Source organism: Cyrtonyx montezumae, unplaced genomic scaffold (assembly GCF_038088225.1).
Source record: "Cyrtonyx montezumae isolate F1298 unplaced genomic scaffold, pur_monq_1.0 scaffold_10, whole genome shotgun sequence".
NCBI lineage: Eukaryota > Metazoa > Chordata > Aves > Galliformes > Odontophoridae > Cyrtonyx > Cyrtonyx montezumae.
Window position 1 is genome coordinate 51,322,941 of NW_027071826.1, and position 70,942 is coordinate 51,393,882.

At 44.4% G+C, this 70,942-nt stretch overlaps 4 protein-coding genes and 2 pseudogenes across 5 annotated transcripts; 4 read left to right on the forward strand and 2 right to left on the reverse strand.

Annotated features, from left to right (window-relative positions):
- Nucleotides 1-15,673: 15,673 nt before the first annotated feature.
- On the forward strand, nt 15,674-22,490 carry GCHFR (GTP cyclohydrolase I feedback regulator). The gene is made up of 3 exons (XM_065755339.1): nt 15,674-15,775; nt 18,137-18,231; nt 22,261-22,490. Exons 1-3 carry the CDS (start codon nt 15,740-15,742, stop codon nt 22,382-22,384), a joined length of 255 nt encoding a protein of 84 aa, XP_065611411.1. The 5' UTR covers nt 15,674-15,739; the 3' UTR covers nt 22,385-22,490.
- A 368-nt stretch (nt 22,491-22,858) lies between these two features.
- On the reverse strand, nt 22,859-38,726 carry DNAJC17 (DnaJ heat shock protein family (Hsp40) member C17). Of its 2 annotated transcripts, none has more exons than XM_065755371.1 (11): nt 38,622-38,726; nt 37,042-37,111; nt 35,812-35,870; nt 34,422-34,509; nt 34,132-34,214; nt 33,640-33,736; nt 32,658-32,707; nt 32,080-32,157; nt 31,320-31,400; nt 30,426-30,554; nt 22,859-23,617 (listed from the first exon to the last, which is right to left on the reverse strand). In XM_065755371.1, the coding sequence occupies exons 1-11, from the start codon at nt 38,697-38,699 to the stop codon at nt 23,495-23,497; spliced, it is 936 nt and encodes a 311-aa protein (XP_065611443.1). In that variant the 5' UTR covers nt 38,700-38,726; the 3' UTR covers nt 22,859-23,494. The 2 variants fall into 2 exon arrangements, with proteins under 2 accessions (XP_065611443.1, XP_065611442.1); XM_065755370.1 differs by having other exon boundaries at nt 33,631-33,736.
- Nucleotides 25,673-27,180, forward strand: CUNH15orf62 (chromosome unknown C15orf62 homolog). Its single transcript, XM_065755372.1, has one exon. The coding sequence runs from the start codon at nt 25,925-25,927 to the stop codon at nt 26,447-26,449; it is 525 nt and encodes a 174-aa protein (XP_065611444.1). The 5' UTR covers nt 25,673-25,924; the 3' UTR covers nt 26,450-27,180.
- A 1,940-nt stretch (nt 38,727-40,666) lies between the features above and the next one.
- Nucleotides 40,667-42,124, reverse strand: LOC136060645 (olfactory receptor 5J3-like; annotated as a pseudogene).
- Nucleotides 42,125-56,097: 13,973 nt separating this feature from the next.
- Nucleotides 56,098-57,051, forward strand: LOC136055480 (olfactory receptor 5J3-like). The gene has a single exon (XM_065747258.1). It carries the CDS (start codon nt 56,098-56,100, stop codon nt 57,049-57,051), a length of 954 nt encoding a protein of 317 aa, XP_065603330.1.
- Nucleotides 57,052-64,068: 7,017 nt separating this feature from the next.
- Nucleotides 64,069-64,686, forward strand: LOC136055488 (olfactory receptor 5J3-like; annotated as a pseudogene).
- The last annotated feature ends 6,256 nt before the right edge of the window (nt 64,687-70,942 follow it).

Sequence of the window (70,942 nt, forward strand, 5' to 3'; positions counted from 1 at the left end):
AATCTGAATCTTCACGTTTTTCTCTGATGAACATCAAGTGGAATCTCCAAAGAAGTTATTTGTGCCTCCTAATATCTCAGCTAAACTGCCGAGTTACGGCCTGAACCATTGATAGTGCACCTGGCAGGAAGGCGGGGCCAGCCCGGGGGAGCTCAGGTGCAGGCAATGAACCCGAGCAACCACAAGGGGTGGAGACGGGATCCACCCCTTCCCAGACCTCATTTTAGGGTCAGCAGCAGGGGAGAGAAGATCTCTCTGGAGACACCTATGTTCCCAGGTTTTCCCAAGGTAAGCTGCTTTTCTCCTTTGTGTTTGTTGCTGTCCTGTCCAGGCTCGTCCTCATTTCCAGCAGCTGGAGGCTTTGCCCCTGCCTGCTGTTGTCCTGGTACTTTCCATCTTGTTATAGCATTCCATAGACAGCATTGAAAGTCAGTTCTCCCACTTGTTTATAAGCTTACCCCTTCAAGCCCTAGAAGGCTGCAAAGAGGTCTTTGTTTCTCCTGTATGAACAAACCAAACTCTCTCCCCTTTTTTTTCATAGCGGAGGTGCTGTAGCCCTTTGATTATCTTTACGGCCTTCCTCCAGACCCGCTCTGACAGGTCCATGTATTTATCACGCTGTGGGCCCTGGGCACAGGTCTCCGGATGGGGCCTCGTGAGGGCAGAGTGGCAGGGCACACTACGGGGAACCTGTTTCTTTCAGGGTTGAGTTTTAACGGAGAAGCGTAGCCTTGCCCGAAGCCGCTTCCAACTTGCTCTGCACTTCACAGGGACTGTGCATACTGTAGTGCTTTTTTAATGTTAAAGGCACTGCAAATAGTAAGAGTAGTTCTACAAAGATGGAAGCCCTCACATTACTCAAAGCCAGGTGGATGAGGTATTCTTCTAGTTATAGAAAGTACAGATTTGACTCTCATTAGCTCATGGGAGGAGTTAGCTAACAGTGGCTGAATTCTCTAGCTGGCCGGTTGCCCATTCATTAGGTTATCTGGGGCCCATCGAGAGGATGATGTGAATGTAGTGATAAGCTCTGACTGGGTAGGATATGTGTCTGAAATCATTATTACAGCATTCTGAGAAGGATGTAAAAAATTCGTGATCGCTCAGCTGTTTTGCATCACAGAGAAAACTTATTTAAAAGTCCTTTAATATAGGGTTACCCAACCTAAAAATCCTTCTAGTTTGTGATTCGCTGGGTAGGTTTGCAGGGAGGGATTTATCTTCTCAGCTAGGTTAACTGGAGTCGATGTAGAAGTGAGATTAGTGTGTATATGATTACTGCATGAGAACAGCTGAGTCGTGGCCTGAACCATCGATTGAGCACCTGGGGAAGAGATCAGGTCAGCCCTGGGAGCACAGGTGAAGGCGATTCACCTGTTAGATGGGAAGAGGTGGAGCCTGGCTCCACTCCTCTTAGATCTCATTTAAGGGCTTTCTGCTGCCGAGGATATTTCTCTTTTTGGAGATCCTTCCTTTGTGGTGTTTTTTCTGCCAGCCTTGAACCTCAGAGCCAGGTGAGCATAGCTTTTCTTCTTCACATCGTCTTCTCACTGTGCTGGTCCCTCTGCTGTTACATTATTGCATACACAAGTACAGAAGTTAGAGAAGATTAGAGCTTCCTAAAGTCCAGTGCAGTTAGGGATTAGTGCTCAATATAAATAAAGAAGGAGCAAAAGTCAGATTTGCAAAACCATTCACGGTCAGAGGCTGTCCCCCCCTGTGAATTGAGGATTAGGGTTTTTGTTCTGATTTATCATTTAAGTTAAAACAAAATGAGGACAGAAGTCCTTTCTTCCATTCACTGAGGAAGGAATACGCTTACTTTCGCTGCCTGGGCTTCTGGCTCAAGAGAGCTTATACTTCCATTTATAAGGAAAGATACATTCTAGAAGTCTAATATGTTCAAAGCTCACTTCTGAGAGTGAGTAGTAAAATGCATTGGATTTTAGAGGTTAAAAATGTCCAACTCTGGGTTGTAACCAATCTTTACTCATTAACAATTTAAGTCTGATCTTGTTACGCTCTAATATAAGAGGGATGTGTCCATTAACTTGAACTAGTACATTCCAATTATTTCATTGGTCTCTCTTCTGTTTTTTAATAGTTTCTATGAGTTTATTGCTGCTTGGCATTATCTAGCTGATTAAGGGACAGCCTGGGTTACAAAAATGAGGCGTCTTTGCCTGTGGTCTGTTTCAGAAGGTTCTAATCCACTTGAGTACATGAGGAAAATTCTCATTGGGACAGCAGTCAAAAACTAAATCCTGTATCTTAACATGGCCCTTACCAATTATCCATCTTAAAACAAACAAATGAAACACTAAACTACTATTCAGCCCCACTGAGAAGAGGCTCAGAGAGTTAGAATAAACAAGATCATGAGAGGCTGGCAGAGAGATGCTACTGAGATTGCGCAGTGCTTCCTTTCAGGGCTGGTTTTAATTTGATAAATGATCTGGATGCGGCACTTGAACATGTGTTAAGTGTCTGCTGATGACACTAGAGTAGGAGGGTAGAAAGGCTCGGCAGAGAGATCTTGTCACAGCAGTAGGCCATACAGTCACAAACCACATGCAGTTTGACAAGGGCCAGCCCAACCTCAGATGAAGGCAGAGACCGAGGGAACTAGGGGCTGGAGAGCAACCCCACAGAAGGGAATTAGGGCAGCAGGTGAGAGCAAGTTAAATTGAAGTCAGCCACAAGCCCTGGCTGGCCACCCGAAGCCCAGGGTGAGGGAAGAGAGCACCCCACCCCCGCACAGTACAGCCTCACACTGAGCTCTGTGTGCAGTTTAGACAACACTGTCGTAGCCCACACTTGACTTATGATGATGGCATACAGGGCAAGAGGTTGCTTTTGATTGATGCTGCTTTATGATTGGGTAAACAAAATAAAGGGACACTTTCTCAAGGCTGCATTTTTATTTATTATTCAATAAGCTTTTTCCCAGATCTCCATACATTTTATAAATCCCCATGGAAAAACAAATGTATAGTTTTATTACGAGGAGTGACACATTAATTGCCTGCAGGCATCTTCTCAAACTGACAAGTAACAGCATTATTAATGAAAATTCAGTTGTAGTCAAGTCTTTAGGAAAGTAGTATCATACTTATGTAAATGTAATCCATTTTCTCTCCAGACTCATCTAGATGTTGCTCTTCAGTCACAGTAGAATGGGATCATTAAGTCAATCAAAACAAAACCCCAAGTAGCTTCTGAAAAGTCTCACAGGAGACTTTTCACCTTATGCTACACGCAAATAGTTAAGGCAAAAGCAGAATCCAAACACAGTTCCATTTTTTTAGTCAGTTAAATATAGAATAGGACATCTTGTCACTCACATTGGAGTTCAGTCTCCATTCGGGAGAAAGGCATACAGGCGTTATCTGACCAGGCTTTGACACAAAGGGCTTCACTGGGAAGCACTAGCTTCAGTGACCTAGCTGAGAAACTGAGATAATTGTGAAATAACATAACGAAGGAAATTCAAAGGTTTGTTTTTGTTTTTTGAGACAGTCAATGCTGCTCCAGGTGCACAGCCACCTTCAAGCTCTACCAAACTCAAGAAATGCTGTCACAGATAAAATCAGCTGCAAATACCAACATGAGAAATATGCTTGGCAACTTCATTGGGTGAGTAAAGCAACTCTGACACATGATAGCTGTGAAGTGGATAATTTGTAAAAATATTTAAGTCTTGCTTTTGAATTTTAAAGAAACTTAAACACAATGCTGCATTGCTAATTGCAAAAGGGTTAGTTTTCCTTCCCTCTCATCCCGTGAGTTAAGTAAGCTAAGACAGGCAGCAGAGGAATAAGCCCCAACCTCAGAAATGAAATAGCCAGCACAGCCTTTTTTTTCTTTTAAAAACAAAAAGTGAGGATGTATAATCTCATTTCAAGTCAAAGACAGACAGGTCTCCCCTTCACCACATAAATGTGTGATGGCTAAACCTAGCTGTCCCCTTTCAGTCCAAATCCTGAGGCATAACGGTTTCTACATGTAACGCAGAGCATTTCTGCCTTCAGTATAAACACTCTCTGCAAAAATCTATAGCAAGCCAGTAACTCTCATAGAAAAGTGATGGATTTCCCAGGGAAGCCAACTCAACTACAGGTATTTCAGTGACACCCATTCAGAAGAGATGAAGAGTTATGCCTCAGAGTTCTCCTCAACCTTCTTGCTATAGGAAAATTGTGAAAGACACATCTTAAAAGGGAGCCTTTTTTTTTTTTAAACTGTTTAAACTCAAATCTAAGCCTTTAAGTTGCCTGCCCACCAATTGGATTTAGAGCATTTTATGAGAGGCATCAGTTTAAACACTGACATAAACCTCATCCACACAGAGATGCTGTCTTTGTATATGCATCTAAAGCTAAAGAACAAATGGGCCTGGTTAGACACCTCTCAGGAAAGGAGGCTTCTTAAGCACTGCTTTTTATTTTCCCATTAGACCTTTTCCACCCCTGAGAGCAACCAGTGAAGGCAGTCACATTAAAGAGAAGACCAGCAACTTCCTTCCTCACTAATAATCTGCCATTTCAGGCTGGATTGCTGAAACGCATCCATAGCAGACCAGACCATATACTCAGACACACCACAGGTGCACCTCACCTCCAGCCACTTACCCAAACCCTTTCTAGAGGAAACTCCCCAGCACATGGTAAGTTCCTTAAGTAAGCACAACCCCTGAAGCCCCAGACCAAGAGTTCTCACCAAAAGGCTCTATGTAAGGTTTTGACTTCAACTGAACTTTCTCTTTCTGCAGAAGAGGGAACCCAGCTCCTCCCTACCTCATCATCTTCCTTCAAGCCAAGGAAAACCTCCACAAAAAGCAGCCACCATCACCCAGGAGCTGCTCCAGCAGCAAAGGAAGAAGTCCCAACAGTCAGGAGACACTCCCCACACCTCCACTCAGGGGGAGCTCCAGCTGCCAGGTGGGCTCCCCCCCCTGCCCTCAAGACAACAAAGGTAGCACTTCGCACTCCAGCTGGTCCATTTCTCCAGGAGAGGCCCTGACACACACCTACAGAGCTGTAAAGAAAGCACAGAGAACACAAGCATAACACCAGCATTCAGTCCCATCACAGATGCAAAGGATGCAGCTCACCTCCTTCCAGCCCCAAACCCACAGAAACAGTTCCACAGGCCACCATCTGCAACCCCCTCATTGGGGGTCTCACATCCCTGAGCCCCAAAGAAGCCACTCACCACAGCCCCCACACTGCAACAAGATTACAACACTAACAGGGCTGTTAGGGTCAAAAAAGCCCCCCTAACATCACCCAGGAAAGCATCCAGACTCACCTTCAATTTTCTCCAAGAAAGACTCCACAACTTCACCAGGCAGCCTGTTCCATCACACCCCGTCTAATCATTCTTCCCCTTGTCCATATTCAACTTCCATCTTCGATTAAGTTAACACTGTCACACACCTCCCAAGCAGCCCACTCCCATTCACTACACTCCTGTGCTGTAGATATCAAGTGACCACGGGGATATTCTGCCCTCCCGACCCAACTATTTCACAGCTGCCACGCTCGAGGCCATCCCTAGTCTTCACATCCTCCACACTAAGATAGTGCTCCCAGTTACCCGCATCACAAATTTACCCTCAATGTGCTGCAGTAACCTCCTAGAATGAGCTCTCCCAGCAGGATCGCTTCCTCAACAGCTTCAGGAAGCCATGAGTTTACGGTGGTCACTGACACCCACAGCGGCACGCAGAAGAGCAACTTCCACACCCTGCTTGCTGCGTAACAAACTTTCCCACGTTTACCTGCCTCTCAAGCCTCGGATGCGAGCGCTCCCTTAGTCCTTCATTCACCCCGAGGCAGGGCTCGATGCATTCCAGTTCTCCAGCAGGAAAAGTAGCTCCGCAGCTGTGCCAGTCCATCTGCCCTAAAATAATAATAAAGAAGAATAGCCACAAGAGTGTTTGGGGCATTAAAGCTGTCCGACCATCTCTCTGTGATATGAATGAGACAGTGTTCCTGAAGGTACACAGAAGTGAAGGGGAAAAAAAAATATATGATCTTGTCCTGCTTGCTCCCGCTGCCAGAAGCAGATGGGGCCAACTGCGCTCCGTCTTGGGACGTTTGGCACCAGAGAAGCCAGAAGCCGCGTGGGATTGACCTGCCAATCCCAAAGAAGCAGAGGCAGCTGAGTGGCAGCCCTACCTCGAGAAGCGAGAACTTACCTAGCGGCTCACTGCTTGTGCGGTCTGATGAAAACCACCGCTGCGGCCCTCGTTCAGCCTGCGATAGGAGAAACCTTCTGCCTTCCAGTAGTAAGAAAGCTGGGAAAATAAGATCCCATCCCGCTCTCTCTCACTGATGAGAGCGGGAGGACATGAAGCATCCGCTAAGAAACCCCAGCTTACTGAGAGCCTCGTGGAGCCGTGCCAGGACCCGAGCGCCGGCTTCCTCTGAAAAGACAATGGAAGCCAAGTGGCAACACTACCTTGGCTCAAACAAGCCAAAAAAAAAAAAAAAAAAGCCAGGCCAAACTAGCAGGAGCTGTACGACCACCCTAAAAAGAGCAGGGGGACAACGCTGTGGCCTCCCCTCGCGGGAGCGCTCACCGCCTCCACGGCCCTGTTATTGCAGAAGCCACCCACAGATTCGGTCCGATCCTTAATGCGAGAGGTATCCCTGCAACCTGAAACAAAACCACAAACAACGTGAGACAGAATCCCCGGCAGCACATCCGAAGGAACTGAGCCCACTCAGGCTCCTGAAGAACCCCGGAGAGCTCCATCACAGCTCCCAGCTGCCTCTGGAGGGTTTTAAAAGGCGTTGAGGGCGGGGGCCTCGTTAGGGCCGGCCCGGGGCGCTGACACTTTGACAGGCGGGCTCTAGATCTGACTTAGGAACTTCAACGACTGTTTGTGACACGCTGGGTTAATTAACGAGTTGTTAAATAATTGTTCCTAATTGAAACCGATCGCTTAGCGTTGGACGCGGATGGAACGATAATCACGCGACCGAAGAATGTCCCCGGCCCTAACGGTTTCAAGAAGCACCCATGTGAAAACACTCACCTGCTCTTTTTCTCGCAAAGCTATCCAGTTAATCAAGGAGTCAACTCCACCTAGTGGTTACTGGCGCGTTCAACTACTCGGGTTGTAAATGATTTATTGATAAGCGAACCTCGCTTTCAGGACCTGCCATCTCAGAACGGGCACCTCCTCTCGAAAGAAAGAGGTCCTGGGCTAGAGCATCTTCTATTTGAACTGCGTCCACCTGATCTGTTAGTAGCAGATGCCCATATGAAGTGCGACTTTGTGTCCCTAACAAACGTTTTCAAAAGCATCCGTTTTGTAATCTGTACGCATTTAAATTCAATTAAAAATAAACAGATGAGATGAGTTATGAGTTTTCCCATTCATGATGTCCACACGGAAGAATCAATCGTCCTTGCCGTTACATTTCAGACTCGGTCCAACTGTGGACGGTTTGGGGTCGCAGTGCTCTGTGACGAGGTCCACAGTCTCTGCAATTGGTTATCACTGAGCGTTTCAGGAACAACCAGGATAAACGTTCTCGTTCTTCAGGATAAACCAGGATAAACATTTTGTGCCACACGTAATACGATTTGCACACAAACAATGCCTTCCTATGTCCAAGAGAAATTTTTGACTGTTTACACGTTTCTCTTCCCGCTGAAAACAACTCTCAGCGATACGACATCAGTCCTAAGAAGGGCAGATTGGATGACCGCTCTTTTTCAGGTGTCTTCCTCAAACACTAATGATGATCATCAATGACAGACACGGAAGTATTTTTTTACAGGAATCCAGTACCAGAATTGAACGGCCGTTCCTTATCGGCTTGTTTTCTGTTAATGCGTTCTTATGATTACAATTATTATTATGAGGGAGAATGGACAATACTCCTATTTTATTTTGGGTTCCGATTCCTTTGAAGAGGTAATATTTTTACGGCACACAACTGTTTCGAATGAGCTCCGAGGAAGGGATCCCTGGTCATTGCACGTTGACAACATTTTGCGACTCAAAATGTTCCGACATGAGGGTGGAATTTGGTGAAGAACGCGGAACGTCTCGACAGATCGACCCCTCCGTTAGGCTGGATGGGAATGCGAGGTGTCTACATTCTGCTTCAAAAAGCAGTTCCGTGGATTGTACATGCTTTGTATTTACAAAGACAGGGGGCTGAGACAGGACAGACTCAAATTTCCCATTTTTTTTCCGAAGAGAAACATATTTTTCTGCATTCTTCAGATTGCTTTCTGGAAGAAATCTGTCCTTTGATCCAAATGATTTTGCACGTTATTGAAGGCGGCAAAGATAGAGTCTGAAAGGAAAACGGATATTTGTGGGGTGCTCTACTCTGACAGAGCTGATATCATATAAAGGCTGCAGCTGAGCAATCTCAGATTTCAGGACCTGAATGAAAAAACATATTTCTTCTGCACCACAGAAAAAAATGGAAGAAGGGTACATTAGGGTTACTAAAGGTCAAATCTGGCGCTTTGGAGTCACCACAGGTCACCCAGTGAGCCCTTTGGGGTTAAAAGCAGTCAAATCCGGGGTCAAACTTTGACACATTTCCACCTCCTGCATCAATACAGGTCACCCAGTGAGACTGTTGAAGTCACTAGCGTTCAAATCTGGCCCTTTGGGGTTACTAGATTTCAATGTCAGTCCTTTTTGCTTACCACAGTTTGAACTTAGAAATATTTCCGCCCCCTGGATCACTATAGGTCACCCAATGAGCCCTTATGGGGTATCAGAGGTCAAACTTAGAAATTTTTCAGCCTGGCAGGATCACCACAGGTGACCCAAATGGCCCTGATGGTACTGACTGAGTACCTGGAAAGCTGGTCAGCCCTGAGAGTACAGGTGAGAGCGATTCACCTCCAACCTAAGAGGCTCTACACCTCTTAGACCTCATTTAAGGACTGACTGCCACCCAGGAGAGTTTCTTGCAAGAGATCTCTCCTTTGTAGAGCTTTTCCTGCAAGTCTTGATTCTGGGAGATGGGTGAGCTTTCCATTTTTTTCTTCCCCCCTGCTCCTCTGTGGATATATCAGAATGAGAATTCCTGTCAGAAGGTAAGGTTGATAGATGATCAAGGTGTAGAAAAAGCACTCAGAGAAAGTGAGCCTGCTGCGGAAACTTAATCTTTGTTCTTTAATTCTGTGTTCTTCACCCCACTTAATTAAGCAATAGAAGTCTCTACAGGACAAAGACATAAACTATGAAAGCTTACACAGCTCTCAAGAGGAGCTCAGACAAACAAACAGAAATGAACTTACCGAGGGCTAAACACAAAGATATTCTGTCTCAAAAACTGTCTGAGCTGTGCATCATTAGGATGCTGAGAGTGCACATCACAATCTGTTAAATAATCTTCTTGCTTACTTCCTAGGGTATCCTCTCTTAGCTTTGTTTTTGGCTTCTTTTCATGAGAGCACAGTGAAGCTTTAGTATATGGTTCAGCTACAGCACGGTCTCTGAACAACTAGATTCAGGGTTGAACTCTGGCATTCAGCGTATGACAGTATAGCTCACACTCTCCTCACAAGTATGTTTGTAGAGATGCTGCGGTACTGTCAATATGGTCGTAGGAAGGGGTGCAGTACAGCACTGGTGGCTGCCCTGGAAAAACTTACTCAGAGTAGTGAACTGTGTTAGGATTCCCAGCCAGCCCCTGTAGACAGTGTTCCATTCTCAGTCTGTTTTCTAGAGTCTAGAAAAAAAAAAACAACAACCAACCAAGAAGAGGTTTGCTGGCTCGAAACTTGCAGCTGATCAGTCACCTAGTTTGGCTACTGCTATTGTCTTGTGTCCCCTTTGGTGGGAAAAGACACTGCGTCTTTCACAAGTGCCATTCTAGCTCACTGACAATGGAAAGATGTGGGTCACTTGCTGCCCAAGGTTGGGCTGCACTGCACCTGGCATGTGGCCAAGCTTGTACATGTGGGCAAGCTGCTATTTTTCTCATCTTCAATTGGAGTTACAGCCGTTCCGCATGTGGTCTATCTGAACTTGAAAAAGTGATGTTAGTCTAGTTTATTGATTAGTTAGCAGACAAATCGGATATAAAACTTGACACACTCCTTTTCTGACACCATTCCAGTTCACTTTCTGAGTGTGACCTACTCGGTTGAAAACTTTTCCCTATTGATATCGCAATTCTTCTCCAGTTTTGTGCCAGTCTAATGCAATTGTCTGCAGTGGCAGTCTGTCAAATTCTAAAACATTTTCAAATACATTCTCAGTTGCCTTCTATAATTACCTTAATACTGGGAGATGGCAACATTTGAAATGTTAAGACTAAATAATTTAAATGCTGGGCAAGCCTTCTGAAAAGTTCCATTGCATGTCAAATGTATCACAAGTTTGAGGCTGTGAACTGTAAATGAAACTCTGCCGTTAGGCTTTTCCTGCTGTTTACATTGGTTATTTTGGCAAAGGAACTAAATGAGGAAATTATGCAGTATTAACCTATTAATTTGATAGCCACCCTCTGGTAGTTGAGCTGCATGAGTAAGGAACAGCATCTCAGAGCAAATTACTGAGAATGGTTCTTCAGTTATGTGCTTGTACATATCCAATACTAAAGATAAGATTTTAAGACCTGTTTAATTTTTTCAGGGTGTCTGACCTTACAAGATGTGTAGTGGGAATTCTTAACTCTCCGTGACTTCAGTGTTGAATCCCATAATGGTCCCGCATTCCCTGCTAAAGTAAGGAAATAATATTGTTCTCCATCTTGCAAAAAGTATCCTGAAGTGAAGAAAGACCTAAGAAGCAAGCCCTCAAAGTCATTAAGGCATCCACGTGATGCTAAGAATTTCCTGCATTGTACAGATGATGTTATTCTAGGTTTGAGCCAGGGCCATTGAATGTTGACCCTATACATACATTTCTCGCTTTGTTCAAGTTAATACTTGATGTTCACTGATGCACATCTTCAGCCTTGGTATGTGGCTTGTCGGTTCTTACTCGTTTACTGGTAATTTCTTTCTGAAGTCCTTATCCTCTATTGTCTTGTACACCTCAGTAACTGCAAATAGAGAAGAAAAAAAAAAGCCTCAACTAGAACTGTTCTTTCAACTCAGCTTTTAGTTACTGTCTCAGTTATTACTGACCAACCATTTCAATGTAACGTGAGGAGTTGGGAGCAGCCACTGTCCCCCCCCCCCCCTCCTCTTTATTTAGTGAGGATGTATCAAGCTGTAGCCCAATATGTAGTATCACCTAGGTACTGTCGTAACACAGTGGCGCGTGACCTAGCAGAGTGGAATAGTCCTATTAACATCAAACTGTACCACGTTATTGATGGTATCATGTTGACTTCTGACTCACTGGAGGCATTAGGAAAGGCAGTAGATTCATTGGCTGCTTATCTACAAGAGAAAGGGTGTTGTGATAAATCCACAGAAGGTGCAGGGACCAGACCAGTCAGTTAAATTCCTGGGCATAGTTTGGTTGGGAAAAACCAATGTAGTACCCAGTGCATTAATAGCCAAGGTTCTGGTGTTCCCTGTCCCTACCATGCCAAGGCAGCTGCAAGAATTTTGGGGTATATTAGGATCCTGGCACTCCTTTATACCCCAACAAAGCACAGCTGATGAGGCCTTTGTATCGACTCACAAAGAAAGGACAGTTGGGTTCTGTTCTCAGGTCTAGCCTGGAGCAGAAGAGAGGTGTTGTGAGATTGAAAAACATCTACTGCCTGCCTGGTCCACGTTACAGGCAGTAAAGCCAATAACCCAAACAGCTGAAGCTTTCCATCGTGTTACAGCATTACAGAAGCACAGTTCTCTAATGTGGGCATGGAGGCTGGAAGTTCAATTTCTTCGCCTGGTTATTAGGTACAACCCGAGCCAGCAAGAAACCATGGTCCTGCAGATATTAAAGATGGTATCAGTGAAGCACCATGCTGCAGCTGTATTGTTCCTCCCTATCTTGCACAGAACTTTAATGAAAGTAATAAAAACAAGCTTTCTGAAGGAAATAAGTTCCAGAAATAATAAGTGCTGCTTGAGCTGCTTTGCCCTTTAACCCCTGTAACGCAACAGATAACAACCGAATGTTAGTGAAGTGTTGTAAAGATCTGAATTCTTTTCTGATCTCATTTTCTTTTTCATTTTCATAAGCCCCTCTGGGTTTATCACCACAACAGCTCCAGCTGCTCACATAGTAGCATCTCTTGGTCTGCCTCGCCAGGCATTACAAGCAAAACCCCTAAATTGCACCACAGTTTTGTCACTACACAGTAATTGTCATTACAACCTTTAGAAACAAAGAGAGTGCTGCAATAATGCCCTCTACCACTTCAACACAAATACTTTTGCCGGGGCTGGAAGGAGGGGACGAATCATTAGTGAAATCACACTAAGTTATGGAACACGACAGGGCTCTGAGTAAAACGAACATACCTGGAGCAGGATCAAAACCACTGGCTTGCAAGGATCCAATGCTCTGGATGAATGACTTTTTCAGTAATTAGGAACACTATTAAAAATAAAGGAAGTCACTTTCATATGCATCAGTTGTGCATTAAGCACAGTGTCCTTGGAATATCAAACTGCACATGTTCCTCACCCCCTCTGCAGAGGTGGCTTGAAAATATCTTGGTCCACCAGCTAGAGAACTCTGGAGTTTGGAATGTGTCATAAAGGATGGCACAGTGCTCTGGGAGAGCAACAGGGGCACGTACATGTCTCAAACCTCAGGAGCAAAAGACAAACAATAGCACTGAGGAAAGACACTGAGTACCACAGTGGGAGTTATTTTAGAGACCAAACTATTCATAGGTATCGTTGAGAGATAAGGGATGTAGAGAACCACTTCTCTTGGGTTGTGATCACAGTATTTTAGGTGGAAATGGTCTCTGTGTAAGACAAGGGAGCTACTAATGATGGCACAAATGGAAAAATCATGAGCTCAAGGTTTTGGGGAGGAGGGTTGAATTTCTGCATCCCACATTCAGTGAGTGAACTATGGGTGAAATGGTTCCCTGCCTGGTGTGATCCACTAAACCAGGGGTTGGTCATCAGTTCCGTACCCCGGGATTACAACTAGAAATGCCTTTTCCCAGAACAGCTGAAGGAAAAATAGTGATAACTTAAACAACTTATTTTCCACCTAGAAGACGGATTAAACACATCATGTCACTCCAACCCAAGGGTGGGGATTCTCTGCAGCAGCCCATTTAATCAGCCTTACACTACAACACTTCGGGGATTTCTCCTTGATCAGAAGTTTGTTCACCTTCTGTGGTGCAATTCACATTCCAAAAGCAGAATCATACCTTAAATTCAAGGGAACTGAGTTGTTAGGAAACGCTGCCTCCATCCCATGAATCAGTAATGTTCCAGCCAAGAAAGACGATCAGTACTGCAGAAAGAAGAGTGGTAATTAGAAAAAAGCCACCGCTGTCAGAAGGAAAAAAATGAAGTTCTTCAATATCACCCTCGTGCGTAGGGGATTTATGACCTTAGATAACCTTTTGACAAACTGCCTTTTGCTTTCTTTCATGCAAATTCTTGTTGTCCACGTCTGACTTTAAGCAGATGGCTCAGAGCCGTGCCAAGGGGCAGTAACTGCTTTTCAATGATGAATGGCACCACTGAGACACATCACGCTGCATTTTATAGCTTGCTCTCACTCCACTGCCACACAAAAATACTTGGGCTGTCTCCCAGATTTCGATTCTTCGATGGGAAATTTGATATCAAAATGTTGTGTGCAGGCTCTGTTTTCTTTTTCCTCTCTTTTATTCCCTATCCTCCCTTTAAAAAGAGCCTTGTGGGAGCCAAACTGAGTAGTGAGAGTGAGCACCTGGCAGCCTGCCTTGCTACAAGAGCCCTGGGTATATGTATTTTTCTTTATTTTGCAGAAAGATCCAAGGGTCTGGATTTCAGCTCTGGGCTCCCTCGGGTTGCAGAGGGAAGCAGAGATCACCTGGTCTGGGTTGTGAGATGTAGGAAGCAAAAAGAACTGAGGTGAAACCAGCATGGACAGTACTTCTTTACCATTTGTTGGAGGACAGGGGCAAAACAAAAAAGTGAAAACAACACAGGTTTATACTGGGAAATAAGTCTTAGGAATAAACATTTAGACAACGGAGAATTTAGGAGGACTTTCCTTAGCAGGGAGTTGACCAAAATGAGTGGATGTGTAACCCATGGGGTGAAGTAGCCCAGACACATTTTAGGAAGATGATAAGACCAATGTCTATTGGTTGTTTAGTTTAGTCAAAACAAAACCAGTAACTGTGACAGGAACAACAGCAAAACCTGGCTTTCTTGGAGCATTTCCTTTAGGTTAATGAGTAAAAATGTGCATTTTCTCTCTCAGTCCCCACTGGGGTTAATCAGTAACCGTGGCATTGCAGGGCAGTGGGCCCCAGGTCAGGCAGGAAGGACACAGCATGCCACAGCTGCTTGGGAACAGCCTTCTGCTTTGCCCCTGAGCTACTCGTGTCTCAAAACCAGTAAGAAATTAGGAATTAATTATGGCATGCTAACAGTTGATCAAGCTGGGGAGGGACTTTTTATAAGGGCACGTAGTGACAGGACAAGGGGAAATGGCTTTAAACAGGAAGAGGGCAGATTTAGACTAGATATTAGGAAGAAATTCTTTACTGTGAGGGTGGTGAGACACTGGAAGAGGTCGCCCAGCGAGGTTGTGGATGCCCTCTCCCTGGAGGCATTCAAGGCTAGAAGCTGGATGGGGCTGGGAGCAGCCTAGTCAAAAGGGAGGTGTCCCTGCCGATCGCAGGAGGTTAGAACTAGGTGATCTTAAAGGTTCCTTCCAACCCAGGCCCTTCTGTCCAATGTCTCCTGTTCCACTGCCTCCTGGGATATCATCTCCCATTCTTTATCTCCCACTCTTTATCTACCTGTCCATCATCTCATTGTCCGTCATCTCTCTGCCCTTTGTCTGCCTGTTCATCACCTTCTTGTCCATCCCTGTTCATCATACTCACTATTTAATGTCTCCTGGTCCATTGCCTCTTGGGCTATCATCTCATATCCTTTATATCCCATCCTTCATCCTCCTATCCTTCACCTCCCTGTCCTTCTCCTTGTTCATCATCTTCTTATCCATCATTTCCCAGGTCACTGTCTCACTATCCACTGTCTTCTGGCCCACTGCTTCTTAGGCTATCATCTACCGTCCTTTTTATACTTGTCCTTCATCTTTTTGTCCATCAGATCCCTGTCTGTCACATCGCTTTCCATCATCTCCTGCTCCATCCCCCCGAGCCATCAGCTCCCTGTCCTTCACCTCTCTGTCCATCACCTCCCATCTCTTATCTCTTATCTCTGTCCTTTGTCTCTCACCCAATTACCCCCCTATCCCTCATCTCTCCGTCCCTTGTCTACACTAACACCTTGCCCTTCATTTCTCTGCCCCTCATCCCCTGTCCTTTGTCTCCCTCTCATTTCCATATCCAACATCTTCCTATCCATCCTCTCCCTGTCCATCATATCTCTATCCACCACCTCTCTCCTTTGTCTCTCTGTCCCGCTTCTCCCTGCACATCTCCTCCCTATTCCCCATCCCTCTACGGTCCAGCAGAACCAACATCCCCGCACAAAGCCGGCTCCGCACCTCCCTCTCCCCAACTCCGGTCCCCCGGGGAGGGAGCGACGCGGTCGCCTCCTCCCTCGGGCGGAGCAGAGGCGGGACGGGAGGGGACGCAGCTTCCCCCGGCCACTGCCCCGGGGCTGCGGTGCCAGCGGTGGGATCATGCCGTACCTCCTCATCAGCACACAGATCCGCATGGTGAGTCCTCCCTGCCTCCGGACCCGCTGGGGCTGTGGATCGTATATGACTGAGGGAACCGCTCAGGGCAAGGGGCGACGCGAGCAGCGGGATGGGGAGGGGGCTCTCCGTGGTGGGTGTTGTGTATATAGGGGTGCGCACAAGCCCTCCTCCCTTCGTCCCATCCCTTCTGTGCTGTGGGGCGTCTGTAGTACTGCCCTGTTCCCCCTACAAACACCCAGCAGAGTCACTCGGGAAACTAGATGCAGGAGCCTGTGAAAGTCAGGGAAAGTAATTTCCTGCCTTGTGGCCTCACTGCAGATTTTCCCTCTGCCCCGAAAAGCCCTCGGGGAAAACACATACCCAGCCATAGGGAAGGGTGTTGTTGGGAGCGAGGTCGTTGTGTAGCACCCAGAGCCACATTGTCATAGAGAGCCATAAAGGAAATGCTGCTTCCTGGTGATTGCACTATCTGCAGCCCTCAGAGCGGTTCTTGCAGCCAGCTGCACATCTGCAAGAACAGAAGGACGTCTAGGTGTGTTTTTTATTCTTTCCCCAAAGGGAGCAACAGGTATAAATACCACGGTTTTGTAATAGGAAAGGTTTGATGGGGAAGAAAGCAAACCAAGCTGGCAGGAGCTTCACGAGAGATGCAAAGATGCCTCATTACAGGCACATCCCAGACCAAGTGAGCAGAGAACTGAGGAGGACGCCCTGGGATGCTGTGGCACCAAGTCATTGAACTACACAACGGTTAGGATGGAAAGGTCGTGGAACCACAGAGTGGTTGGGTTGGAAGGGATCCCCAGCCCCTGGCGTGGGTTGGTAGCCCTCCACCAGATCAGTCTGCCCCTTCAGCCTGGCCTTAGGGTCATCTCCAGGAATGCATCTCTATTTGTGGTGGCACTGAGCAATTCAGGACTGACCTACAAAGCACCGGGTGGTTGCGCTTTAAGGCACTTCAGGGAACTGTGCGCAACGGAATGGGCTGAAATACTTTTCCCCTGCAGTCTTGGTAAACTCTGCTCTTTAGCAGGACAAAGCAAACATGTACAACATGAACCCTGGCATCAAGCCACAGCTGGAAAAAGCTCGTGCTGGCACCTAGCAGAAGGTGATGGGCTTTGCTACTTTTGGTGGCTTACTGGAATGTTTGCTCAGCAGCACTGCCTGAGTGCTTCCCAGTCAGGGTCCGATAGAGGCTCACAGTTAACATGCAGCTTGCTGGGTTGGGGATGGATGCTGCAGGAAGGCTCTTCCATCTCTACTCTTCAGTCTTCCCCAAACCACATCTCTTCAGCTTTCCAAGCCAAACACAAATTCTCTGTTGTCAGACTGTCCAGCCCTTCACATACTACAAATGAATGATAATTAATGTGAGTTTGCTGATGGCAGTGCTGGTGGATGGGGGACAATCTTCACAACGGTCTTCACTTGCAAATTTCTCATGCGCAGAATGGAGGAGAATGAAAAGGGGAAAGAATCTCCTCCTCTTACAAAAAAAACAAAAAACAATTAAAAATCTGTTTTTGGGAAAAAAAATTAAGAATCAGGAGCTTGCAATGGTAAGGAACTGGAGTGCAGAGGGTGCCAGCACCTCCAGTGTGGTCATTAGAGAGGTCCCATTGGAGCTATACATGTCTGCTGTGTCCTGCTCCTTAGTTCAGGAAGTGGTTCAGACTCGAAATATCTCAGAAAATAACACTTCTGGAGCATGCTGTGAAAAAGTCCCTGTTCCCTCCATATGACATGTGGGAAGCCTTTCTGATGGCTTTCTTGGGGAGATGACTCACATCTCTGACTGCCTCCTGTTTCTCCAACGTGACAGTCCTTTCTCATCCCATAGGTTCCAATCTGTCCAAACCAACCCATGGCACCTCCTCATCACCCTAATTGTGGCTCTGAGGGATGTGGGTTAGGGGGCATGGTGATAGGGTTGATGGTTAGACTTTATGATCTCAGAGGTCTTCTCCAACCTTAACGATTCTTTCTTGCTAGTGGAGCGCTTACCAAAGCTGTCCTCTGTCCAGAACAAGCCCTAAGTGGCCCTATAATTTCATGGCCAAGCATTGAGGTTTGCTGGTTTGGTGCAAGAGGCCACGAGTGCCACCTCATAGCAGTCCTACAGACCGAATGACCGCAGCCACTGTGTGCTCAACCAGCAGGTGGCCCTCCAGAGCAAAGCCACCGAGGTCCTGAGATGCACAGGTGGCTTTGTCCTGGGACATACCATAACCATATCCATCCTCCTCCAGGTTGAGGAACCCACACCGCTCCCATTAACGGTGGCAGTAGAAACCTTGTTCTTCTCTGGACACTATTCTCTTCCTGGTTAAGTCATATCACCGTGCATTGCTCACCCAGTCTGCTGCCTTTCTGCAGGAGGTCGGCCCCACCATGGTGGGAGATGAACACTCGGATCCCAACCTGATGCAGTTCCTGGGGGCCAGGAAGAGGAATATGCTCGGGAACCACTTGTAAGTGCAATGTTTCAGTCTCTCCCCTTCCTTTTCCCAAAAGCTTCACTCTCGTGTTCAATGTGGCACACTACGTCTCATCCCAGGACTGGTTTGGTGCCAGAGGGGCACACTCCTGTCCTTGCCCCTGCCTGTAAATGTTCAGCCAAGGACATTTTCCTGATACATTTCCCTGAGACTTCAGTTTTGTTTGTTTGTTTCTCACCATTACTCCTTTGTGGCACCTGATGCATCTTCTCCTCATCCTCACACCTCACATTCTCGGGATGCTTTTGGGTGCTACCTGCCCTGGCTGAAATAAAACACACTGTGGGCACCTTTTCGCATAACAATCTACTTTTGTCCCATCCTCAGACACACCTTCTCTGTTTTCGTACCACTTCCAAACCCAAGGTGCTCAAAAGCAAATGGTGCCCATCCTTGTCCTCACAGCCTGGCTCTGGCCAGGTTTAGTGCCAACCCACACCAAGCGTTCACCCACAGCCCGTCCCATTCCCATCCCAGCTCTAGCTTTCTCCCTGTTACTGAGCATCCCTCCCTGAAGCCTTTCTTTGAGCTGCTGAGCCCCCGGGGCTTTGAGCTGCTTCTTATCCCCAGCCCATCAGGCTGTGTGTTTCCAGTGCATCTGACGCTTCTTTGCGTCCCCATGTCTCTCCCTGCCTACACCGAGTTTGACACCAAGGGTGCCGCTTGGAAATGCTGCCATCCTGTTCTTTACATCTCGGCCTACTTTTTTAATTCCTCCCCATCCCCCCTCTCTTTGGTATCTCAACTTCTTGTTTTCCTCCAGGACTCTTATAATAATAACAAAACAAAACAACAAACCACCAAAGCAAAAACAAACCTCCTAATGCAAATCAAGTTAAAGCAGAGGGGAGCAGTTGGATTTCTGCTCACGCTTGCCCACTCACATGGCACACAGAGGAGGAGTGGGAGGAAAACTAGGCGTTTCCTTGGTCCCAGCGTGTTCAGACTTCCATCGGCAAAGCTGGGACTTCCCCAGCAACGGGCTGGCAGGCATCAAGGCCCAGCTCCTCCACTGCATTGCAAAACTTGGGGAGTGAGTTTAAAGAAAAAGCAGAAAAAAAAAAATAACTGAAGGATGCCTGATTTTCATTTTCAAGAAACTCACCAAATGCAAACTTGAGCCATCTGCTTCGGCAGCAGCTTGGCCTCTTCCATTGCTCCTTTCCATCAGGAGAAGCTTGGGTGGGTTTGCAGAGCTGAGCCATCTCTGTGCTGCTATTCCCAAGCCCGTGGGTGGCACAGAAATTGGCAGCAGTGCTAGCTTCGTGCTGCCGCCTTTGGAGCTGAGCCTGGGAGTTATGCAATGGGAGAAGAGACCTGAGAAGAAAAACCAGGAGAGGCTTCGAAGAGGACGAAGTGCCGCTGGGTCTGAGATAGGGGTGAATCTCTAGGGTTCGGATGGTACAAAAATGGGAGGAAGGCAGAATGCCTCCATGCCGAGCATGCCAGGGAGGAGTTCATAGTATTACAGAATCATTAACATTGGAAAAGACCTCTGAGACAATCAAGTCCAACCCTAACCCAGCCCCACCATGCCCACTGAGCACATCCCTCAGTGCCACATCCCCGTGGTTCTCAAACACCTCCAGAGATGGTGACTCCTCCACCATCACCCAGGGCAGCCCATTCCAATACATCACCACCCTTTCTGAGAAGAAATTTTTCCTAATACCCAACCCGAACATCCTCTGGTGCAACTTAAGGCCCATGACAGGGTTATTAGGAATAAGAGTGGCAGATTTTGCTTCTTAGGGGATCTTTCTATTTCTACTACATGCCTGCTTGAGGCCTGATAGACACTTTCAAGCACGTCTCCCCTGTTTGCTCTTGAGCAACACAGGGTGGAAGAAAAAATGTGGCTGGGATACCGACACCCTGTGAGGCACAGTAGTGTGCCAGCAAGGCCAGCCCCATCCACCTCCTGCCAAAAAATACCTTTGGGGAGGAGAGCACCGTGGTCAAGCAGGGTTTTCTATCCTGCAGCCACGTGATGACACAAACCTGACCCTTCCTGCAGCATCGTGAGATCCAAAGCCTTAAACACGGCTTAAGGAGCTCTGAGGGAGCCTGAAAGAAGGGGTCGAAGCAGTATGGACCTGTTGTAGCACTGTAATATTCATAAAGCACTTAATTGCCTCTAATAAAGGGGAGCATGGATCCTGTTAAGCAGCTACTGCAAATGACATAATTAAGCACCATCAGTTGCCAGCAGGCATCCTCCATCCCTTATCTAATGTGCAGGGGCAGAACCTTTGGTCATTTGGGTTTTAGCACGAAGACAGCCAGGTTCTGCCCCAGCCTGCGTGGAACCATGGGCTGCAAAGCCCAACCCTGGGCTGCTGCAAAATGGGATTCTGTGCATGTATGGATGCTGGACAATGTCCCCTCTGCTTCCTGTCATAATACAGGCTATCAATCAGTGCTGCTACTTTTAAAAAGCAAACTAACTAAAATCAGACTAAAAGCCACTGCATTAGGATGCTCTTGCTGTAGCTCAGTCCCACTTCCACACACAGCATGTGCCCACTCACTCACCTTTGTCATACCTGGAGCCATAGGCTCATGTACTTACAATGGGCATGGGAAGAATTCCTCTCCATTCTGGGCTGACCTTCGTCCCTTACTGGCTTCTGGCTGAAAGATTTTACAAATGTCCCCATCCTGATTCAGACTGCTTGCACCTGGCACACCCAATAGGCATCGTGCAAGATCTTTTGTTTTGCTTGATGTGGAGTTGTGTTTAAGGCCCCAGGCCACTCAGCTTGCCTTCTGTGCAGCTCAGCTGCTCCAGTTTAGGTTCCTACAAATAACAACCCCTGCCTCAGCTCCTTCCTTTGCATAATGGCAATAATACTTACCAACTCCAGCATGTGAATCTGAAGGGTATGTAGCAAGCCTCTTAGAGAAAACATTAAGTTCAAAGGCACTTTAATAATAGATATTATCTTTATATCAAATCTATAATTATTGCACAGTCTGTCTTGAGAAACTGGAAAAATACTTTCACATCTTAGTGTTATTTTATGCTTTAAAAATGCTCACCACTATTAATGTTGCGCAATCTTAGCAACTTTGGAAATGCTTTTGGGTCTTTTTTATTATTATGAGCACGAAAGTCAGGATAGTCTTTGTTAGGATGCCCAACCAAGATCATCAGCAATCCTGAAGCCCATCATTATCAGCTTATCAGGCACGGTGAGTCATCTGAGAGCTACACAATTATGAAGCTTATCCCATCTGCTTGAATAAATACTGCAGCCCAAACGACTGTGTTAAAGGAACAGGAAGGCTGCCAGATCCAGCACTGAAAGGTAGATTTGCCATTTCGATTTTGCCACTTCCCAACCTCGTTCAACACATTTTGTGTCTGTGTTGTGCTACTCTTCCACCCCGTGATCACTGTCTGTTTTCCTTATGGTAGGAGCAGTGCAAAACATTATTTTATTCCTTTAGAACACCCGTCGTTTTGTAAAAAGCTTCCAGAACGGTCCAGCCGTTGTAAATCAAGGCCTGGTGAAAGCAACAGCAAACAGGGTCTGATAACAGGGAGTTATCAGGCCTGCAAGCTGTAGGCCTGCAACTTAAAGGAACATGGGAACAGCAAAGAAACAGTTTTTGCTGATACAACTCCGCTTGAAGCTGCCACCATATATTTTTTTTCCCCGCTTTGCAGCAACCATTCTTTACCATGAACTCTGAGCTATGCATACTTGCTGACTCCCACAGCCGTGGTTTCAGCTCAGCAAAGCATGTGGCTCTGAATAACCAGTCCCCAAGCCACACTTCAATTTAAGACCAAATTCCATTCTGGCCAGCTTTCTCCTTGGTTTGGAAGCTGTGGGTTTTGGATTCCCTCATCTGGTTAACCAAGGTGTTGCATCACACAGATGTGGCCACTGCAGCGTTTTGTACCACCTTATTAGCGAGGCAGACTTAGTTCCACAAGGAATTTCTCGTCTCTTCCTTTCTCACTCGATTTTTGCTCTTTTTCCCCACTTGCAGCTGGGAGTACTACGTGAACGATGCACCGCGGATAGTGCTGAACAAGCTGGAGAGCTGCGGTTACCGTGTGGTGAGCATGACGGGTGTGGGCCAGACACTGGTGTGGTGCCTCCACAAGGAATAGCAAAGAAGACTTCTGCATTCCATCTTAGCAAGGCCGTGCTGGGGATCATCTCGCACCGGACTGACAGCAAACTTTTCCCCTTGAGTAATTCTTTTCTGTCCCAGACTCCAGGCGCTCAGGCGTCAGGGGAGGAGTGGTGCAGAGGCAAAGCTTCACCTAATGGCAACTCAGCATCCCTGCCATTTCCTAAGACCTAGGGGGAGGAAGGTATGCCCGGTCCAGATTATATCATGCACATAAAACAGATGGCTTTAACTTCACATTCATCTGAATGGCAGTCTGGCAAATACCATCTTTCTGCATTTTAATAATCTATTTAGCATGCATTGGAAGGAGCTCAAATCACAGCCTTGCCTGTCTGTTCCTCAGGGCTGTCTCAGGGGGTATGTTCTGAACCATGAGTTCAGAACAAGCCCCCTCCCAGGTCCTGGGGGGCAAGGATGGGAGGTCAAGAATGGACGATGCACTATCTCATCCCCAAAGTGAAAGCATGAACTGCTTAATCTACACAGTGCTCTCTGTGAATCCCTTCATGCAGCAGCAAAGCCAGCTTCCCTCCCAAACAGGGCCACGGTTAGCAGCATCAGGCTTTCAGTCTCAAGAGTTCCCTTCAGACGTTCCAGAAGCAGCCCTAGATCAGCACAAACAGGTCTTGTAAACATTTCAACTATGAGCTATGTAAAGTAAACAGCAGCAGTTGCAACACTGCATTGTTTGGGACCGTGTATCGATCTTGATTTAGGGATAACACCAATAAAACATCTCACTCAAGAAACTGATGTCTCTGCCTGGATTATTGTGATCAGTTGGCACCAAAGACTTCTGGATCCATAGCTCATAAGCGAGCTTTCAGGAATTAAGGCACTTAAGGGTTTAGTGTTTGTTCTCATAGCACCTCTCAAATCCTGAATTCTGACTGGACAGCTACGCTGAGTACACAGACTTACAGGGTATCACTGCAGCTTACGCAGCCATCTTTCCCTGTTCTCTGACAAGAGCTGCAGGCACCTACAATACCATTTAAAAAAGAAAGGAGTTTTATTGCCTTAATTTAAGAAACAGCCTTGGAAAACGAAGAATGATGGGGTGGGGAGAATCCATACTCTCATGCTAGGTGTGAGACTCTTCCTCATCCTCCCGCTGGAGCTGTGCAATCAGCTGCTGCCTCTCTGCTGCTTGGCGCATCCGCATCATCACCAGGCTCTCGTAATCCCGCTCAGAGACCACAGATGCCTAGGAGCAGAAAACAAATGCAACACGTCAAGGATAGTGCACGCTGCAAAGTCACTGACTCCCCGCAGACCCCCTCTCCCTAAGTCATGCTCACAACACACACATTTGAGTCAGGAGGGCAGCTCAGAGAGCTTTGACACCAAGGAAATCGGATAAGGTGGAAAAACTGCCTCCAGAAAGTAGCTGGCTTCGTAGCAAGCAGTGCTGACCCTTGACAGTACTAGTGCTGAGACAAAGCAGGGTGGCTGAAATATCCTCTTGCTTCTTGCAGTGAGGGTGGAAGGGGAAGCATGGCTTGCCTTGCCGTGGTTGGTTATCCTGGATGACAAGCTTGCTCTGCAAGTACAACACTGATGCACAAAGTCCAGTGCGCACTTCACTTGTTATAAAGGCTCATGCCATAAGACCCAGACCTTTGTGACTTAGTCATGGAAGAAGCTGCACAGAAGAAAACCAGGCACATTCCCAAACCTGGCACAAGAGTTTCAGTTCCCAAAAGCTCTCAGTGCCTTTCTGCAGTGTGTGGTAGTAAACGTCACGTCAGCTAGGTGGTGATTGCAGACTACCTAATAAAGGAGGCAGCAAATGACAGCTGCTATCTCAGAGCAAAACGGTAGTTTTGCCATTCTCCTTTCAAAAGTCATTTAGCATTAGTAGGTGGCCTCACCGATTCCAGATGTATTCAAAGTGCCACAATGCTTGGAAACACACCTCATTTGCTTGACAGTTCAGGCAGAAATAAAAGCATCTTGACAAAAAGTGAACAAAAAAAACCCAAAACACCTCACATTCGTATTTCCATGAACTAAATTTAGTGGTGATTTAAGGACATCTTGAATAGAAACTAGAAGGGATGAAAAGACAGTGGACCAGCAAAAGTTCTGCAGGAAAATGGATTAAGGAAAGTGGCTACGCTGGCTGTGAGGACAAAATAGAAGCCCACAATAGGTGAGAAACTTTGAGTGGGGAATTAAAGAGACTAATATGCTGTAATTGGTATCTTTGGAACTGTATGAATGAAATAACCTTTCAGTACCGCACGGCACGGATTTTCATAGTGCCTGAGAGAGCAACAGATTGTATCAGCCTTCAGTGGCAGAACAAGGTCTCTTCAAAGTTCCTGTCCACTAACCACAGATATTTACTCTCATCTGCCTGGCTGAATGAAACAGGCTACATGAGACTCATGCAAATGAGTCACCCATACAAACCTGAATCACTACCTCACGCTCTGGATTTCAATTTAAAACAGACAACGATTATTTCTGGCCTCGTTTGGGAGTCTTGCTGGTACAACAAGCCATTAGGAGTGAGAGTAGGGAAGAAGCAGTCTGATTCAAGATGGGCTCCAAGTTGACATTTGCGCTGACAGTTCACAAGCAATCTGGGTGCCTGCCTCCGAGAGAGCTTGCTTTCTTCTCAAGCACAGTGTGGGCTGATGCTTTGCCACTTTACACACCTACTTCCTGCAATCCTGGCAATTACCAATAGTGTAAAACCCAGTTGCTGACGTGGCTGACTCAGCAAGGGCTTGGCTCAAAACAAATACGTATGCACAAGGAACTGCAGCCTGGGAAGCAGTGACAAGAGGCACATGAAGAGAAGGTGGCATTGTGGATTTTTATCGCTCTAGGTCCAACCTGGCTGAACTGCCCCTGGACTTTCTTCTTCCAGCATCTCAAGAACGTGGTGGTCACCGTTCTCTCCGTACTCAGCAGTTTCTCCTCTCTGCCTGTTGGACTCAGGTGCCGTCTGACATACCGTAAGTCTATTTTGCATTCCATTTTCCTAATGCTCATCTTTTACACCTTTGTTTCGCTGTTTCTTTCTCAAATTTCCATCTGACTATTTCTTCAGTTTCCTTCAGTGTTACTGAGTCACCGTCTCCCTTCCTAACCACCCACTGAGATTTTTATACTGTGCCCTTCACCATGAAGGTGGCTGGTTACCATGGTACCAAAGTGCCCTTCTGTTCTAGATGCTAGATTAAATCTGTTCTCATGGTGACTGTGTGCCTTTGCTATTCTTCTGCAGCACAGATTTAACAAGCTCAGACATCACCATTCCTTCTCCACTGAACGAGACTCCCTAAGATATCCGACAGGTCAACCGCTCCTTAATACAGAGATGTAGTGTGAAGTTTGCATTTCCTGCAATACCAGCCTCTCTGTTTTCCTTCCAGCTACATGAACAGGGAAGGAAGAGGTTGTTCCTGTTGTGCGACTTGCTGCTGAGCCTGTGACTGAAGTTCCAACACCTGACTGCGAAGCATCAGCAGTTTTCTTCTTCCTTTTGCTTTTTATCAACATGGATACTTGGCGGAGAGGATCCATTAAATCCACAACGTTCTTCAGACGTTTCTCACTCAGGAGACACAAAAAGCTGGGCAACCAGGTCATTATCTTGAATAAGAACAGTCACACACTGGACAGTGATGGACAGAAGAGGGAATGCTTGAGGAATCTGAAGGACAAGTCTGATTATCTGTCATGTCAGAGCGAGCAAAACCTGGCCAAGGCACAAGCACCTCCTAAGCCTCCCCGGCTCTACTTGGACAGCTCTAGCTGCCCTAACATCATTGATCACACGGATTCTCACTCTGACGTCTCCTTTTCTGGTGCTTCTCATCAATACAACAAAGCCACTCAAACTCAGCTCCACAAGGACCAGGCTACAGACTATGTGACCTCAGAGACCAGTTCCCAGAATGGCACCACTCTTTCTGATCTGTCTGATCCTCTCCTCTCCTTCAAAGTGGATTTGGGGCTATCACTTCTCGAGGATGTTCTGCAGACCCTCAGGAAACAGAACCCAAGAGATTATGCCATTTGAAGGTATTTATCACTTAATGTATCACATTTACCTACTGCTGGTGCCAATTTTTCTAGTCCTAACAGGAAGAAGGATACTGTAGCACCCCTGTTATGTGTGGTCTGTTTTATTGTTGTTGCCTTACCCATCACAGACTGTTCTTGTCCTCACCAAGGAGTCCTTCGGAGCAGAGCTGACAGGCTCCAAGCCTAGATGAGAGCACTGTCTGCTGGAACCTTGTGGGCAAGTTTCCATTCTCCACACTGGGAATTTCTCACCCTTGACTGTGCATCTCCTCCTCACGGAAGATTGGTACCGTTTGACAAAAGACTTTTTTTGGGGATGTGGCTGTGACATCGCAGAGTTTGGACAGAAAAGGGTATGGCATACATAACGTGTGGATAAGCAGGCAGCTTGGCAGGAGACAGTGTTACTGTCTCAAAGCCATAGCTATGGCAAGGGTCAAGAGACAGAAACCGATGTTTCTTCTCCCAACATGTTTGGATGTGAAAAAAATCAAAGCTGTTCCTCTCCCTTTTTTCTCTTTTTTTTTTTTCTTTTTTCCCCTAATTCAAGTGTAGTTGGCACTCCCATCCTGGAAACAGGTAACCACCTATATAAGCTCATAATACAGGAACAGCATTTTATATAGTCTACTAGCAGAATAAATTTATCTAGATACTGCTGCTTGAAGCATGCACTGACCTATCAGCTGTACAGGCATGGAAGAATAAACGTATCTGTGACTGGAAGCGTCTTGTTCCCTCATTTCATTGGTAGCAAGCCAAAACCACAAAACCCAGGTAGCAGGAGCACAGATCTTTCATCCATAGTGACCAAGATCAATCCTCTCTGGCACTTCAGGTATTTATGAAGGTGGGAAAAGCAGCATGGCACTGCTTTTCTGGGTTGGGAAAAGGCTAGAGATGCTGGTACCCTATCTTCCCTTTAGAAGAAGAGTGCAGCAGTCAGAGCAGGACTAAGGTCCAGCGTAACACTGTTCTTCGTCCTGTGAGGTGGACAGTGGGAAATGCTCTGCCAGGCTAAGTACCTCTTAGGCACTAGCCTGCTAAAAGAACTCTGCAGAAGCTACTGGGTCATCAATGCCTTACCTTTTTTTCCCATAGCTAGATAAGATTCTAAGGCCCTTCTTAAAACAAACAAAAAACTCACAAAAATCCCATGGACCCAGAAAACCTTGAGCTTTGGAGGCAGGCTACAGCAAAATGCACAGAGATTTCAGGGAAGGTACAGAGCTCAACCTACCACCTGATGTGAATCCGGTGAGGTCAGATAATATGAACCACATTTGCTGAAGCCTCGAAGCTTAGAAAAGATGTAAGAGGACATCAGACAGAAGGCTCTTCTCAGCACATTACTGTGGCTGAATGTCTGGGCAAAAATGAACTGGGAGCAATGTAGGGTGATACCACTAGGTGCAATGATTACTTTCCCAGAAGCAAGCACTTTATGCTGTTGTAGTAGCAAAACATACTCCTCACAGAACTATATGGTCTTTGTGTGCTCTGAACCCATCAGAGGTGCAGCAATCAAATGGTTGTTGCTCTCGGGTACCTTAAAGTAACAGCGATCAAACCTAATTTGTACAGCTTAACCCTCCTGTTCTCTAGGAAGTGCTGGACAACACTCATCCCCTGCCGTGGGATGAAACAAGCCAGCAAAGAGTGGGGAGGTACATAACGTGCGACTCACTGCCTCCTCACAGCATGACCTTTCAGCACTCAGGCTTGCTTTCTCCTAGGAACTGCTTCCAAAGCTGTCCTGGTCTAGCCTGTCTCCATTATTTGCAGCTCCTGGTGCACAGCTTTTGGCTGACAACCCCACGCGTGGAGCACAGACAGCGGATGGGTAGCGAGTGTGTTGCCATGAGAACAGGGAGGCTCTTGAGCTGTCTTCTGAAGCAGAGCAGGGAAGGAGCTGCATTTGCAAAGAGTGGGAGCAAACAGAAGGTGGAATCAGACAAAAACAGGAGCTGCCCAGAGACAGCAAAGAGGAAGCAAGGGCACCTTAAATCAGAATGCACCTGAAGGAGAGAATGTGGCCCCTGATGGATTGAAAGCTAGCCTGCGTATGAAAGGGATAACGTAGATAGTAGACTAGGTCAGCGTCAACTGATAACTAACAGACTTCATTTGGAAGACTGGAATTGAAGAGCTGAGAACAAAGACTGTTACAACAGTTGGTAACCCCTTCCCTTGGTCATATTGTTTCTAAGTTGCACATTTTGGAAACATCCAAGCAGAAGCAGCCACAGGACTTCAGGAAGGCCTAGAGAAGTGAATAGTGAAACGAACCAGAGCAGCTTGGGTATCTTAGCCTAACAGCAAAACAGCAATTAAATTGCTAACACATAAAAGCAGTAGAAAGGACATAAGCATTAGAAGTGCAACTCTTGGAAAAGGATGCAAATCACTGGCCATAACTCCTCATCATTTTAAGAGCTAGCAAAGGACAGACGAGGGTGTGCTGGACTGAACTGAGTAGCCAGCTCCACACAGTGTGAACGTTATTTGCTGTTTTAGCCTGTCCTCCCTTGCTGCCGTTACCCCAAGCTAATCCTTCACATCAGGCAGACAATGCAGTTTCAAATTAACAAGCTTTGGTCATGGAAACAAGTCAAGACCTATCCAGTCAAACGATAAGTCTTTCATAGTTGAAAACACACAGGTAAGAATAAACTACCAACCTTTGCACTAGTGACTCCCCTCTTCCCCTCTTAGTTGGGAATGAGCTCTGCTGTGCCCATAGTACTCACTGGTTCTACACTGTGCATGGAGACCTGCTTGGCTACTGGGCTATGATGCTCAAACTCCCTTTGAGATTTCTGGGAAGTGACGTTGTTCAGGCCAGGCTGCCCAGAAGGAGAACACACAACCCTATACAAAACTGAGATAGCAGCAAGGCATTCTGACATGTGAATAAAATACTTGTGAAGTCAGGAGAGAAAGCACTGAACAATCTTACAAACTGCTACAGCATTCTGGTTGCAGACACACGGACTGAGGGTACTTTAATGGCATAAGGCAGTGAAGGAGATGAGGGGAAGTGTCACATGAAGTTTGAACTGGAATTCAAATAACCAGAGGATCTCAGGCCCCTTCACACTTTCTCTCACAGAAGAAATGACTAGATCAGAAGACAGGCAGAGCATGAGATCGCTTTACACTTTGCTTAATAACACAGAACTGAGCATGCTTGCAAATAAGTGGATACAGTTCCCAACTCCAAAGGGGCAACAGTAGCAAGAGGTAACTGACAGCCAACAATCCGATGCAGCGTGGCTTGTTACAGGAGACTTTTTCTATCTTTTAACCACTCCATGTATTCCAATCACAAAACACATAAAAGGCAAACTTTGCTATTTAAGAGTGGCAGCTTCAGATGGATTACCTGGTGGAATAAGCAAGAAGTTGGCAAACACTTTGAAGTGTATACCAAGCCATAACAACACTGGTAAAGGGGACCCAAAACAGGTAAGGACACTTTACGAGGATATTTAATTTGACATTACTTCAACTTCCCTCCTGCATATCCTAAGAAGGTAGTTTTGCTTTTAGCACTGAAACATCACCCTCTTGTGAATGCAGTAACTAAAGCTTTTCCAGACCTCCTTTGGTGCACTATCTGCCAATGGATTTCACAGCCAAAGTATATTAGACTAAATTCACAGAAGAATGGAATTAGAGGCTCTGCCTTGAGCAAGGACCATCCTTGGTTTTCACTTTTAAGAGAGGGATATTGTGCAAACATCCAGTCGTTCAAGTAGCTTGTACCTCAGTGTGTTGCTACACTGACAAAAGGTCCTTTAAAATCAGCCTCAGCATAAAAAGGTTCATCAGGAAGCCGGTCCTCTTACTGTCAGTTTCTTTTCCTGCTCCGATAGGAATCAATGCATCTTACCATAAATGCAAAGCACTCCTCAACGTAAGTTGCTATAGAAACAGATTTAAATAACAGCAGCCTATATTCTCCTTACTTGTGAAGTCCTAGGCTGACCACTGCTGACAGAATGGAGATTGCTGCGATGGTTCTGGGGCTGGCCTTCCAGCCAGGAAATCTTTAGAGGATTATCCGTCAGGCCAACCTCATTCTTCACAGCCATTTCCTACCAATGAAAACATCAGCATCACCATCTCAGTTTTGGGTCACACTCCCTCACAGCACGCTCACAATCCTAGGAATTTTTCTATCTCAGTCTGTTATCAAGGGCAATGAAGATTTCACAGCTGCCCTACATGAGAAGGTTTTTCAAAGTTCATTTCTGCATCAAGAATGGGTAAAACATCATTGTCAGCATTTCTGATAAAAAGAGCACATATAGTTGTGGGCTTCTGGCTTTTTTTTGTGTGTGTGATTATTTGGATAGATTAAGTGAGAGGGCAGATGACAAAACCAACCCAGAGTAAATTTAAGTAGATGGAACTACTAACATTACAGGTTTATTTCATTACAGAAGTTACTGTACAGATTATTTCTATTTCCACAGTAACGTGAATTATTACAACTCATCATGAGTTAAGACGTTATAATTTCTTTTAAACTGCAAATGCCTGATATCATCTCTAAAATTCATTAAGCCCATCACCCTCAGTGAGAGCTGGTTAAATAGTTTAGTGCCTGCCCTTTAAAGCAGCGTCTCTTCCCTCACGAGCTTACATGCACAGCCTGCTTGTTTATGTGCATGACCTGCTCTGAGTTTACGCCTCAAGCTTTGCCACTCCCTTCATCCTTTAAACTCTCATTACCCTTCTCCACTGCCTTAATAACAAGGCAGCATCTCCAGGCTGTCAGACAGCTAACCCTTCCCTTCTGAAACACCCCTTCTTGTCCGCCCTCCACTGCACACATCTGTGGTCTCCACCAGACTTACAGCAGCTTTAACCGTAGCAAATTCCACGACTGCACTCCCGGCCTTCCTGCTGGAGATCAATAAATTTTGCACGTCGCCATACTGTTAAGAGAGAGAAAGAAAAGTTAATTACAGACCCAGAAGAAAAGCCAAGTTCACCTGTGGCGCAACTGCAAGGAAAACGTGTCTTCACAGACACGAGACTTGAGCTGTCACCCTTTCTGTCTTGCACGATGCTTCCATTGATCCCAGCCTGTCATAAATCGTCCCCACAGAAAATAGTGCTGGGGATGCACATAGCTACAAACTTTGCTTCCAGCAAAAACCAAGGCAAGAGGGATGTTCAGCTTGGTTACAGGAGACATCTGTCTGAATGAAGACCACATGCTGGGATTAATCAGGTCAAAGACTTGTCTATTCCTGCCTCTGAACTCCCCACAGAAGTTAACTCCCCACAGTGCTTTAAGGAAAGGTAAAAGTGCACCACAACCACACAGCCAGTCTAACCTCTATAAAGGACACTAATCATTCAGGGGAGGAGTTTGTGGTTGCTCTGTTTCACTAAGGATTCCTACGAGGAAGAAAGCAAACGTGCACCTAGGAACAGTTCGCAACAAATAGATCGTGTTGATGATCTCTGAAAATGGTGCAAGTAACAGGGCTCAACAGGAGAAGAAAATGAGCTACTGTGGTTTATATGAGGCTTCCCAGAATTCACTGTCCTCTCCTATAGCACTGAAAGAAGGGAAAGATCTCGTAACAGAAAAGCATCAGACAGGACCTTCTGCAGGATCCGCAGTAAAACTTCTTTTGAGTATCCTCCTCCAGACTCATCTTCTTTCCTGCATTTCCATTTCAGCTGGGAAATAAATGTGAGAAGTTAATTTTGTCCATTTGAACACGTTACCACGCTGAACACAGCTCACGCCACCTGCAGACTAGTCAAGTTTGCTATTTACAGCTACAGTCCCAGAATGGCCAAGACAATCAACATCAGAGCATGAGAAGGGAACAAATTATTTGGGGAACAGCGAGGAAGGACTCACGGGAGTTAAAAATTGCACCTGAAGGGATATTAATGGCCATATTGGGGTAATAAACAGAAGTTTCTCAGGGCCTAAAGCACAGATGACACAATTTCAGGCTCAAACGTTTAAATGAGAAAGTAAGTGAAGGACAGGGGAGGAAGGGTATTTTAAAGGCAGGGACAGGAGGTGTTGGTGTGTATAACGTGCATTAGAGGAGCTTCACTGCCACTGTGCAAAGGAGCATGCGAGCTCAGCAAAGGAGTCCTTTGTTTTTTCCAAAGATGCAAATATTCTGTTTTTAGTCAAATCCGTTTTCGTAGGGATGTCTTACTTTGAGTTTGGGAGTTATTCTGCCTTCTGCTCCACTGTCTTCTCGCTTATCTAAAGAATGAAAAGAAAAAAAAACACAAAAAAAAGATGTAAGAACACAGGTGAATGGGTGAAAATTCATCAGCTAAAAAGCATAAGCACAAAATTTGCCCTGAGAATGCACTTATGGAAACAATAAGTGCACAGCTTAATTTTGATTGCACTTGATTTCAGCACCCCAAAAGTCTTATATGACAGTATCAGTAGACATTGTACTGTAAAGTGAATACTGGGTGTTATTGTCCTTCCCTCACATGATTATGAGACATCCCATGATCAAGGGCAGAAAACTGCTAAAGAAGAAAACCCCAAGAAGGAGATCTGTTAGATACTGTGCCATTTCTCCCTCTAAAGGGGTTGGTAGGGACAAGCATGGAAAACCAAGGACAGAAAAGCCCACCAACATTAAGACATAGCCTAACAATTTAATCTGGTCTTACAACTCAGTAGCCAAATGCTTAATAGTGATCTGCTCCTGATCCAAAGACCTCCTTGAGGTCTCAGCCAGAACGATCGCAGTAGGAAGCAAGAGACAATAAACTTCTCTACTGAACTGAAACAGCAAGCAGAACAAAACTTTCTGAAACAAGGATGTGAACTGGTCCCTGTTTTGTGCGCAACACTGACTGTTCTCATTACGATGGACAAGTAAGACTTCAGGCTCCCTTCCAGTACAGCTGTGGGCTCCACATCAGGCCACCTACATTCAAAGCTTTAGAATATTTATTGAAGAGGAGCAGCGATAAATTAAAGAGCAATCTGTCACATATAAGAAAAAAAGCCTCACAGAAATGCTACTCTTATTCTCAATAAAAGTCTAGGCAGGGTCCTATATGTGGCAAGGTGACCAAAACAGAAGTACGCAACCCCTGCTCCATCAATAGAGAATTTGGAGACCTAGGGGCACTTAGTTTGGCTAAGCACTCCAGCCTCACCTATCTCACCTTGGAAGCGCTGCTGTCTCTCAAGCTGGATCTGCTCTCGAATGAGTCTCTGCTGCTCTTCAAGCTGACGAGAGCCTTCTTCACGCAACCGTATTATCTAGAGCAAAGGTAAGACAGCACAGGAACACTTCCATGCTTGACTCATGGCAGCTGAAGACTGCCAAGGATGGTTTTTAACTTAGCCCCATCTTCTGACATAAACCTTCTGCCAGCTCCCCTGTGCCAGCTCCAGTGCTCATTTTAGTTCCCTCCCGTTCCTAGTGACACAGATAGCCAGCATCCAATTAGTTATTTTCTGCTACACCAAAAAGCAGGAAAGCCATTTGCCAGACTGTCCCGCATGCCTCTCTTTTCAGAGCCCACTAACCCTAAAGTCTGAGGGACAGAGAGCTACACAGAGTTGCCACAACTCATGTGGTTTGAATTATGAACATGAAAACTTTCAGTAGTTACTCTCAAAAGCAGTATACAACTCTAAGAATGGATCGTTACTTCTTGTTCTAAGGTCCTCGTTATCCGGATCTCTTCTTCTTCACTGTCACGGGCCTGGGCCTCCCGTTCCCTAGCTTCAAGATCTGCAGAGAAAGAAACAAAATGAAAACAAACCAAAGAGAATTTTCACTGCTGACACTGCTGTCCAGAGGAGGGTGCAATGATCCAATACTTGGCTATATCTGTAACAAACTCAAAGTAGAGCCCTAGGTATTCTCTGCTGTCCCTCCTCCACCCAAGCACAGCAATATATTAGCAGTCCAAAGAAAATGAAGTTTTGATTTCATTACCAAGCTTTACTTTCTTTCGCTTCTCATCAAGCTTTTGTGTCCTTTCTGCTGCTTGCTTTTTGGCTTTTCTCACTTTGTCGTATGCCGCCTGTCAAAGAACCAGCAGAACAGTGTAACTATGTAAAGCAAAAGGGATCAAACACAAAGCTGTGAGTAGAGGGGAGGTCAGCTACTGAAACGCTCTAAGAAGAGGTGAGGTGTTTTCTGCTTCTTGCTAGTACTTTCAAAATGCTGGAGTTAACACAAATATCCTAAGAACATGAGAAGGACCTCCAGATTGAGCCCGGAAGAGCGAAGAAATCTAGGAGTAACTGTGAAGTGTACTGTAGAAAAAAAATCTCACCCATCTTCAGAGGTGAGAAGAAAAGTTTGTTTTTCCCTCTGAACAGGTCAAAAGTAAATTCAGGGGCACCGGAAGCAAAGCAACTTTGATTCAGAGCACATCTTCATGATGAGAAAGGTTTATTTTATGTAGAAGATTTACTGATAAGACAGATGGTTGACTCACAGGAACGTATCAGAGCAAAGAACACCAGAATTCCTCAGTTGCAATAACACAGTTACATTCACTCAGTGACTTAAGAACTGGGGTAAACTAGCAACTCTACTGACATCTGTTCAAACCATTATCGTTATCCCTCATATCATTATCCTTTACAATTTCTGGCAACATTTGAAAAGAAGGGTTAATTCATGCTTTTAAATCTCATCTGAAATTTTAATATGCCTTCTCTCCTGAGATTATCTAGATGGTATTACTTGCTCATGCTGACCCGCTTTCATGCCTTTCACATGTCTGTATTACTTTCAGGCCTTGCAGCAGGCACTCACCTTCCTTTCAGGAAGAACAAGAGCCCAAGCTACATATGGCAGCCTGAAAAGCTTGTGTAGCAGAAGGACAGAGATCGCGACTACAGTTCAGCTTTGCTGTTCACAAGCCTCTTGTGCCCCACTGAAAGAAGGGCTCTGAGCCTTAGCAATCCCATATCTAGATGCTATTTACTTGTCACATCTTGATTTCGAGGGAACCACAAATGCACTGCTGCCACAGAAACTGAATGCATCCCTGAATCAATCACTGGTGGATATTTAATTCTGTAAAAGAGATACGTCCCAGCTGAGCACGTTATTAAAGCCAGCATCTCTTACTCACTGCAAACAGAGCTACTCCCAGCACGTCAGATCAGAAAAAACATTTATCAAAGCTCTTATCTGGCACCCACTATTACATCTCCTGGAGAGATACAGGGAGTAACAGACAAGACTTGCACTCACAAGGGCTCAACTGGAGAAGAGATCAGGGCAGATGGGATGAGAGTTTCCACTATTTCTCCAGCATGTAGAGTAACACCACACAGTCCCAATATAACTAATGGATAGGCATCCTTACCCTTGCTGCTGCATCAGTCAGCACAGCTAAGGCCTGAGACAGCTGGTGGAACACTTCCGCTGGGAATGAGAAGAAAAAAGGGTAAGATGCAGAAAACCACGCTAGTGGACTGGAGACCATCCAGAAAACACAATCCCTTCTGAAAGAGACCTGCAGAACATCAGAAAGAAAAAGGATCCTTTCAAAGTGTTATGCAAGCCAGCTTGTAAACAAAACCTGCACAGTTGGAAGAACACTTGTTATATAGACTTTAGTGTAGATTAAGATACAAAACCAGCAGATGTTTCATTTTAAAAGAAACCACGCAAACATGCCTCAATAGAACCCATCTACAGGCTTGAAATTCTTCAACCTGCAGTCAGCCGGAGTGTTACGAACAACCTCTCCATCTCATTAACAGCTTTTTAGCCTGAGCTACAAACTTCCCCTTTTACATCAGTTTTGCTGACCCATTTGCTGGAGGGATACACGTATTTGCTGGAGGCCTCTCCACATGCTTCAGACCACCTCCCAGCCTTCTGCTTACATCCAAACCTCCCGCTCTGCTCTCACTTCTGCTGAAGACCTTTTTTCTTCATAGTGGCAATCCCCATACCACATCTACAAACCTTCAGTTTGTAAGACTGTAGCCTATCAATCTGGAAAATGGAAGATACAGAATAATGTTGATTTTCAGGAGTCTTTGAGGAACAACGTCCTTCCAGTTATCAAAGTTATTTGCTACCTATAGCTACAAAACTTAAACAGGTGTAGAAAGAACAGACCTTACTGAAATTTTGGATGCACTCAGTTCCACAGCATTAAGGCTAATAGACAATAATGAGTAACGCTGATATGAAATACTGATCGATAAGTTTGCTACTTAAGTTTTGACTGAGAGAGGTATCGATTAAAATACTGACTTACCAGTAAACATTTAGAACAGCCTCCATTCTACAGTTCAGGTACCATGTGGGCAGATTTTGAGAGGTGCAAACAAAGTTTCGGTATTCACATAACACTCCTATTTTTAAAACCAACATGCATGCACATTCAACTTTAAAAACCAGAGCTGGCTAACAGTGATGCAAGTAACTCCTACTCTTGCATACACGTACATTACATGACACAAATCCAGGCATTCTCCTAATTGCATGCAAAGACAGACCTGAAGCTAAATAAAGACACTTCCACGAGTCTGTATGTGTAAAAACAAACTGTATGGCTTGCAGCCATACAGTTCCATCTCACCTGCTCGGGGATTATCTGGGTTCTTATCTGGGTGACAAGTCAGGGCCTTCTGGCGGTACGCTTTCTTAACCTACAAGAGTCAGAGATCCGTCAGTTGGTATCATTTACTCCATGCTGAGAAACACAATTTGGCTAAAAAAATAAAGTTATGCTACAGGAACAAGAGTTACAACTCAGCGGGCGTTTCCATTTCTCTGGTTTTGTTGCTCTTTCTTTTGTTTAGTTTAAACCACATCTCTCCCACGCAGAAAGCTTGGTTGAATCAACCTTTACCTGCATGACTCCCCATGCCTGATAGAAAAGTCCACTTCTAGAGTGCTGACAGCATTATTAGTCCATCGTGTCAGAATACCTTCCACTAGTATACCGTAATAGCAGGAGACTTCTGAAAAGCTGTTTTCAACCTCAGTTCAGCAGCCTGTCCTTTCTAATCACACTGTACTACAAGGACAAGCGTCTGAGCCCGGGACACATAGTAGGCAGGCAGCCACGTTTTGAAAGAGCTCTCTGCTTTATGAAGCTTGATGTTTTACTTCAAGGTACACTGTATTACAGCAGTTAAACCTCATGATCATCAAGGTCAAGTCTGGATCACAGATGCAGCTTTCTAGCCAGAGGGATGCTCTATTCTTCGCAGTGATATAAGACAGTGTTGTTCACTGCGTAACAGCTGAACTTGGTAAGGTGAAGAAATGTTGACCAAAGGCTGTTTACTCGCTTCTACACATTAGAGAAAAAAAAGTACAGCTTTATGGGCCAAGCCACTAGTAAAAGTTTTATTATGAGAAGTATAAAGATATATAAAGACAGATATATAAAGTTTTATTATTTCCTTCCTTAGTGGAACAAGAAAGTGGTATGCAAGAAAGGAAAAGTTCAGCTGCCAAACAGAACTTTCAGATGGGATGGAATAAGAGATGTCTCAGCACCGCCTAGTGGATAAAACAGATGGAAGGGAAACGCAGCTGAAGTCTTACAGACATCATCCCGTCTTTTCCATAAGCAAGTAAAGAAAGTTAGGTCTCCTCAACATGCCATAAAACAGATATGAGTGGTTGAGACTGCGAGTAATATGAAGTTATTCAGCACCCGTACTTCCCTTTGTTTGTCCCTTTTGGCAAAGCACCTCCGAATAGAAAGGGGCACTGCATCACTTCAAGTATTCTACATCAAGGACCAGCGCTCTACATTACACTTGTCAATTTATGTCACATCGCAACACTCGCTTTCTACACTTCCTCATCCTTTTTTCCCATCCTAGCAATCACCTCGACAGCAATGTCCTTCCTGGGGCAATTAGCCCCGACCTAACTATTAAATTAAGGAGAAAGCATTAAACGCGTCATTCAACAAGCCACAAAATGAACACGCTGGCTTATGACGTCAGGTACCCAAAACGCCCTGTAGTCACTGGATTTCTGCTAAACGCAGCGGAGCCCTGAGAGCTAAGGCAGGAAACAAATGGCTGAGAGCAGCCCTGCAGCGCACGACAGCTGATTTCACCTTCCCAAACCGAGATCCAGCCCCACGGCTCTGAGGTGAGAAAAGAGAAGGGCAACGTGATGCAATCGAGCCCTGACCTCCTTCTCCGACGCCTTCTCGCCGACCCCCAGGATGCCGTACAGATCCAGCTGCACCAAGTCCTTATCGACCGCCATTTCGTCGCCGAGTGGCTTCTGCCCGCGCCGCGCGCATTGCCTGCCGGGAAACGGAGTCTTTCCTCACCGCCTCCCCGCGCTCGGGGCTTGGAGGGGTCGGGGAGCTTGACTATGCGTACCAGAATGCACCGCGGCAACGGGATGGGGCGGCCCCTCCCAGCGGGCAAAGCGCGGCGCGAGGCATGCTGGGGGGATGTAGTTTCGTGCTGGCTGCCGCCATGGGGGCGGGGCGGCAGGGGAACTACGAGTAGTTTGGGGGGCGGGGGGGCCGGTTTCGTTCGGTGGCGTAGCCGCTCGCCGTGAAGTTTTGTGTCATGGAAATAAGAAAAAGCAAACCTACCCTGCGAACCAAACCGACTAACCAAAACCGAAAAATACATTAAACGAAAGCGTGAAGAGACATCCATCCAGAAGGTGTGCCCTGCGTCTTTTGGGTAATGGATGCGAGTGCTAGCACCTCTAATGGCAGTTGCATTATGAAACATGCTCTTTTCCCAGGCTCTCACACAGTGTGCATACAGTCATTTTATTTCTATACAGCGACCATAAAGCAGGGAGGAGCAAGAGATGGGTATAGAGGCAGATATGGGCTGTGATTTTGGAAGAACTTCTCAAAACTAACTTCAAATTTGAATCAATCTTCCCACCTTTGGCTAACCAGTTCCCTTACGATTGAGTTTCCCTCTTACTGTTAAATGAAGGAGTGATATTCTTGTCCTTAGGGATTGTTTTCTTGGCACACACACCACCCTTTGCAGGAATTGCGTGTCACTGTGTTTTGTTGCACTGTACCACGAGCAGACTGTGGCTCCAGCCAACAGTGCAATTTGGGGAACATCACTGAAGATGCTGATTAAATAGGGATGGCTGGTTACCTTCCAGACAACATGGCCCTGTGAACAAGTTATAGACCTTGAACAACGCAAACACAAATACACAACCTACTCTTGGATGCCAGGCATTGTCATGGTGACAAGGCAGTCCAAGTCCAATTCACAAGTCAGGGTTAGGATTAGACCTAGGAATTGCCAAGCGTGTTCAGAGGAACAAGGCATGCCTAGGGTCAAGCTAGAAACTCAGCTCACATGTTGAAGTCTGGATCAAGAGGCTTCATAAGGTATGCAGAGTTCAGTGCTCCTGGGACACGAGTCAAAAGCAGAATAGAAGCCCGGAGCTGAGTAAAAGCACTGGAGCCTGTGACAGTGGGAGAAAGGTCCCTGATGAGGCTGATCAGGTCACTGAAGACATGTACGCACACTGTGGGTCTTAACCTTTGCGGTGGCTGACGCAATTCCTCTTGATCTGAGGTGTGAGTCATGAGGGCACATCATCACCACAGGAGATCCCTGTGTTTCTCACCTTGTTCAAAAGAGAGGAAAGCAGGAGGAAAGGCTGAGGAACCAAGAATGAGCAGCCAGCAGTAGATCTTCCTTATTTCAAGGACTAGGTAGAAATATCTGAAATAAATGTTCCTGTGCACATTTGTTCAACCTGGGTGTTCTCTCTGGCCAACGTGCCTCATTGCTCAGCAGTTTGCATAGTTTTGATAATAACACTGACAAATAACATAGACTGGATTCTCAAATGAGGGTAGAACACCTCTGTGCAGGGATGAGACCTCCTTCAACATGCTGCACTTTCAGCTATACTTATGAAACCCTTTAAGATAATCACAAAAAGTGCAAATGTACACAGCCAAGTTTTTAACAGAGATTATTTCACTCCTACTGAAAGGGATTTATGAATTTTTTAATGCAACATTTGTTTCAATTAACAGTATAATTGACAACGTATTATGAAATAGTTAAGAGCTTGAGTTGAGCGGCATTGGGATACCACAGAAGAAAATTAAATATGGTATGCACAGTATAATCATGTACGTTTTGCCATTGAATTTTGCTATTTGGAACCATAACCCCAAAGTCCTTTCTCTCAGCTTAGCATATTATGCAAGGTGCACGCAGTAATTAGTGGAAAAGCACTCTCAGCCTTAAAGTCCTTCCGAAGCTGCTCCTCACCTTCTTGTTTCTCAGGCTGTAGATCAAGGGGTTCAGCATAGGGACCAGCATAGGGTGCATAGAAAACCGCTGAGACTTTCTCCTCGTCTGTTGAGTAGCTGGAGCTGGGCTGGATGTAGCTGAAAGGGATCCAAAGAAAATAGTGGTGGCCGCCAAGTGAGAGGCGCAGGTGTGGAAGGCTTTCTTCCTGCCATCATCTGACTTGATCTTCAGGATGACAGATAGGATAAGCATATAGGAAACAGTGATGACAAAGAGAGTGAAGCTGATGATGACTGTAGAGAAAGCTAATAGCAAAGTCTCATTATGATGGGTATCAGAGCATGCAAGTTGCAGCAAGGGAGGAATGTCACAAAAGTAATGATTGATGACACTGGGACCACAGAACGTCAGCCCCAGCAAGCCGCAGGTGTGTGTCAGTGAGTTCAGGAGTCTCATGACTTATGATCCCACCACAAACTGTGTACAGACTCTCTTGGTCATAACAGTGCTATAGAGCAGTGGGCTGCAGATGGCTACATAACGGTCATATGCCATTGCAGTTAGCAAAAAGCCCTCCGTGGTGATGAAAACAGTAAAAAAGAAAGTCTGGGAAAGGCATGCAGAGTAGGAAATGGTTTTCCTCTGCGTGAAGAAGTTCCCCAGCATCGTTGGAGGAAAGATAGTAGAAGAACAGAGGTTGATCACAGACAAGTTACTGAGAAAGAAATACATGGGAGTGTGGAGCTGGAGGTGAGTTCAAATCAAAATGATCATCCCAAGGTTCCCCAGCACAGTGATGTTAACTATCAAGGGGTTAGCTGAACATCCAAAGCCATTTTCTGACATTAATAATAACAGAAGAAAAGATTCTGTCCGCCAGTGTGTGTAGAGCTACCTTTATAATAGAGCTCTTTGTGACCAAAGTGCATAATAAACACGAAAAGAGAACTCACAGCTCAGGAACAACAAAACCCACAAAACTGAAGGAAATAGGAAACTTCTGTTTCACAGAGTCAATGCAAAGCAAAGAACTAGAGGGAAAGAAAGGCAAAAGTAGAAAGAGCTTTGCATCCTGGGAGGGAATTATCTTAGCAGCACATCAAGAATATTGCAGCCACACTGCTCTCAGACATAGAGAAGGTTGGACCAGATGATCCTTGTGATCAACTCAGGATATTCTATGATTTTAGGAGTGATGACTGTGGAATAAGCAGCATCTGTGAGAGAGAGATTTTGGAGGAAAAAATACATCGGGGTTTGAAGCTGGAGATCGATGCTGATTAACGCAATCAGACCCAGATTTGTCAGCAAAGTGGTGGTGTAGGTGGCTAAAAACACCATGAAGAGAGGGATCTGCAGCCTTGGATTGTCTGTCAGCCCAGACAGAGTGAACGTGGTTGGTGTGGTGCAGTTTCCTGAAGCCATTGGGTTTCACTGGTGTCCTATCATACATCAGGTGCAAGAGGTCATCTGATATAGATTTTATTAGTGCTTAGAAATTAATGGGGTAAGGAAAAATGCAATGCTCTCATCCATTATCAGTGATCTGGTAGAAGGGACTTGAGAAAACCCCAAGGTCCTAAAATGCTTTTAGAGAATGAGCACTAGCCAGATACTAAATTTTTATTGTTCATTGTGATGCATCTACCAAGTCATGCATGTTCTTCATTAAGATACTGAAAACTTCAGTACTGAGAACCTTTAATTAATTCTGTGGTGAAGGCATCTGCTGTGTCACCAGTCTTATACAGTGGAAAACAGAAGAAAGACCATGAAAGGTTTTATAATTTGCTAATGCTTGCCACTATGATCCCGTCATCAAAAGTTCAAGACAGAGAGGACTGACTTCCTGGATGTCTTCCTTAAGTCAGTGTCCTGTAAAATAAACATAGTTAATGTCAGAGACCCACACTGGCAAAACGTCACGCACACACACAAATCAATCACAGAAAAGAAATGGGTTCTCTTTTTCCTGTTTTTTTTTTTTTTGTTTGTTTCAGAACTGGTTCTGTACCTGTGTTTGAGAAAACAAGTTCATTTGAGAAACTGCACATAGTAGAGGAGTTCTGTATGCTTTTTCTCTGGAAACACTCAGCATGTTTGGGAAGAAAACAATTCCCAGAGACAGAGGGAGACAGGGAGAGGGAATGGATGGATAGAATTGAAATTCAGTGCTTGTTTTGGTTGCACAAAACTTAAATGAATTTCTTACCTCTCTACAGTCATGTCTAGGACAAGAAATATCAGGACACAACAGTTATGTCATTCGCTGGTCACCTGTGATTCATACTTCCTGCTGTAAGTCCTTGCTGCTGGATGGAGGGAACCAGTCCCAAACTGCCTTTAGAAAATCCCCATCTCGGATGAAAAAGCGATGAGGTGTAAATAAATGCAAAACCGCAATTGAAATTCTCCATTCAGATACCTGAAACAACTGGCCTGTACAAATGAAGATTACTGTTTGAAAGCATGCTTTTATTGCAGAGCAATTGCTCTCAGTTGAATTGTCCCACGAGAAAAACAAGCAATGTTTACAACTGCTTTTGTTATTATCAAGCGTCTTGAGATTCTTTTTCCACAAGATAGAACTAGTCAATACAGTCAAAGCCACTTGGACACTGAGACAACTCATTTATAAGCAACGGCCATGAGTACACTGAGGTCATATGCATCTTGGTGACATATAGACACCTACATGTCCCTTCCCAAATATGTTTGTTGTTTGAGCTGAGTCACAAACCACGAGGTGTGACTATACCCTGAGCATGCCTCTAGCACTGATTTTCTGGCATTGGAAGTGCAACGGTATTACAGAAACATTAATACCACACCCCTGTGAGTCTATACTCTTCCTTACGTTTCTTTGCTCTGTCTCGAGCCCAAGGTCTCCACTTCTCAAGCCTGTTTATAGACAAGTTTTTTTTTTTAGATACTTGCTTAACATCTGAATGCCTCCAGTATCCTTTTCACATCCCTGGTGTGAAGAGAAGAGATTGACTTCACATATGTTGGATTAAACAGGAGGGTGTGTGCACCAAGAAGAGTTACCTTCACTGAGACTTACCTTGGAGAAAGCAATGAACTTGTGGCAGAAAAATTCTTAGCTGCTATGCTAGTAAAGTGGGTTTGTGCTCTTCTACACGTTTAAGGATAGAGTTCATAATACCAATACTTTAAAATTAAAAGAGTGTCTCAAATTGTGTCTAGGGGGAAACACAGAATATTCATTTGGAATACAAACACACAGGGGGATGAGAGAGAGAAATTGGCTGATACAAAATGGATTTCCATCAGGCCAGTGGCCGCTCACCAGAGGGATTCCCCAGAGCTCCTTTCAGGTTCAGTTCTCTTTAACGTTTTCATTAATGACTTGGAGGTAGGACTAGGAAGTGTCTTGAGCATGTTCGTTGATGATACTAAATTGGGAGGAACTGTTGACACCACTGAGGGCGGAGAGCCCTTGGAGAGAGATCTAGAAAAAAATTAGAGAGCTGAGCAATTACCAACCGCGTGAAGTTTAACAAGAGTGCCAGATTCTGCACCCGGGAAGAGGCAGCCCTGGCTACGCAATATAGACAGGCAGGAGAGATGCTGGAGAGCAGCCCTGCTCAAAGAGATCTGAGGGTCCTAGTGAACAGCAAGGTGAATATGTGTCAGCAGCGTGCCTTGGAGCCAGGAAGACCAACCATATCCTGGAGCAAATCAAGCATGGCGTTACTAGCCAGGCAAACTAGAGGATTTTCCTGCTCTACGGTACACCAGTGCAGCTTTGCCTCAAGTCCTGGGTACAATTGTAGGTGTGCAGTACGAAAAGGACATAAAACTACTAAAGAGTGTCCAAGGGAGGGTTGCAGGCAAAGTGAATGGACTTGAGGGAGAAACATGTGAAGAGCAGGTGAAGTCCCTTGATTTTTTAAGCCCATAAAAGAGCAGACTGAGGAGAAACCTCTTGGCAGCCCACTGCTTCCTCAGTGGGGGGCTACGGGGGGAAGCACTGTTCTGCTCTCTCTGGAGATAGTGAGAGAGCTCAATGGAATGGCATGGAGCTGTAGCAGGGGAGGTTCAGCTTGGATTTCAGGATAAAGTTCTTCTCCGGCAAGGTGATCGGGTACTGGAACAAGCCTCCCAGAGAAGTGATCGTGGCACTGAGCTTGCCAGAGTTCAAGATGCAACTGGGTGACTCTTCCAGACATTTGGTTTAATTCTTAAGTAGCCCTGTGTGGAGCCAGGGGCTGGACTTGATGATCCCTTACAGGTCCCTTCCAACTCGGGATATTCCTTAATTCTATGATTCTAACGTTCACTGATCTTTAAAGCAGCTTTCTTTAAAGCAGCTTTACAAAGAGCCATGATATTAATCCAGTTTAAGGGAAATAAGCAAACATAGAAGCGTAGAAAAGCTCTGGTCAAAACTGTCTTCAGACTCCACATCCTTAGTAAAGCACTTATAATTGAGTTTTTCTTTAAGGAAATCTCTGGCTTATAGATGGATACACAGCTCCTGCTTCTCGTTCATCTGCTAAATGAAAAAGATTGCAGTGTCCCTGAAACACCACATGTGTAGAATTAGCTCAGATGCAACTGCCTGTGGGACTGTTAATAGGTGCAGATGCTTTGTTTTCTTCTTTTTTCCCTTAAGTCAGGCAGACCCTCATTCTTCACGTCTGCCCTCTTTCCTACCAGTTAAATCAATCGATTCACTGAGAATTGGCCTCTTCACCATCCCTCTTAGACTACGTCTGTGGAAATCCACATAGAAGACTGCAAGATGTATTGTTCCAACAGCTCTTTGATGTGGGGATGCGGTTTCAGAGCTGCAAGTCATCGCAAATCTATGATGTACATAAGCAAACCAGAAAACACTACTTCCCAAATCTACTTGGACAGCATAACTGAATTGCACTTCTACCATCCTTATGACTAATATTAGTAGTAATAATCATTATTAATAATAATTTCTGCAAAATAGGAAGGCCTTCAGGGAAAACAACTGCAAGCAAATTGCGTTCTTATTCTTCACTACAGACACCTTCCATTAACTGCTCTGTATAGTTAACAGAATGATCAATTCCAAGTAGTAACGTAGTTCTGATGGCATTCCACAGATTGCATAACTAGATAACCTTTCTAGTTAAAGTTTCTACTGGAAAGAGAAAATATAAAACAAAGGAAAGCTCACCTGGGGCATAGGCTCACAATAGAAAACTCCAGAGGGAGTGATCTCCAGAAAGAGATTGAATTCCAACAAGATGACCTTCCCCAGTGCTAGTCAGACCTTAAATGGGGTCTAGGAGAGGTAGAGCCAAGTTCCACCCTTTCCAGTCACACAGGTGCATTGCCTTCCACCTGTGCTCCTGCAATTGACTCAGTGCTCACCTCAGGTGATCAATCAGTGGATCGGGCCATGATTCAACAGTTCCCATACACTGCTATAAAAGAGAACATTTCTTGCTTTGACGCATATGTTCTGATGCTGTTATAGTACAGAGAAATGAATTGCGTGTGTTTTGCTGTCACAGTGGAAAGCAGCTCTGCTAATGCTATAGGTACAAACACAAAACTAAAGCTCCTTCTCTTTCACGCTGCATTTACTTTTCAACCAGCATGATTAACAACTAATCCACTTGAAGTATTTTCACCTTAGTCATAAGCAATCTTATCACAAATAAAGAAAAGCAAGAAATATTTTATTAACGATCTCAATAATATGTTGTTTCTATAGCTCATCCCTGATTGCAGCATGAATTCACTGCATTCTTCTCAGCAATTCACCTAATAAGTAAACCTTGGTAACATTTTACAACATACATCGAAATGGTTTTCATATTTTGAACAAGGTTAAAGAAAACAAATGCTGTTCTATATACAATAAACTTCAGATCAGGAAATGTTCTCATGAAAATAGCACTTTAATACAGATAAAATGTATGTGCCTTTGCATATAGGAAGAGACTAAAAATTGAATATGTGCTCAAGGGGTTTCTTAATTTGATTTTTTTAAGTGAATCATCCTTTAAAAGTCAAAATGGGATCTCACTGGACAGATGAAGGATCAGTGAAATCACGTGTTGGTGGCTATGGCTCTGCATAGGGCACCATTTACCTCCTTGTTCCTCCAGCTGTAGATGAGAGGCACTGCCTTCTGGTTCCTCAATTTCACACTTTGCTAGAAGCACAGAGCAGCAGCGAGTTTCAATTACTCACATCTAAAACACTTATCAATACTGGCGAGCCTCAACTGCGACATTTGGAGCTTTGCTTCTGACACAGAGGCTGCATCCTTTTGAATTTGTTACCGCTGCCTGGTTATTGCTATTTTGACCACCACTTCTCCATCCTAAAGAGATATGTTAAAGGAGGAACATGGCAACCGACACATCGTTTACTACAAATAACACAAGCAGTAGCTTTCCTCAGCAAAGGAAAGAAACGTTTTTCCCTTTAACCTTAGAAGAAACGAAACGCATCCCCTGCTGCCCTAAGTAATGGCAGAAAGGACCCTTTGAAAATACTAAGAGCTCGCTGTGTTTATTCACACCCACAGAAATCACATTCGTTTGACACGTGCACGAATGGATTAACAACCACAAATGGCGAGCGACTCGGTAAACTTCAACTCTGCAGAGTGAACTCATTTTTTGGCCTGTCAGCTCTGTTAGCATCACATGCATTGCCTGAGAAAACGGGAGACCATCTGAGGGAGCACAGTCATACAAGGAATCACTCCAGCAGCTCCTGAGCTGGTATAGCAGCAGTAACATGGACCAACCTCAGCCCCGCAACCGTTTCTACATCAACACACGCACTTACAGTCACGGTCCAACTCGCTCCCTGCTTGCATCCAGAAGCAGCTCACAACCAGGAACACTCGGGGCCTTTTTTCTTATTTGATAGCATCAAGGACGGCTCAGCTCCAAATCTTTCCTCAATTCTTTTCCTCTAATATGAAGAAATGACTTTTAGTAACGTATATACTGTCAGCAGAGACCCAAGGACTGTGCATATGGTCACGTTCGCGGGCTTCTTGCAGTTATGGCTCCTATTACATATAAAGCAGATATGCTCGCCTCAGGTGCAGCAAGGCGGGAACGGGGCCGCCCCGTGCGCCGCAGCCGGTGGGGCGGACGGCGGGAGAGGCACGCGCCGCCGGCCCACCAACCCGCCGCTCTGATTGGCCGAGCGGTGCGCGAGGCCGCCAGCTGATCGGTCGGGCCCGCCCCAACCGGAGGCTCCGCGCTCTCGGTTCAAACGTCCGTGCGGAGCTGCAGAGACCGCCTCAGAGCATCTCAGATGAGTTCCGCCCGTCGACGGAGCGGAGCGGGGCGGTCCCCCGCGGCCGAGATGGGCTCCGGAAACAAGGTACCGCGGCCGAGGCCCCTCCTCCCCGGCGCCGTAACGCTCGCTCGGCCCCGTCCCTCCCGTCTCCCCGCTTCTCTCCGCAGGAGAACCGTCCCGACGCGCCGCTGCGGACTCCCCCGAAGCAGGCGGGCTGCTGTCAGCCGCTCGCCACGCCCCCCAAGCCCGGGGCGGCCCTTCCCGCCGAGCCCTGGACGCCCACCGCTAACCTGAAGCTGCTGATCAGAGCCGCCAGCCTCGAGATCCGCTGCCGCGAGCGGAGCCGGTCTCAGGTACCCGTGGGCCGTTTGCTTTGCCTCTTGGCAGCGGGCCATGCGAGGCCGTCCCTCGCAGCCCTCCCGCCGGCAGGAAAGCTCTTTAACGTCTCTACACCGGACTCTCGTCTCGCTCTGCGTAGGAGCACTCACCGGGAGACGAGCGAGGAAGGGCTCCGACGACGCGCAGGGAGAAGAGCCTGGGATCCCTGTGCCGCAGATTCCTGGCTCGGTACCCCGATTACCCCAGCGCTGAGGAGAACTACTGCATTTGCCTCGATGAAGTAGCTGAGGAGCTCAGTAAGTTGGTGGATGTGCTATTGCACGAGCCCATCGAGCACCCTGACATCGTGCCACACTCTGTCGCAGCCGGAACACTTAAACCCTCCACCTCCTCACTCCTCCCACAGTTCTTTTAAACCAGCTTCTCCAGCGTGCTGAACTTAGCAAATAAACTTAACATTCGTGGAGAGCACAAGTAAACCTGTTGGTTTGTAGAGTTTTTTTTTGACATGGAAATGATGGCTTAGAGTCCAAATCGCTAACACAAAGCTGAAGCTTTCCTGCTGTCAGAATGGTGAAATTCCAATATTCTGCTGTTTTATGAAGCCCATCGTAGTTACGACCACACTGCTGTAACGGTGTTTGAATTGTTACAGCAAACTGTAGGATAGCACCTAAAAGACAATTATAAAGCAATTGTGGAGCAGGAGTTTCCAAGAACGTTTCGTTTCTGCCTTTCATTTCTGCAGAGTGTGAACGCAGACGTATCTATGACATTGTGAATGTGTTGGAGAGCCTGCACATGCTGAGCCGCCTTGCCCAAAACAAATACATCTGGCACGGGAGGCATAACCTTGCCAAAACCCTGCAGACCTTGAAGAAAGCTGGAGAAGAGAACAAATACATGCTCCTAATTGAGACGATCAAGAAAAGAGAGTACAAGGATGAGTTTGATTTGGATGGGAAAAGAAGTGAAGAAGTGGTAAGATCTTTCAGCACCAGTGAGCAAACAGAAATGTGTTCCGTGGAGCACCCAGGAATGGAGTTCCGTGCTGGTAAGGTTTCCCTGTAACGCCAAGAACAACATGCACTCATGATGATGAATATCTATAACAAATAGATAAATCACAGGGTAGGTGATAGGAGAGATGCATGGGAATATATCACAGTTTTATAGTCAGATGTGGCATCCACCTGATTTCCCAATGCTAGCTGTGTAGAAACTCAATTCTGGGCTCAGTGCTGGCCCTGCCTAGTTGTTGTGTTGTTTGCTCTCATCCTTGTTGCTGACAAATTTCTACAGCGTTATACAAATGTTTGTGGCTGGCATGTCACTTGATGCTTTAATCCTCTTTTCCTGTCTGCTGCAGCCTCTGTAATTAGCAAGAAAGACAAATCTCTGCGACTGATGAGTCAGAAATTTGTGATGCTGTTTCTTGTATCAACCCCACAAATAATAAGCCTTGAAGTCGCTGCTGAAATCTTAATTGTAGATCAGTTGGAAGTCTCTGATAAAAGCAAGTTTAAAAGTAAGTAAAAGGCTGCTGTTCCCATCTGCTTCTTGATCCTTCTCTAAACTCAAGTGTGAGCTAAATGAGCAAATCTGGTACAAGACTGCAGTGTGAAGTGCTGTCACCTTCACCTTGCAGTGTTGGAACCTCCAAAGCAACGATCGATGGAAGCCTAAAGAAATACTGTCCAAGTCCTTAAAGATTAAGCACATGAGGAAGCGACACCCAATGTTGTAACTGCCAATTGTTTCTTCATTATTTTACCCTTCTTTCAGTTCCCTGTGCATTTCCTCCCCATTCATATGTAAAGGTGCTTCGAGGTCTAGGCTTGGGTGTTCTAATAGTTGAGAACATGTGCTTGCTCTTGAGGGATCTACAATTCATCTCGCGTTTCCTTCTTAATTATACTTTTCTTTGGTTCTCAAGCTCACCTTTTATTTTTTATTCTTTTCTTTTGCATGAAATAGTACAAATGCAACAAAAAAGCTGTCATGTCTGTGATGTTAAGTCATAACACACCAAAACAGTTCTCATAAATGAAGACTTGTCCTTTCAACCGCTAAAAATACACCACAGCTTTTGTAATCAGATCAGTTGTAGCTTGTTATTAAAAATTGCTCTGCTTTACATGCATTTGTTTCAGCCAAAATCAGGAGGGTTTACGACATAGCAAATGTTCTCAGCAGCCTTCAGCTTATCAAGAAGCTTTACATCACAGAGGAGAGAGGCAGAAAACCAGCATTTATATGGACAGGACCTGAAGTCACACCAAACACCCAGGGTACATATGTGTCACTTTCTTTTGTTTTGCTGATGGCTGTGACTCCTCTGTTTTCACTCCCAGAAAGCTGTGAACCGAAATACCGAGTAAAAGCAGCACCAAGTCCTCCACACGCACCTCACTGCACTTGGTTCTCAGCAGCACAGCAATTCTTGGAGTAGCACATATGAGCCACACAGTATAGAGCCACACAGTATATGTTCTTATTCTGAGACTCCCATTTCCATTTCTACCACTGCTGATACTTCAGTAGTTATAAGCCAGGCTCAAGTAATTGCTTTTAATTACTGCATATGTGACTACATATATATCATACAGACCCTTCTGTTTGTTCTGCCTTCTAACTACAAAGCTTGAAACAACACCTGCAGCCTGCAGCTCACATATTTCAGAATCCACCGCCACCGTACAGCAATGTGCCAAAAATCTTTTTCCTTCAAGAGGAAAGCAACACTTCACTCGGCATCTATCCGTGATAAAGTTACTTAAAAGTACAGAAAGCGACAGAAGGAAGATCCAATCTGCTCCAACCAGTCCACTTAAAATAAGCACAAGTACATAGCTGCAAACTGTATTTGTCCATCTCTTTCTAGTCACGTTTTTCTCTTGTATGTGTAGTTTTGTATTAGACATGCAGGCTGGCCACCCTACGATAGAAGATGTGGATGGGTCGATACGCCTCTTTACAACAACTACATTTGAAAATAAGAAAGCAACAAGATGGGGGGAAATGAAATGTATGTTGTCTGTCAATCTTGAGGCCTTAAAAGAATAATAGCAAAAACAAATCTAAATTAATCTGTATTCAAAGAAGAAGCTCTGCAATTAGTGGCAATAACGGTAGAAATAACACAGTCTGAAGGTAGTATTTCACTTAAACGTTTTGAGACATTATCAGTTATGTTCCTTTTTTGTTTTCTCCCTTGAAGCAGGTACAGATGAAAATGTATCAGTGCTCAGCTTGCAGCAGTCCCTTGGCATCAGCTGGAAGGAGCACCAAAGTAAGTTTGCACATGTTGTGTTTGGAAGCTTTTGGTCACTGGCTGTTAAGTTTAATCTATACTTATTTGGAGTTGGGCAGTGATCTGCAAAAACCCTGTCACCTCTGACTGTACGCTATTTTTTCCACTTAGAGTTTTCTGTTCAGAAAAACACAGATAGAACTGGAAATCTGGAATACTAGAAGTAAAAAATCCCAGCCAGGTGAAATACATCAAAAAGATCAGAATAAGCACAACAGAAAAGACATCCTACAACATTTTTGGAGATATTTGTTGAATTGGACAACAGTTTTCCAGTGTATCAGCATTTGAAATGCAATAACACAGCAGTTTAATTCTACTATCTAAAAAGGCTCAAAAGATGGGACACTGGAGAGTATTAAATGAAGTTACAAGACAGGGAAATATATTGAGTTAGATGTATTATTCTAGAAAAGCTATTGTGAAACGATAAACGTCAAGCTGAATCCTTCATGCTAGCAAAATCAAGCCCAGAAAATTTAACAAGTTGTAGCATAATTATTCTTCTCTATAAAAGCATTGGCATCTTGCCATTTGGATGAATACAGAACTTCCTTCAATTTTACATTTTTGCTAATACAGCTGCTATTAAAAATGAATAAGCAATTAAAAGAATAGAGTTGTCCTTATCTTATGTTGTGAATTAATGAAAAATCCTAGGCTCTGTGACTGAATACAGTTTAACCAGTATTATCCAGGCACAGTTTTAAGAAGGAATTTGACTCATATTTCAGCCTGGAGTGGAGAGAGCTCAGGGGAGACCTGAGAGAGGCCTTTTAGAATCCAAAGTGGAGCCATAACAAACAAGGGGAAACAATTTTGTCAACTGGAAACCCATTGTATGTGCATACTAGCAAGTCCATTGTTGTTATGCTTTCATCTTGTTCAGGAATTTTATCTAACGGCTTGTATTAATTCTAATGTATTTATTCTAATGGCTTGTATTATTGTAATAATTTATATTAAAGCAGAAGTGAAATTATGCTAATAACACTGACTTTGCATGCCATCCCAAACGCTGTAAATTACTGCGTGTGTACAGTTTCAGGAAGTAAAGCTGTGCCAACTGACATGCAGAGTCTTAGAGAAAAAAATGATTTTGCCACTTCAGATGGTGACTCAAGATTGCAAAGCTCTTACATAAGTAAAAATAGCACTACAAATACAGTTTATCAGTGGCCCAGGAACAGCACCAAAGAGGTCAAACAGAAAAGGATAAAGAGTTAACAAGAAAGTGATAACTTAAGTTTCAGCTGTTTCTAAGTCTGCATAATGCCTCTCTGTTTATGTGGCAGGTCCCGTACTGGGAAGCTATGAAGATTTTTAATGAAAGAACAGTGATAATTATTCCCTTAACAAAAGACAAACACGGATTTTAAATACAAGTAACAAGCGTAGGTACCGTAAGAGTAACAGAAGAAAATACCTTGAGAATTACTACTGGCAATTCCCATTTCATGAGCTCAAAATAAAGACAATTAAGAAAATTGCTGTTTACAGAGTCACATCTACTTACGTTTTCCATGTAGGCTGAGATAATAGGAATGGCAATACTATCAGAGCAGCCTTGATTCAGTGAAAGTTGTGACACACAAAGCCTTAGGTATTTCAGAGCATGGTTGCAGAAGTAGTAAGTCAACAAGCTTAGACCTATTTTCCACTTGACTTCCCCACCCTTACCAAGCTGTCAGCTTCTGCACATTATGCCCACTTCTGCAGTCTTTACTGTCAAATCCAAAGTAATAGAAGAGTTTTCTAATGTAGTAGTTTTTAACGTAAATAATGTAAATAACTTCCTTGCATGTCAAACCAGGCATGCTCCAAAAAGCTGTTAAAACCATTAAAACACAGCATAGTGTTACAAGGTACTTTGCGAATCTTTGTTCCTTGTCTAGCCTAGAACTCCAAAAACATTTAAAATAATAAAAGTTTTCAAGAACCATAAGGATTCAATGAACATACACTGGTGGCAACCTTGATAATGGCTATTTCTAAACAGTTGTGTTCCTTGAAGACCTATAGGTGTTCTTTTTTTAATAGCACTAAGAAAACTTTTTTTAAAGCTTCAGTCAAGAAACAAATATTCTACCATCAGAGAACGCAATTTTCACTATTTTTTCTCATAGAATAAACTTTCATGAGAAGTGGTCAAACTTCTCATGACTAAGCTTCCATCTCTTTCTGCTACGCCTTCTGATATTAACTATGTAATGTCAGAATGCTGATCTCAGATTTTAGCATAGGCATACGCTGCAAGAGCACAGCCATGTTAAACTTTTCCATCAGATCTTTCTGCTGATTCAGTCTTATCAAAGACTACATTTTGATGGCTATTTATTGTGCGACTCTAAGTAAGATTTGACTTTTTCTTATTAGAGTCTAAGTTTGAAGAAGGAATAACCAACCAAGGGACTTGAAACTTCTTGATGTCACATATCGGCAGGACACTGATACAGCAAAACTATTAGCTGCTGGAGTCATTTGAATTAATACAACCTCAAATTCAGTTCCCTGAATCATATCCTTACTTTGTTTTGTTTTTGGAGCAAAATAATCAGTTTGACTCAAACATTCCAAAACTCGATTTGATATAAACTGCTCTTCCAAAATGCAGTTGGATAGATGGTATTGCATCCGAACCATTTGTCCATTTTTTCCATGTGCAAGAACTGAATTTTTAAGGACTGATTCAAAAAGTTTGTTACAGATGTCAGTTTATTGAAGATGTCACTTAATTACATCTTCCCCCACTTCATCTGAGTCTCAGTCTTTCATCCAGTGGTCATAGACATATGAAAAAAACTATAAAAAACAGATTACTCCTCAGGAGTTGTTCATCACAATATGTGACGTGGTCTTTTCAGAAGCAGGAACAAGTATCTGTCGGGATCTGTTGGGAAATGGCTGCAGGAGCAGGGAAGTCACGGTGATATGTACGAGCACAGTTTGCACTGCAGCACAGACTATATGCTCATGGAAAGGTATTAGATGTTGATAGGAGGTCATGATGCTCCTGGGCCAAGTGACAAACAACTCAAAGCGGACATGAACTGCTTCAGCTGAGCAACCCAAGCTGCCAAGACATCTATGGGAAACTTCTGTGATTATGTTATTCACCACCAGTTTCATAGCCCTAAATGTCTGTGCTCCTCAGTGTTCCATTGATTTCCAGTGTCCTACAGACATACAATATTCCTCAGGCTCCTTTCACTCATCTTTACTTTTTTTCTCTAAAAAATCTGGGTATGATTGCACAAGAAAGACTGGAAAAAAAATTATTTGTATTTCACACACAGAGACCTCTAAAGCTTCTTTCTTTTTTGCTGTTTTTAGGATATCAGCTTTCATGTCAGCAAGGTGGTCAGGTTAGCTTAAACCATTATGCTCAACAGTTGTACAGAAAAATAGGAATTTCCTCTGTTACGGAACTTTAGAATTCTCCATTAAACACAGTCAAGCTAAACATCTCAGCTGCTTTTTTAGTTAATGGAAGAAGATGGGACTCCCCAGAGGGTAATTCAACCTATTGGTAGGCTTCTAGCCTGCTCACTCCCTTCACAACAGGCTGAAATAAACAGGATGACTCGTTGCCTCTACTGCTGCTTAATCTTGCATGGATTGCAGGAGCACCCTTGCTGACTTGAATGTCTGGATTACATTTAGACATGGAAATGAAAATGGAAATTGTCTGTTATCTGAGTCTCCTCTGATTCAACAACAGACCCAGATATCTAAAAATGTAAGTTATTTATCTATTTTGTGTGAATAGTTTCCAAATAAAATATAGTTTGTGTCTTGGGAAGGGAACCACCCAATTATGTGCTCTGCTTCACAGAGCAGCTTGGGAACTGCATCAGTTTATCATAAAAGAGACCCAAACCTGCCCCTTTCCCACTCCCTTTGTTAGCATTTTAAATAGTTGTGTAGTCTGGCTGCCTCTCCTAGTGACTGAAAAGGAAAAGTCTCTTCCATAGACTAAAGAGACACCCACTGGTTTTAGTGAGAAGCTTCTCCTCCAGATGAAATATACTCCGGTGAGTTTAATTCTTTCCTGGTGAAGAGATAATATGCAATGCTTAGCTGAAAAGATGAAGGAAGTTGCAGAACTCATTCAGCATTTACCATATGTGTTTCTGAAGCCACTGCTGACACACCTGCACATCAAAATTAGCATCACCAAAGTAGCTGTGTTGTTGCAGATGTACGCAGCTGTCCCTCAAAGAAAGATCACTGGGCACCTCACTATTATTTTCCTCCTTGAGGATGCTCCCAATTCTGAAAATATTATCAACGTTTTTGAGGATGCTTTAAGGAATCATAGCTGAACTAAAGGGAAGCAAGGTCCAGATACATAATCTCAGCCTCTGTGCTACTTAATGGTAGCACTACTCATGAATAATGTTTCTTTCTCTCTTAGCTATATGGTCATCACACACCTCATCTCTGCAGGTAAACTGTTACAGAGGAGAGGATGACTGTAATCAATCACACCACAGTCACCTACTTCATCCTCTTGGGACTGACGGATTGCCCGAAACTACAGCACCCTCTCTTTGTGATGATTCTGCTAATCTATGTCATCACCCTGCTGGGCAACCTCGGTATGATCAGCTTGATCACAGTTGACTTCCAGCTGCAAACACCCAGGTATTTCTTCCTCCTTAATTTGTCCATTGTGGATCTCTGCTATTCTTCTGTTTTTATTCCGAGGATGCTGGTAAACATCTTAGTGGAGATTAAGACTATTTCTTACTCAGAATGTCTTGCCCAGCATTTTTCATTTGTTCTGTTTGTGACCACAGAAGGATTTCTGCTGGCTGCGATGGCTTATGACCGCTACATTGCTATATGCAACCCACTGCTTTATACCTCTCTTATGGCCAGGAGAGTCTGTGTTTGCTTGGTGACTGGGTCATATTTAGGTGGTCTCTGTAACTCATTGGTACATACTTGTGGCTTACTGAAATTGTCCTTCTGTGGCCCTAACACCATCAATCACTTTTTTTGTGACACAAACCCACTGCTACAACTCACTTGCTCTGATAACCATCTCAATGAACTGGTGCTTGTAACCTTCTCAGGGATTATAGCTATGTCAACACTTCTATTCATTATCATCTCCTACCTCTACATCCTCTCCTCTGTTCTGAGCATGGGCTCTACAAGCAGGTACAAAGCTTTCTCCACCTGTGCCTCCCATCTGACAACTGTAACACTCTTCTATGGGCCTGTGAGTTTGAGCCACGTGCAGCCCAGTTCAAGATACTCACTGGAACAGGAGAAAATTTCTGCAGTATTTTACACCCTGGTTGTTCCTATGCTGAATCCCCTGATCTACAGCCTTCGGAACAAGGAGGTGAAAAATGCACTTAGGAGGTTGATGGTGAGGAAAAAATGCTGTGCATCAGCTTGCATGTCAGAATAATAAACAGTTCCCTAGGAGATTTGGACAGAGAAGGAGATACCACTTTGGTACTAATTATGAACGCTTACGAAGAGAAGATGAAAACTGCCTCCTTCTAGTGTTTGATTCGGTAACATACCTCCATGTTTTTGGTGGGATCTTCAAGGAAAATACTGTAATTATTTACTTCAAGAGCAGGGACTTAAATTCACATGCATGCCTGTAGTGTTAGCTTCCAGTGGAAAATCCTGTGATGTCTCAGCTTAACCATGCAGTGTCTGTTGGCAAATTAAGAAAAAAATAAATGACAAAATCCCCCAATCTAAGCATCATCTGTGCTGACATGAATTCTCACCTGAGAACTTGGTTTGTCCTTTTTCTTTCTGTGGAGCTTTGCTTTGCAAAACAAGTGTATTCCATAGAGGAGGTACCTAGAATCACTGGAGCAATCTACAAGTCACAAAGTGATGCTTTTCTGTTGCACCACTATGGTCAGAAAGGTGCAAGAGGGAATTTTATCCAGGTTTTATCTGAATTGAGCTACAGGGGACACAATCTGATGTTCAGCAACATCAGGTTACATTCGTACACACTTGGATTTGGTGGGTATAAAACGGTATTTTTTGTGTGAGCTTTCACATGTTATTTGACATCATCAAACATGAAAGATGAAAGAAACAAACAACTGGAAAATGCTACTTTTAAGCCGTTTCAGTCACTGCCCCTTATGAACAGATGTGTGCTGATTTTTGCATGAAAACTCTTGAACAAATGTCCCAAAGCAACTCAGCTGGAGTTCTTCACTCATACCTTACACAGTTGTCATTCATGCTGAAAATAGAAACAAACCATAGTAAAAAGAATTCACATTTCAGGAGGAACTAAAATGTTTAAAAATTTGGCTGTGCATGTGTGTACTTTTTTGTGGAACAATAGTATTTTATGCACTTAAAGAGCTTCTCAGACATAACTAAAAATGCAGTGTGACGGAGGAGGCCTCAATCATGCACTGAAGTGAATCATCCCTTCTCATTTAGAAAGGAGAATCCAGCCTGTGTTATCTGACAGTGTCACTAGCCATTGACATAGCCACAGCTATGGGAATTGCTGAGCAATAGTTTTATTCCTCCTGTTTCTTACGAAGCAGGGGCACATAGGCAGAGGCAGAGAACACTAAATATTCCCAGATATGCACAGAAACATCTATTTTAGATATTTCTGCCTGGTTCCTGCTCAGACCTTGAACCACAGGAGTTCTCCCTACCAGCCTCTCATGCTTGGTTCCTCAGTGTCTCTTTCTGCTATCAACTCTTCTACACAAGGTGAGGAACACAGGATCCCCTCTTTGGTGATGAAGTGCCCTCATGATTAACACCTCAAATCAACACCTCAACACGTGAGCTCAGTTTCTAACTTGATGATAGTCATGCCTTGTCCCTCTGAATGTGCCTGGCAATGACCTGACCTGTGAGTTGGCTTCTGGCTTTGGACTTGCCTCATCAGCAGATGTTTAAGAGTAGGTTTCATATTAGTGTTTATATTGCTCAAGACCTTTAACTTGTTCTTAAAACTATGTTGTCATACCCGTGTCACCTGCTATCCATATTTTCTCAGTAACTTCAGCAAGGTCCGCCAAATTGCACTGCGTATGGCAGACAGTACAACGCCCAGTGATGTGCAATTGTTTTCTTGCAGTCCTATTACAGTCCAAGTGACAGGACAACCTTGTTCGACATCACACTTCCATAACAGACATCTACCTGTCTATAACTCCCGCTCTTAACTCCCTTCATAACGAAGACTACAGAATCACATGGATGTCAGGAATTGGTAGAGACCTTGAAAGATCATCTAGTCCAATCCCCCTGCCAGAGCAGGAACACCTAGACTAGGTCACACACAAACGCATCTAGGCAGGTTTTGAAAGGAGACCCCACAACCTCTGTAGGCATCCTGCTCTAAAGGCTGTGTCCAAAACCAAGCATTTACGCTTCTGGGTCTCAATCACGTAACTGGTTTTATACTTCCACTCACTTTAGGGGAGATGAACGAGCCCCAGAAATGCTCTGTTCCTTTGCTTTGGTTTTCCCTTGACCGAAGAGGATGTCAAAGAGAACTCATGTAGACATATATACTAGACAAAGAAAGTTAAATCTGGGAAGAGTCAGATGCTCATGTTTGTGGTAACAACTGTAGATGTCTACATCTGTACAGGTGAACCCCCGTTATTGTTTTAAGCATAGTGGAAAGGTTCATTGATATTTAATATTTTCACATAGGGGGCAGAAATATGTGAAATACCAAGACCAAAAATTACACCAGAAAACTCCACTAAGGGCTTACTGGTTATAAATGTTGATAACGCCTGGTTTTGAAAGACAAGCCTAAGGACAAAACTTTGGCATTATGGTCCCAAATAGCAAATTCCTTCGTGTCTTGCAACAAGTAAATAGTATAAACGGTATTATCAAGAACATTTGTCTTCTGTAGAATTACTCAAAGTACAGTGAAATAACCACTTATGTGGGGAGTCTGCTCACCAGTTATTCTCTCTGTGAATAACTTTTTCCTCATATTCGAAGTAAACCTCTGCTGCTGCAGCTCTGTTTCATTCTCCTTTTGTTTCTATTGCTCTCATCAGAGAGAGGAGAACAGTGCTTGCCCCTCCACTGAAACTATAGCTTGTAGCAACAGAACAAAACACAGACAGAACTGGAAATCTGGAATATTAGAAGTAAAAAATCCCAGCCAGGTGAAATACATCAAAAAGATCAGAATAAGCACAACAGAAAAGACATCCTACAACATTTTTGGAGATATTTGTTGAATTGGACAACAGTTTTCCAGTGTATCAGCATTTGAAATGCAATAACACAGCAGTTTAATTCTACTATCTAAAAAGGCTCAAAAGATGGGACACTGGAGAGTATTAAATGAAGTTACAAGACAGGGAAATATATTGAGTTAGATGTATTATTCTAGAAAAGCTATTGTGAAACGATAAACGTCAAGCTGAATCCTTCATGCTAGCAAAATCAAGCCCAGAAAATTTAACAAGTTGTAGCATAATTATTCTTCTCTATAAAAGCATTGGCATCTTGCCATTTGGATGAATACAGAACTTCCTTCAATTTTACATTTTTGCTAATACAGCTGCTATTAAAAATGAATAAGCAATTAAAAGAATAGAGTTGTCCTTATCTTATGTTGTGAATTAATGAAAAATCCTAGGCTCTGTGACTGAATACAGTTTAACCAGTATTATCCAGACACAGTTTTAAGAAGGAATTTGACTCATATTTCAGCCTGGAGTGGAGAGAGCTCAGGGGAGACCTGAGAGAGGCCTTTTAGAATCCAAAGTGGAGCCATAACAAACAAGGGGAAACAATTTTGTCAACTGGAAACCCATTGTATGTGCATACTAGCAAGTCCATTGTTGTTATGCTTTCATCTTGTTCAGGAATTTTATCTAATGGCATGTGTTAATTCTAATGTATTTATTCTAATGGCTTGTATTATTGTAATAATTTATATTAAAGCAGAAGTGAAATTATGCTAATAACACTGACTTTGCATGCCATCCCAAACGCTGTAAATTACTGTGTGTGTACAGTTTCAGGAAGTAAAGCTGTGCCAACTGACATGCAGAGTCTTAGAGAAAAAAATGATTTTGCCATTTCAGATGGTGACTCAAGATTGCAAAGCTCTTACATAAGTAAAAATAGCACTACAAATACAGTTTATCAGTGGCCCAGAAACAGCACCAAAGAGGTCAAACAGAAAAGGATAAAGAGTTAACAAGAAAGTGATAACTTAAGTTTCAGCTGTTTCTAAGTCTGCATAATGCCTTTCTGTTTATGTGGCAGGTCCCGTACTGGGAAGCTATGAAGATTTTTAATGAAAGAACAGTGATAATTATTCCCTTAACAAAAGACAAACACGGATTTTAAATACAAGTAACAAGCGTAGGTACCGTAAGAGTAACAGAAGAAAATACCTTGAGAATTACTACTGGCAATTCCCATTTCATGAGCTCAAAATAAAGACAATTAAGAAAATTGCTGTTTACAGAGTCACATCTACTTACGTTTTCCATGTAGGCTGAGATAATAGGAATGGCAATACTATCAGAGCAGCCTTGATTCAGTGAAAGTTGTGACACACAAAGCCTTAGGTATTTCAGAGCATGGTTGCAGAAGTAGTAAGTCAACAAGCTTAGACCTATTTTCCACTTGACTTCCCCACCCTTACCAAGCTGTCAGCTTCTGCACATTATGCCCACTTCTGCAGTCTTTACTGTCAAATCCAAAGTAATAGAAGAGTTTTCTAATGTAGTAGTTTTTAACGTAAATAATGTAAATAACTTCCTTGCATGTCAAACCAGGCATGCTCCAAAAAGCTGTTAAAACCATTAAAACACAGCATAGTGTTACAAGGTACTTTGCAAATCTTTGTTCCTTGTCTAGCCTAGAACTCCAAAAACATTTAGAATAATAAAAGTTTTCAAGAACCATAAGGATTCAATGAACATACACTGGTGGCAACCTTGATAATGGCTATTTCTAAACAGTTGTGTTCCTTGAAGACCTATAGGTGTTCTTTTTTTAACAGCACTAAGAAAACTTTTTTTAAAGCTTCAGTCAAGAAACAAATATTCTACCATCAGAGAACGCAATTTTCACTATTTTTTCTCATAGAATTAACTTTCATGAGAAGTGGTCAAACTTCTCATGACTAAGCTTCCATCTCTTTCTGCTACGCCTTCTGATATTAACTATGTAATGTCACAATGCTGATCTCAGATTTTAGCATAGGCATACGCTGCAAGAGCACAGCCATGTTAAACTTTTCCATCAGATCTTTCTGCTGATTCAATCTTATCAAAGACTACATTTTGATGGCTATTTATTGTGCGACTCTAAGTAAGATTTGACTTTTTCTTATTAGAGTCTAAGTTTGAAGAAGGAATAACCAACCAAGGGACTTGAAACTTCTTGATGTCACATATCGGCAGGACACTGATACAGCAAAACTATTAGCTGCTGGAGTCATTTGAATTAATAGAACCCCAAATTCAGTTCCCTGAATCATATCCTTACTTTGTTTTGTTTTTGGAGCAAAATAATCAGTTTGACTCAAACATTCCAAAACTTGATTTGATATAAACTGCTCTTCCAAAATGCAGTTGGATAGATGGTATTGCATCCGAACCATTTGTCCATTTTTTCCATGTGCAAGAACTGAATTTTTAAGGACTGATTCAAAAAGTTTGTTACAGATGTCAGTTTATTGAAGATGTCACTTAATTACATCTTCCCCCACTTCAGCTGAGTCTCAGTCTTTCATCCAGTGGTCATAGACATATGAAAAAAACTATAAAACACAGATTACTCCTCAGGAGTTGTTCATCACAATATGTGACGTGGTCTTTTCAGAAGCAGGAACAAGTATCTGTCGGGATCTGTTGGGAAATGGCTGCAGGAGCAGGGAAGTCACGGTGATATGTACGAGCACAGTTTGCACTGCAGCACAGACTATATGCTCATGGAAAGGTATTAGATGTTGAGAGGTCATGATGCTCCTAGGCCAAGTGACAAACAACTCAAAGCGGACATGAACTGCTTCAGCTGAGCAACCCAAGCTGCCAAGACATCTATGGGAAACTTCTGTGATTATGTTATTCACCACCAGTTTCATAGCCCTAAATGTCTGTGCTCCTCAGTGTTCCATTGATTTCCAGTGTCCTACAGACATACAATATTCCTCAGGCTTCTTTCACTCATCTTTACTTTTTTTCTCTAAAAAATCTGGGTATGATTGCACAAGAAAGACTGGAAAAAAATTATTTGTATTTCACACACAGAGACCTCTAAAGCTTCTTTCTTTTTTGCTGTTTTTAGGATATCAGCTTTCATGTCAGCAAGGTGGTCAGGTTAGCTTAAACCATTATGCTCAACAGTTGTACAGAAAAATAGGAATTTCCTCTGTTACGGAACTTTAGAATTCTCCATTAAACACAGTCAAGCTAAACATCTCAGCTGCTTTTTTAGTTAATGGAAGAAGATGGGACTCCCCAGAGGGTAATTCAACCTATTGGTAGGCTTCTAGCCCGCTCACTCCCTTCACAACAGGGTGAAATAAACAGGATGACTCGTTGCCTCTACTGCTGCTTAATCTTGCATGGATTGCAGGAGCACCCTTGCTGACTTGAATGTCTGGATTACATTTAGACATGGAAATGAAAATGGAAATTGTCTGTTACCTGAGTCTCCTCTGATTCAACAACAGACCCAGATATCTAAAAATGTAAGTTATTTATCTATTTTGTGTGAATAGTTTCCAAATAAAATATAGTTTGTGTCTTGGGAAGGGAACCACCCAATTATGTGCTCTGCTTCACGGAGCAGCTTGGGAACTGCATCAGTTTATCATAAAAGAGACCCAAACCTGCCCCTTTCCCACTCCCTTTGTTAGCATTTTAAATAGTTGTGTAGTCTGGCTGCCTCTCCTAGTGACTGAAAAGGAAAAGTCTCTTCCATAGACTAAAGAGACACCCACTGGTTTTAGTGAGAAGCTTCTCCTCCAGATGAAATATACTCCGGTGAGTTTAATTCTTTCCTGGTGAATAGATAATATGCAATGCTTAGCTGAAAAGACGAAGGAAGTTGCAGAACTCATTCAGCATTTACCATATGTGTTTCTGAAGCCACTGCTGATACACCTGCACATCAAAATTAGCATCACCAAAGTAGCTGTGTTGTTGCAGATGTACGCAGCTGTCCCTCAAAGAAAGATCACTGGGCACCTCACTATTATTTTCCTCCTTGAGGATGCTCCCAATTCTGAAAATATTATCAACGTTTTTGAGGATGCTTTAAGGAATCATAGCTGAACTAAAGGGAAGCAAGGTCCAGATACGTAATCTCAGCCTCTGTGCTACTTAATGGTAGCACTACTCATGAATAATGTTTCTTTCTCTCTTAGCTATATGGTCATCACACACCTCATCTCTGCAGGTAAACTGTTACAGAGGAGAGGATGACTGTAATCAATCACACCACAGTCACCTACTTCATCCTCTTGGGACTGACGGATTGCCCGAAACTACAGCACCCTCTCTTTGTGATGATTCTGCTAATCTATGTCATCACGCTGCTGGGCAACCTCGGCATGATCAGCTTGATCACAGTTGACTTCCAGCTGCAAACACCCATGTATTTCTTCCTCCTTAATTTGTCCATTGTGGATCTCTGCTATTCTTCTGTTTTTATTCCGAGGATGCTGGTAAACATCTTAGTGGAGATTAAGACTATTTCTTACTCAGAATGTCTTGCCCAGCATTTTTCATTTGTTCTGTTTGTGACCACAGAATGATTTCTGCTGGCTGCGATGGCTTATGACCGCTACATTGCTATATGCAACCCACTGCTTTATACCTCTCTTATGGCCAGGAGAGTCTGTGTTTGCTTGGTGACTGGGTCATATTTAGGTGGTCTCTGTAACTCCTTGGTACATACTTGTGGCTTACTGAAATTGTCCTTCTGTGGCCCTAACACCATCAATCACTTTTTTTGTGACACAAACCCACTGCTACAACTCACTTGCTCTGATAACCATCTCAATGAACTGGTTTATGAATTTTATTTGAACATTTAAATTTTGAATGAACATTTAATGATTAACATTTAATGAACAACAATGAACATTTAAAAATTGACTATGTGTTTATGTGGTCTCCAATATTGACTTTTTCTGAATAATCCCTTAAAAATCAAAATGAAATCACACTGGACAGACCCAAGAGAAAGTGAAGCCACGTGCTGGTGTCTATGGCTTTCTGTAGAGCATCCTTTACCTCCTTGTTCCTCCAGCTGTAGATGAGGGGGTTCAGCACAGGGATCACCACAGTGTAGAACAACGACGCAATTTTGTCTGTGTCCAGAGAGAAACTGCTGACTGGTCGCAAATACATGAAGACAACGGTTCCGTGGAACAAGGAGACAGCCACCAGGTGAGAGGTGCAGGTGGAAAAGGCCTTGTTTTTCTTCTCAGTGGAGCGGAACCTCAGCACAGTCAGAATAATGAAAATATACGAGATGAGGATGGCAATGATGCTGCTCATCAGAAAAAAGCTGCCGGTAATGAAAATCAGCAGCTCATTGAGGGCGATACTGGAAGAAGAAATCTGGAAGAGCGGGCTGTTATCACAGAAGAAATGCTTCACCACATTTGAAGAGCAAAAGATAGTTTCAGCAATATATTCAGTAATAATACTCAAGATATTGAGTGTGGGGATAAATAACTCCCAAGGATGGTACTTCACAAAGAAATAGTAGAGATGATAGTATATTTTGAGTAGTTCTATATAGATAGGATACAAATAAAACAAAAGAGAAGATGGCACACCTTCAGGATGTCAAGGCTCGCAGGGGACTCCACATGGGAGGGATCTCCAAGAAGAGATCCTTCCCTGGTGGTGGTCAGCCCTTAAGTGGGGTTTGGGAGAGGTGGAGCCAGGCTCCACCCCTTCCAATCACACAGGTATATCACCTTCACCTGAGGCCCCATGGCTGACTCAGTGCTCACCTCAGGTAACCAATCAGTGGTTCAGGTCGTGACTCAGCAGTTCCCATACACTCCACCCCTTCACAACGTGAACCACTGATCAAGTAACCGTAAGGTGAGCTCCCCTTGATACAGAGACCCAATACATCACGACGCTTACATAATTGCCCGTCGCAACACATGTTGATTTAATCCGAGATGGGTGATCATTGGCGCATCAGTTGAACTCTTCTTTGGGCCAGTGCTCAGTGGTATCTACTGGAAGCATGCAATCACACAGTGCAGGTCCATCTTATGTGTCATCAGTCCTGGTTAGAGCATCACCAGACGCTGCACATGGTCTTATGGCAACTCTGGAACACTGCAGCATTGTTTGGTTCCTTCTGGTGACTCATAGGCTTATCGGGAGTAATATAAGTGTTTTAGAGGTACCAGGAGGGGAAAATCCGCTCTCCAGGGTAAGATACAGGCTGTATTCCTGTCTTGGGTTAACAGTTCAGCTTGTACAGGGGCATGCCCTGGCTGCCTGTACCATACTCTCTGACCCCATGTCTGTGGCTGTACGACTATATCAGGCACCAAAGGGGGTGTCCTGATCTGCCACAGAGACATGATAGGGGTCCCCTTAGCAATAAAGGCTGGAGTGTTAACCATTATTTCAGTAGGCCATGTACCAATTACCGGAGGGGCTACCGAACCCCCCACCTCCAATAATCTCCCCCAAGGTGCAAGTAGGCCGCACCATCATGGTCCTACCTGCACCTTCCAGGGCCATTTTATTTTATTGGTACCTGGTTTTAGGTCCTCAGGGGCAGGGAGCAGAAGATTGTTTTCACGGCCAATCTGAGGTCTCACCTCATTATCGGTACTCGTAATTTGGATCCTAAGTGAGGAGGCCCATGTTGTCTGTAACATTTTCAAGGCACTGGGTCTGCCGTCTCTAGGTCTTTCATTCAGGTCCCGCAGGGTCTCGTGGAATCTCTTTGTCCAACCCTGCAGGGACTGAGAGTCTGTCTTCAGGGCAGCCTTGAGAATACCATTGTAACGTTCGATAAGGCCTGCCCCCATTGGATTATATGGCAGGTGGAATCGCCACTCAATGTTATTTTCTTCTGCCCAGCGTTGTATCACTGCACCCGTGAAATGACTTCCTTGGTCGCTCTCGATGACTTGCGGTGTCCTGTAGGAAGCCATCAGCCTTGTGAGTGCCTTTATAGTGTATGCCTGGTTGGCTTTTGGTACTGGATAGGCCTGCATTAGCCCACTCGCGGTGTCGACACAGGTTAGGGCATATCTCGCCCCCTCAGACCGAGGGAGGGGCCCAATATAATCAACCTGCCACCTCTGTAGAGGATTGTGTCCACTAGCAAGATGGGCTGTAGTTTCAGGCAACGACCTCGGTCTTATCTTAGAGCAGGCGTCACAGTCTCAGCATACTTGAGCGATGTCCGATAGTTGTACGGGCAGTCCTCACGCTTTAGCGGCTGCCCACATGGTCTTCTGCCCAGCATGCCGCAGCTTTTGATGTAGCCAGTAAGCGATATTCTCAGATGGCAAGTTCTCAACCCATCTAACTCGGTGTTGAAGCCAGTGTGTCGGCTTCATCATTTCCTGGTGACTGTAGGGGTAGATGACCAGAAACATGGTAGACACATACAGTTCTGTGTTTAACTGCATTCCATATGCCTAACCACATATCTTTGCCCCAGATCGGTCGGGAGTGGATAGCGACCCATCATGCCACTGTCTGCGCCTGGGCCACCCCCGTCTTAGGAAGGTGGGTCAGATCTCTTACCCACCCCCAGATTGGCAACGTAGTCTTGACTATAACTTCATCCGTTTGGGTTATTGGCTCTTCCGCTTGTAATGCGGAATAGGCAGCCAATAACTATTTTTCAGTCATACTATATCTTTCCTCTGCTCCATGCCACACCTGAGACCAAAATCCAATGGGGGTCCAAACAGAACTCTGACGTTGCTACAGGCCCCAGCCAAAGCCATCTTGAGTTATGTGGACATCTAGCTCAGCTGGGAGGGTAGGATCAAATATACCCAGTGCCTGGGCTTGTTTAACCACCTGTTTCGCCTGTTGGAAAGCATCCTGTTCTGTTCTCCCCCAGTCCCATAATTGTCCCTTTTTGGTAAGTCTATATAAAGGTCTCAGCAGCTGCGCCAAATGAGGTATAAAGGAACGCCAATATCTCAATATACCTAGGAACTCCTGCAGCTGCTTTGGTGTTGTAGGGACTGGAAATGCTTGAACCTTATCTACGATGGCATCAGGTAACACTTTGGTCTTTCCTGACCATTCTACCCCTAGAAATTTTACGGACAGTCCTGGACCTTGCACTTTTTGAGGATTGATAGCCCATCTTCTTTCACTTAGGTAGGCAGTTAATGAATCTGCTGCCTCCCCTACTGCTTCCAGTGAGTCGGATGTTAACAGGAGGTCATCAATATAGTGGTATAGGTTCACATTGTTTGGTTTTCTCCAATCAGCCAGGTCACGTGCCACCCAATTATGACAGTATGTTGGTGAGTGCATGTACCCCTGTGGCAAGACCTGAAAGGTCCACTGCCTGCCTCCCCATGTAAACGCAAATTGATCTTGTGATTCTTTAGCAATAGGTATGCTAAAAAACGCATTTGCTAAATCCAGGACACAATGGTAGGTTTTATTTTCCCAACTAAGAGTGTCCATTAAGGAGGCAATATTGGGTACGGCTGCATGGATGGGCGGCGTCACCTTTTTTAGTTCCCTATAATCCACTGTCATTCTCCATGTTCCATCCGACTTCCGTACTGGCCATTTGGGGGAATTATATGGGCTGTGTGCAGGTCTTATAATACCTACTTTCTCTAATTCCTGCACCGTCTTTGATATTTCTTCCTGCCCCCCCAGGAGTCTGTACTGTCTTACATTAGTAATCCGGTGTGGTTTTGGCAAACAAATGGGCTCATGTTTGGCATGGCCCCTTCATATTGTCCGTATTGCCTGGATACTAATGTACCTCTGCCATAGTCTGAACTCTCCCACAGTCGTCTGGAGAGCCAGACCCCATAGAATGTCTATGCCCAGGATATATTCTGGAATTGGGGCAATCAACACCTTATACTCCCGGGGCGGGAGATGCCCAACCCCCAATTTCAACCATGTTTGGGTGACTGGAATAGTCTGTAACCGGGTGACTGGAATAGTCTGTCCCCCAAACCCACCAATCGTCACTGTATTACCCTTAAATTTTGTTGGGTCTCCATATATAATTGACGTTTCTGCACCAGTATCCACTAGAGCCATCACCTCCTGCACATTTGTCCTAGACCAAAATATTGTTAATTCTACATAGGGCCTCCGGTCACATCTGGAGGCTCTAGGGGGACCAGTATTTTTCGTTCATCCATGAACTTTGCCATATCCAAATCTTTTGCCACAGGTGGCTCAGGCACTGTAGCCCGCGACACCTGTGGATGTTTTTTCCTTCTGTTTGGTATTATGAAGTCGGCCAGATTCCAGGTTGTTGTTGGTGTTTCTTGTATAATTTGTACTCCTGATTTCTGGGAGCACTCTGAAATTTTTGATCATTTTTAAGCTGTTTCCACAGCTGTAACAAAACATGGTTGGGTTGCCCATCAATTTTGGTAAATGCAATCCCAGCCCAAATGAGGTCATTGAACATAGTCTTCTGGGATACCCATACGGGGCCTGATCGGGGTATCCGTGGAGCAGGCTTTTTAGTTTTAATAGGGAAGGCCTCAGCATCTTCCACTACACGAACATTGCGCCTGGTTCTTACACACTCTGTCTCCCCTAAGTCTGCCACTAACTAGGCTGCCTGCTGTATGATGGCCTCTGATGCCACCAACGGATTTAGTATGGAAACTAGCATCCTGTATAGGCTGGAGGGGGCCTGCTGCAGTATTAGATCTCTCATACCCGCTGTAAATTTCTCTGTATTGGGGCTTTCAAAAGTGTCTGCGTACATAGCCTCCCTCATACCTAATTCTCAGTATGTCTGGAGGTCCTCCATAGAGGACCACAAACCAGCATTGAAAGGAATATCAGTTTTATTAGGCCACGTTAGGCGTCATGCTGCCATCAACCAATCTATAATAGAATGGTTTTCATCATTGTAGTGGACGGCTGCATATAACCTTTGTCTCAAGGCTGGGTTTATTGTTATAGATGCTAATTTTGACATCTCTGTCCCATTCACTAAAAAACTTGCAGCTCCTGCATCCCATAACCTTAGGAGCCATGATAGTATGCTTTCCCTTGGTTTTTGATGGAACCGCTGTACTAGGTCCATCAACTCATTAGCTGTATATGGACGAGTGGTCACATGGAGGCAGGTTTCAGCAGGGGGCCATTGGTCAGGAGGCACCCCTGCTGGTCTATCTCATACCTTTTTTGTTTTTTGCATTATAATAGGCCTGTTGGGAAATGGCTGCAGGAGCAGGGAAGTCACGGTGATATGTACGAGCACAGTTTGCACTGCAGCACAGACTGTATGCTCATGGAAAGGTATTAGATGTTGATAGGAGGTCATGATGCTCCTGGGCCAAGTGACAAACAACTCAAAGCGGACATGAACTGCTTCAGCTGAGCAACCCATGCTGCCAAGACATCTATGGGAAACTTCTGTGATTATGTTATTCACCCTGCTTTCAGTGAAGAAGGCTTCACAGGGTTGCTGATAATTGTAACTATAGGTATTTTTAGAATAAGCTGTCCTTGGTAGTCTAGTCTGTTTAGCTTTCCTTTGGGCTCTGTGTTATGCGCTGGCCACGCTGATACGGCGCTCAGGGGAAAGTACACTGTGTGAACCTAGAGAAAAGCAGAAGCAGGAGATGGTCTTTGGCGAGTGGGAGAGGAAAAGTGCACTTTGAGCAGGGGACGCCCTGCCAGCACTGCCTTTCACACCCGCTGCCGACGCATTCCTGTTTGGATTTCTTAGGATTAGGATGATATCAAGAGTTACCTCCCTCAGGATGGTTTCTCACTGCTGTTAATTGTTGGGAACTGCTTAAAGTTGTTTTTTCTCTGAGGCTCTCAGCCAATGATTGAGTGCCATTCTTTGTACGCCCCTGTCTTAAACACTATAAGAATAAGGCTGTCCGGGTAATAAAAAAAAGCCTGATCATTCATGTATTGAGTCCTGTCGTGCTCCCCGCCCGAGAGCAATCCACTCGGACCCTGATATCCGCAGCAGGGATCTGCTTTGGAGCACAGCGTGCCCCAGCCTGAGGCAGCTCCCAGGGCCAACACTCACAATGCTGCACCCCCTCCCAAGTCACTTATCACTCAGCCATTAAGTGCCTTCCCTCCCAGCCACTGCTCAGCATTGCC

Bases quoted from the DNA above. Each gene is read 5' to 3' on its own strand.
- GCHFR (XM_065755339.1), top strand. From the start codon at position 15,740: ATGCCGTACCTCCTCATCAGCACACAGATCCGCATG. The intron at 15,776-18,136 runs GTGAGTCCTCCC...GCCTTTCTGCAG, and splicing joins TCAGCACACAGATCCGCATG to GAGGTCGGCCCCACCATGGT. The intron at 18,232-22,260 runs GTAAGTGCAATG...CCCCACTTGCAG, and splicing joins AATATGCTCGGGAACCACTT to CTGGGAGTACTACGTGAACG.
- CUNH15orf62 (XM_065755372.1), top strand. From the start codon at position 25,925: ATGGATACTTGGCGGAGAGGATCCATTAAATCCACAACGTTCTTCAGA.
- DNAJC17 (XM_065755370.1), bottom strand. From the start codon at position 38,699: ATGGCGGTCGATAAGGACTTGGTGCAGCTGGATCTGTACGGCATCCTG. The intron at 31,401-32,079 runs GTCCTGTCTGAT...CTCTCTTAACAG, and splicing joins TACTGCGGATCCTGCAGAAG to TATGGCGACGTGCAAAATTT. The intron at 23,618-30,425 runs GTAAGGAGAATA...TTCTGCTCCTAG, and splicing joins GTCAGCCTAGGACTTCACAA to GCATCTGTGGTCTCTGAGCG.
- LOC136055480 (XM_065747258.1), top strand. From the start codon at position 56,098: ATGACTGTAATCAATCACACCACAGTCACCTACTTCATCCTCTTGGGA.